We start from the raw sequence: 64,828 nt of genomic DNA, 5'->3' as shown, positions 1-64,828 counted from the left end.
TGGGACTCGGACAATGGGATTCCGGAAATTACGACAGGCTTCCTGAGGTACATCCGTCAATTCGCCGCCAGGAAGGCGAAGTGCGATGTGCCGACTAGGGAAACCATCGGCCGAATGCGTCAGCGGCCCAAAGATGGGCGCGGGCTATGCATCGTTTGTCCCCCCTAGGGATGTCGCCCATGTAGACCCGAGGCGCGCTGCTTACTACGGCAGTAATGGTGGCCTCAGCCGGTAGTCTAGGTAATGGATTCACTTGTCAGAACCGGAAAGGGTCAGTCAACGGAAGACCGCGTACACGAGGTGCGATAGACTACGAGGTGCTCATATCTTACCAGCCGGCGCCGAAATTGAAGCGAACGGAGGGAGCCTACGAGGGTGGTAGGTGTTAGGTGCTAGGGCGATACTAAACCTTCTCCGGCAAAATGCAACAGTTATTAGCTCTGCAGACCTCACATCCTGGAGTGGTTTCCTTTCCCCCACCCCGGTTTAACCGACCGGAAACCTCAGTATGGTAAGTGAGCACTGGTGTCTTAGCTGACCTCGTGCTACCAACTGAACCACCGGATAAGGATAACCCTGTGCATCAGAAAATCGTCATAGGGGGAACAGAAGAAACCGAGAAAACAGCCACGGGACCTGATACATGTGCCAAACATTGCGCCAATGAGTTCCGCCTGGCAAAAACACCCTTGTCGGACTAAAAGCCCAGAACGGGCCGTACTAACCGTAGAAGTCAGAAACAAACCATAGCGAGATCCGCTTATAATGCCAATAGTTGCGCCGGCGAACTGTTACCCGATAAGAGAACCTAGTACGGACTGAAGAGAACCGAGCCACCCGGAAACACTAACGCAGCTGTCGGGGTGTCTGCTGTCAATAACGCCACCATATCGATCGGCGCCAACAACGTCGTATGACCGGCCGGTGCCAATGGCGACGCCGGGCCAACCGAACCAAAAAGCGCCACAATCATCGTCAGGGCAACCGGACCTCGTGGTTCAGCGAGACATCGCGCTACGACTTCCCAGAACGCAATAATGCCTTCTGGACCCTTCACCATGTGTACAGCGGATGGAATGCTGGTCAAAACCGCGGAATGATGTCTTGCCCTTTTGACGAGAATGCGGTGAACCAAGTGAAACCTTAATCCGGTCTCGAGCATCCAGCAGGTGCCTCAGTAAACTGATTTCTTCAGGGGCGGAATGCTGCACCAGACGCCAACTAGTGCCGCGGCTTCGCGAAACTAGGGCGACTTGGTGTCACTCCAACAGGGTAACATGGTACCCAACTTAAGCCGGACGTCAACCAAAATAACGACTACACGGTCCCAGAGGACGACTTTGCAACGCAAGTCAACTGTGACTAACCCAACTTCACCGGTCCGGAAACCGACATCACCGGAGAACCTCTGGACGCTGTTTTGAGTAAGTAGCGCTGTTTTACAGAACTTCCGGCACTTTTCCGTACAGAGCGGATTAAAAGCGGGCGGTGAGACAGGCTGCGATAATGGTGTGGCAAAATAGCCAACTGACTATTTTGCCGACCATAGTGCGGCAAAATAGCTTAGGAGCTATTTTAACGCAGTGTGCGGTAAAATAGCCAACAAGCTAGTTCGCCCACCCTAGTGCGGCAAAATAGCCAACTGGCTATTTAGCCGCGAACACTGCGGCAAAATAGCCACTTCGATAATAGTATGCTGACGTCTTTTAAAGCGGAGTGCCCGGAATGCAAAAAACGTCGAAGTAACCTACCGCACAGACGACCTTCTTGGTTTGGAATGCTGTCGTTGCAGACGAGCTGCACCAGTGCATGAGTTCTTGCAGTGCCGTATCACTCCTGGCCGGCAGCGCCGCTTCGAACGCATCCCACAGTGCGCACCCAAAATCCCCACAAATCAACAAACGCGTAATACGGAGACGCAGATGCAGGTTGCGCGATTGCGGGAAAAAACAGCAGCAGATCAAATCAACAGGGCAGTCGGCCAGTATGATGGTCTCACACGGCAGACCGCTGCACACTGCCACGAAATCCGTTAGCCACGAGGAACCATCTCGCGAAGGATTCGTCTGATGCAGAAAGCACTCTGACACGGTGGCGCTCTTGATGTCCACCACATCACAGTCAACGCCGAGCTCCAATGAGAACCGGTAGAGGTACAGACGTCGCAGACGGATGCCGGTGCGGTGCTGCGCCACGTAGTGAATCATGTCGCACAACTCCATCAGGTCAACCGTGTTCATTCGGTACTTCTTAGCGTGCAGTACAACAGCCTGTGTACAATGCTGCAGGGACTTGTACACTGTCCTCAGTCGTTGGAATCGGTCGACCGAGTCTCCGATCACCATGCGGCCCCTCACCGCCGGCGTGTCTATCAGTGTGTTCCACGTTCCGCAGACCGCCCGCAACTGCATCTGCGTCACAGTGTCCAAGTGCAAAAACACTTCCAACCATAGTGCCACAGAAAGCGCCATCGTATCCGCAGTTGCCGGATCCTGGTCATTCAGCGTACGCATCTTTGCCAGTTCGTCTTGTAATTCGGGGACCCTGTTAGAAAACAAACGTTTAATGCTCGCTACAATGTCGATTTCACTATTTTCCGAATGAAAATCTGCCTTACCAGAAAACTGCGGACCCACAGAGCGCTTTCATCCTGTGAATAACTCTGGTAAACATACACCAAACAACCATCCACGAAGTCTACCACGGAAAGCGGACAATCTCCAGGCACTGCGGAGTTAATCAATCGATTGCAAAGAGCCACAATTTCTTCGACAGATAGTGCGAGAAATTTATCGTTCAACCGCTTAGTGCTCTTGACGAACTTCCTTGGTTGGATCGGAATAGCGTCTTGATTAGCTGAAAAACGTCCCTCGTTCGCCGCTGCCTGCCCATCAGCCAGCCGACGTAGAGTCTGTGTTTCCTTCGTTGGCCAGCGGACATGTTCGCTTGCGACGAAATCTGCACACATCACTCCGGTATCCGCACGTCGCCAATGGACCACGAACCCTGCGCACGGCTTGCGCGGAAAACCAGGCCCAAAACTGACCGCTTCACCAGGGAGCCAAATCCACGGCCCCACCGGCGTTTCCGGCACCAGGACTTCCACGTGAGTGCTCGAGAAATCTTTAAAATAACTGCGAGCTAGGTCATCGCCGCTTTTCCTGCTGGGCAGACAAAGGCTTTGGAATGGAAGGTGTTCGCGGCGTCGGTCGGGGCAGAGTAGATCGATGACGAGCCCGTCGTCCTCAATGTCCACCACACGCCCGTACCGCATCAGCCCATCGTCGCCCGAAACGTTCACGCTGTTAGGGCGACTCACGTTTCTGGGCATGGTTTTGTAACAGGTAGAAGAGAAACAGTTAAGATTTAGTGATTTGCACAACGGGCCACCCTGAGCAAAGTACGGTCGACTAAAATCTTCCTTCCAAAACAACAAAGCTTAAACGGAATGCAGAACTAAAGTACGTATAGATGAAAAAATGAGATTACTCTATCACACTTGAAAGTATAACTGCACCGCGCAATGACTCTGTAAGCGCTTTAACTTGCTACGAGTTAAACCGAACACCAGATCCGTCAGCTAATGACATGACAGCCAACCGTGGATGGTTGCACAAACCAATAACTGCGCAACAATCAACAGTAGCATTGTTCACCTTTTTTTAAATGAGGGTACTTTATTTCAATACCGCGATAACAATATCGTGATCTAATTAACCAATACAGCTTTCTCAACGGTACCGATAATTGAAGCAGCATTACCATGTTGTATTACAAAAGAGATGTTCTGTTTCAAAAACTCCAGTCTACGAATATCTCGTTTGTTGCGAAATCCGTCTCCCACTCTCATTAACGAATCTTTTGGCCGATGTACCAAAACTACCGAAAGTTTCGAATCCGACAGCCCTAAACTCGTATCGTCCCAACAGGACGCTCTACTTTCTTACTTTCTCAGCTTCGGCATGGTCTGCTGCCGCTCCGGCCTTTACACTGATCAGATCCAAATACGAACGGGCGACAGTATCAACACAAGTAGCATCCCACGCCAAACACAGTCCAAATGCAGTTTGGTTTGTGCAACCCTGTACGGTTAGCTGTTACGTAATTAAAGATCTGGTGTTCGGTTTAACTGGTAAGCTAACACGCCACCAACCACAATTCTACCACAAAAAAAATAATTCTACTGGTATTGTTGTATGCGCGCTGTAGTTTTGCTACGGAGCCGAAACTGTTTCATTGCTGTGTGTAAGCCACACCCTTTGTTTTCAGCTCTAGAGTGACAATTTCCAAATGTAAAAGTTCTGTACATTCCCCGCTGCACTGTTGCATAGTGCTCAAAACAGACCAATGAAACAGTGAGTACGACACAGGACCGGATTACACACTTAAGCGTGACTCAGCCACGACGCACTTACAGTATTAAGTGCATTCGAGTAGGGTTTGAAATCTTTCTTTGAGGAATCTTAACAGCTTGATGCGCGATCATTCCTTGCTCTTGACATATTCCACGCGAAACACACTTTTTAAGCTTTTTCTGAACTTCGAAGTTCCTTGTCACCAGCGGATTATCAGTCATGCCTCGAGGAAAGGGTCACCTCAACGGCGTCCATGTTCTGGGCGTCGCCGGGTTCCTGCGTTTCGGCCGCGTTGTGGACGTAGCCGGCAACGGTCTCTTTGTCGACCTCCTATCACCAAATCGGAGACGCGAATGTTTTGCATTCAGCAGCGTCTTCTGGCCCTGTCCTGTCAATGAACGGATTTTAGCGGAGAAACAAATGGGGAAACTTCCTATGCGACTGCTGGTAACCGAGACAACATCCGGTCCGTGGGTCTGGCTGGACGCTGAAATAACCAGACTGGAATGCGGGGCCAGCGCTACGAAGCGGCCGTTGCCCAGTGGAGGGATAAACGCAACTGAAAAAACCTGCACCGACATCGTCCCTGTGAGGCGATGGCTCTCCTGCGTCCACCTTAGTGACGCTACTGGAGTTGGGGGAGTGCTTCGTTGCACTACGCACTGGGGATTCCCCATGGAATTACCGTCTGTGGCGTGGCTCTCTTTTGATTGGCTGACGGCTGCTGTTCACTATGTTCACTGTGCGCCGTGCAGTCTACATGTGAGATTTCTGGTAGACGTTAGCTCACTGAGCATTGAACGTCAGTGTGTTGGTTTTCACGATAGAGAACGTTAATAAAGTGTACTACGTAGACTGGATATCGTGCGTTGTGCATTTCTTCCTTTAAACGTCACGTATTACACTCCACGGAGTCCTGTCAGTCTGGGCTACCGTCCTGGACTCTTTCACAGTCCACGGTGATATCCCGATTAATCGTCTGCGTTTGTCGCACAAGATGGCGGGCGAGGAACTCCCGACTGATATCGCCCAGATTATACAGCGTGCGGAACCAGCTAAGCGCATCAAACCGGGAACCTTTGCCAAGCGCAGCGTGCAGGTGAACGAGGATATTCGTTCTCTGTCCGCTGAAGAGGCCACAACGCTGTTTGAATCCTTGGGTTCGTTCGGTGTGGGTTTCGGCAAGGCGGAGTTCTGCATGACCGATCTGGTGGGCGGTCAGGTTGGCGTCATCTTCCGCTCCGAGGACAGTATGAGGACAGCTTTAACAGCAATCTACCTACTCTGGTGAACAAGATGTTCGTTACATGCACGATAATGTTACAAATACGGGACCTTTCTGCTAATTCTTTTGGCTTTGAATTATTATACAGGAATTTTTCGCTGACTCCCAGTTGAATAAAGCGCGCTGCCGGAAACTGTCGCGGGAAAATTGTGAGAAGAGAGACAGCAGTATGTTGCCAACGGAGCTATGGATGGAAGTGTTTTCCCACTGTATGAAACCTTTAATAAGTAGTATCAAGCTTTAATAAGTATCATATCATAAGTACAAACGTAGTACTAGAAACATTTGTAACAGAAACACCTCCTCAATGCTATCTTGATCGGGAATTGTACCCATTACACAGATCGCATTGCCCCGTTGTATCTGTACTTCGCTTACTGCCTTATATGGGCTCCCCTTGTATTAGTCTCCCTTATCTGGGCTCCCGAGCAATATGGGTAACCCTCTACATCGGCGCCTACGTTATTACTCACAGTTTTGCAGCTGTTATCAGTGTTATGACTGAATGAAAATTTAGATTTCTTTAAAATACTGAAAAAAATAATGTGATATGAAATTTCGGCATTTTTTAGTTTGTTCATTGGCAAATCCGGTTGAAACTAATTAAAAATATATATAGATAATATAATTATATAAATTTAATTCGAATGTGAAATTTCGGAATTTTTTGGTTTGCTCACTTGTAAATCCGGTTGAAAGAAATAGAAAAGGGTTCTGCTATAAATCCGATAAATAATTTGACGGGTGTTGCTCACTAGCCGGGAGCCCAGATAAGGGAGAGTAATGTAAGGGGAGCCCATATAAGGCAGTAAGCGAAGTATAGAGAGTCGCTGTCTAAAAAACTCTTTCGCACATTTCGGTCCTGTGGCGGTGGCGATGCCGCTTCCAACCTTCTCCACGAGGCTTTTGTGTTCAATCTCCCCACGGTCCGTAAATTTCGAGTGCTGCCGCCATGAAATTGTACCGTGGTTCAGCCAGCTGTGTTTCGTCAGTTTCGCTCTTTCGGCGTGTTCAGCTGCGGCCCCGGCGTTTATCGAAGTACGATCGATATATGAGGCAGCGAGCGTGTCCACGCAAGTCACGTCGACAGCCAGAGGCTTTCCGCGTTCCCATGGTACGAGTGTGATCACATCCGGCCTTTTGCGATCTTTGGCTGAGAGACCTTTCGGCTCCATTCTGGCTGGGAAACCGGCGGTCTTTAGTCTTCGAGTGAACTCCCCGCTGATACCGTCGTGTCGTGGCAGCCGTCCGGCAGATCGTTTGCAGCGGAGTCCGTGCTGGCCTAATTCGTCAACCAATCCACCGCACACGCATACGTGCGGAGATACGATTGGAGCACCTAAACGCAACGCTACGCTGATGCGGAGAACATTATTTTCCAGCAGATCACCGAGGCTTGCTGCGGGCAATGCATGAATCCACACGCCGGATTCCCACTTGGACACAGTGACGCAGAACGTGCTGCGCGCCGCTCATCCACATGGAACCGTATCATCACCTCGCCAACACTAACAGCCACGATTGTCATTTTCACCTGGAAACACGGACCGTATGCCCGTTTTCTCATCGCAGCGGTCATCTATAAATGCCTGCGCGCCCACACCCGATACATTGTAATGGCCAAAGGCGAGGGGCGTCCTTACATCGAGGATATTTTGGCGCTGTCGGGCATGTTCCGGTACATTGCGGAATCCGCCTAAATTGTAAATTCTAGCGAAAAAGCATGCGCTGCGCTCTCTTGTAGCATTTACGGTTTTGTCATTTTTGGTAATTTAAAAGGTCTTTCTTATGCATTTGTAATAATTTCCTAAAAATCTGCTCTCAGCTGCTTGGCGTTCTGCTTCGTCGTCGTTGTATCCCTGCTTCTTTCATGCTTTTCACGGAATCCAGCCGACAACGGTAGTAGCCGGTATTAGTGATCAGTAGCCGTTGTCGGCTTGTCTGACACCCCACCACGCGTCCGCAGCGCCGCACCACAGCGTCCCGTCGTCGTCCAAGATATCAACGCTGCGGGCATAGCCGGCTGTGGCTACCGATCACTTCGGTCGTCTTCATTTCGGTCAAACTTTTTCGGCCGCCATTAAGGTCGGCCGTCATTCACTACGGCTATAGAACAATACGGCCGGCGCTCACTTTGCTTTGATGAGTGCAGGAAACGCTTCCGCTTCTTTCGTTATAACTTTGTGATATAACTTTGTCGGTAACTTAAATCCAACAGAAGTGTTAGCACATGACCTTGCATTAACGTCCAGTTGGGCAAAGCTTAAAGGAACCATTATTCGATGCCTTTTCGTGGTTGGGCACATTGAACGCATTGTCAAGTTCAGCATTTTCTTGTAGAGAATTTTGCTGTCTTTCCGGGTATAATTATATGTAGCATTATGGTATAGGTGCTTTAGTTTTCTGGTTACACACCAAAAACTCGGACGCGGCAAGAGAATCTTGAGTGCAAGCGCCGATGTAACCGGCTGGCCATGGTCACATACGGATAGGACAGGCAGGCCGTTCAGGTATCCAGTACTGATTGCCTTATTGTTTGGGGTCTCCTTTAGTCACTGACAGTTTTGAGAGGCATCCCTATACCACAATGTAAAAAAAATTGGCATACTACCTAAGTTTGGAATAAAAGATATTTCAGGATAACTACAGTACGATAGTTAATGACGTGAAGGCGCACTAAACTAAGATAGTGCGCCCTCACGACTCTGCATAGTAACAAGAAAACCGAAAGATCTCATTTTCAATGTGTTTAACTTGGTTGGTTAACATTTATTGAATTGATCGTTTTACGTTTAACCTTAGGATCTGGCTATAACTCTCGAACGAACGAAACAAAAAACCATTATAATTTGACCACTATCACCAGCAGCTCGAGGCTAATTTTGGAATTCAGGGACGGAAATTAAATGGAACGATCTCAGACGTTCCGTTATTCTCCAATAAGGCAGCGCGCCTTGGCATTGGAGAATTTGGCAGCCACAACAGCACTCGTATCGAGTACGATTTCGAATGAAAGATCTATGGTTATATTGTCCATAGAATACGGTGACTGAATACCTGAGGTTTTTCTGGTGTCATAGCAAGCATACTCGTACTCGTGTCATAGCAAGCGTACTCATAGCAAGCATACAGTGCGCACCGGCAGTCATCTGATCCCTAATCGAGAACTTTCGCATGCCCACATGGGCACATCCCTCTCGCCTTCGTAAAGTTACCAGTAGCATACACATCAATGCGGTTATTTATATGGCTACAGAAGACGACTTTTGTGGTAATCTCCTGAATTATCCCATACCAACATGCTAATGCGTTCTGCTGTTGGAAAACATCTTTGGCGTCTTTCGAATACGCCATAAATGGGAATTTAAAACGATTTTTATTTGAGAAGAAGGCCACCACGGTAGCCTAGATGCAACGCGTTTTTGAAGAGGTCATCTTTAGTTTTCAAATTCCTGGGATTTGTGACAAGCTCAAATCTGGAAAATCCCATATTCAAAAGGTGTTTGGATAAATTGAGTGATCGCGTGAAAGATTTTTCAGTTTTTTCGACCAGTGGTTTACGAGGATTTTTTAAAGAGAAACCACCAACTTGTCGCAACCACGGTGCAGTCCAGCGCATAAAAATTTTATCAACATTACTTGCTACAAGAAAAAATGTATTTAGTTGTCTTGTTGCGTTCTAAGTTTCAGTGGATATCTGGTCCCGGGATCTTAGGCATTTCCCGTTTGCAAGATATTTGCACGATAAACGCGTACATTTTCTCGATGGTTTTATTGCATGCAGGGAACCGTGTAAGTGCGGCTCCGTTAGGGTGGTTTTCAAGCATATCGTCTGAAGGCAGGCAACGCAGCGTAAATTGCATACCTGACAGTTTGCAATGGCATTTCCTAAAAGATCGAGATCACAAGCAAAGTGAACGAGCTTATCGTTCTAGTATCTAGCAGACATCAGGAAATACGTGAGATATCGGGAGCAGATATCCAATGAAAGGCAACCGACAACTGAAGCAAACTTGCAAAACTACGGTAGCGAATCTAGCGATTTTACCAGCTGTACGCAGTTGTATGCTGCCAGCCAGATCTTTCCTCGCATGCTAATTTTGAAAACAATGCAAGAATTTTAAATTGAATTTCTAGCAGTGCTGATTTCGCAAAGCACTGTCCTGCGGCACTGAATGTTTCCGAACATACAGGGTAGTAATGTTTTTGCAGACGAACACCATGCACAACTAATACGCTTGGGCAATGGCCGCACTGCATTACACATTCCGTGCGCCTTTCCACATACGCTACGTAGAAAACGTATGCAGAAAGACGAACGCAATGCGTAACTTTCAAGGAACGATTCCCATCCCGCACGAACAGAGCCGCATCGAGCGAGCCTTTTATTTATGCACGAAGAAAACAATAAATAAAAATGCGCCGGAATTTTGCAATTCAGCGGAATCTGCCATAGCTAACGATTTTCGATTATTGTTCAATTTTGCTGTAAAAATAAACCATAATCGTACATATTTTTTTCTCATATGAGTTCTCTGCTCGCCCACACCGCAACTTATCCATATTCAAGAAGTGTTACCACTGCAGCGTTTGGATTTTTGTTTATGTATACATACTGTATAGAAGTTCCGGATGTCGCAGTTGCGCTTCCGACTGTTCAAATCAAGTTAGTCTGGTCTAAAACTCTAAGCAAACTAGAGCTGTCATTAGGCATGCTTCGATTGAACCCGTTATGTGTTCACTCTGAAACCCTAATAAATCACAATGATCAGTTGACGGATTCAATCAAAGTACTTCAAAAGTGTGAGCGGATAGCGTGCAGGGCTCAGTATAATGAGCAGGAAATATTGCTTCGACCACAGTTTTTGGCTCGAAAAAACTTGTAGAAGCATTAGGCTGCTTTCGTGAAGCATTAGGCTTCATCGAGAAAGCGAAAAAATTGGGGGGAGCAAAATTTACGGAGGACTTGTTTTGGCCCCCGGACGGATTGGTCGGCGTTGCGCCAAATCGTCCGCCGGACGTCTTGCTCGCTCTGGCGTTTTGGTCGGTTACACAGCGATAAATCCTTGTCCAACATATCTGCGTTAGGCACAGAATATTCGGCTTGCGTTTCTTTCCTTCGCTTTCTGTGTACAATATTGTTATACTTTTTCCTTTTATTCTTTCTTTCTCATTATGTGCGATCTGTCTGATTTTCAAACGTTCAGTTGTTGTGCTGTTTCGTTCTGATTTAGAATTTGACTAGAGCGTTAGCGCTTTACTTTTTTTCAGTCATATTACAGTATACGTCGAGCGCCTATGCTATAAATTCCGTACTAAAAGTCTGTAATTTTTACTTATGATACGCCATTTTATAACAAGACGCAGCCTGTTGGTTGGATCGAGTCTGTTAGTCAGGTCGCCATTCTGGTCATCATTCGATCAGTCATTTCCATGTACAAGTTAAGAAAAGTTAAACACGACAAAGATTAACAAATTAAAAACAAGGGTGGAGAAAAACCACCGCGATTATCGACTACGTGCGCACGGCTCACAGGATTTGACTGCCTTAAAGGGCGTCGGGAATTCGGCCGCGGGTCCGCACGGTGGATTGCCGGTTTTACATGGCGGTGGTTGCATCCTATATTTAATAACAAAACAACCGTTTGATTTCCATACAAGCTTAGCCAATCACAACGGTGTTTACTTGGGTGCGCATTGTCCGCGCTTCGGGTACACACGGTCGCTGGCGGGACAGGATGGTTCGCCGGGGCGTGGCGACCGGCACAGCGGACCGCTCATCAATCGGCTGGCCGGAATGCTGTAGTCCTTCCAATTGTGCTTGTGCTCCTGGCACGTCTTGAACCTAAGTGAAAGAAACAAGGATTACAAGCCTGTCCGGTAATTTCCTACGTAAAGGTACAGAGAGCGCGAAGTTTGCGCTTATAGCGATGTGGCGTCACTTCACTACGTTCTTGAAATTTCGTAAATGCGCACAGCAGCTAGGTTGTCGCTTCCTGCACCAACCATTTTCTAGCCACCTTCCGCCATGTAGTTACTAATATTCTCATTAAATTATCTGGCGTGCACCAAGCCACCAGCCAGCGAAATGCATAGTACGTGCTTAGTCAGCATGGCCTGGCGCGCTGTAGTACTTGTATGGAGTTTGGCGTAACACGCACATTTGTATATTCCGCTGTATGGATTCGTCAGAAATTACCGGACAAGCTTCCGGTAATTTCTAACGAAACTGTTTAGCGCTTTTAGCATTAGACTTCGTAAAAACCTAGCCTTTCATTGATACACTTTGCAAAATGCATTTTTCAAGGCTCCTGATAGAAATGAATGTTTGACGATTTTTAAGGAATTTTCAGAACAGCAACTAATTTTATTAATAAGCACTGTAGTAAGCCGAGGATCTGAGTTTACTGCATCTAATATAATCTTTTTATGGCCAATTAATATATATTTTATATTCTCGGTGTTTAAAATACCGGCTAATAAAATATGGCTTAATCGTTTAAAATGCACGAAAATTCAAGCAGCGATAGCAGTATATTACTATCTGTATATGCCAGTTGGCCACGAAACTACCGGATACGAAGCTACTTACCATTGTGCATCGGTGATGAGCTGCTTAACATCCTTGCTGCTGATGAGCATCTTATCCATCTCCACAGCCTGCACCAACTCATCCTGCGTCATGTACACCCAGCGGACCAGCTTCATGAGATCGTTGAAATACGTGGTGCGCTGGCAGCGATCATGGTTGATCCAGCGCAGCGCGGCTTTAAACACATCCATTTCTGTCTGAAAGATCCCAGTTTTTTAAGAGTTTACCAAAACAAAATTTAATTTAATAAATATTGGAAGGAATTTGGAGAGCAATCATGTGTAAATAAATACAGTACATCCAAAAAGAGAAAGATGACATGAACGTACGTTAACGCGGATGTCGTCGTTACACAGGAGGCGGTACACCCGCTGGAAGGGCCAATCCAGGAAGCTGCAGGCTTGGACCTGGTTGTAGAATTTCTCCACCCAGTGACGATAGACGAATCGGACCAGCGGCTCGCTTTTGACGGCTTGTTCGGCAATCTAAGTTATAATTAATCGTTATTATAATAAGCGCAACAGCATATTCAGCAAACTTTATGGTAAGCTTTGTCAAATGGTTCTTAATTTCGCAGCTTATATTTATTTCTCAACACATATTTACTGAAATAAAATTACTGAGTTTAAAGGTTTCTGTTGAATGGACAAACGCATCAACTAATTAATCGCAATAGAGTAAATAAATGAACATAATCCGATCGAAAAATTTATTAAGTAAATAAAGAAATTCAAAAACGCCATTCTAATAAGCCATCTTTTAATTTGTTCAACCTTAAAACTCTTGAAAAACAAACAGTAAATGCGCAAATAAGCCGACCTTTTGAAATATTTCAGTCAGAAAATAAACTTAACTTCGAGGAAACTGTTTAATTTAATGAAGTTATAATAATTTAACATGCATTTCATCTACTTTCAAAACTACTGCATCTGTTTGTACCTCTAACATAATGGCCAGATTCTCATCCGCCATCAGATGGGTCATCAGCCGTTGGCAGGCGTGTATAATCGTCGGCATTTTCAGGTAAGTAGCCGCTTGGAACACCGGATAAAAGTTGAAGTAGTTCAGCCGGCAGCGCGCCGTGTACATGTAGTCGACAATCTGGCATACGGCCGGCGCCTCCAGACAGTTATCCAGCCGAATCTCGATCAGCTGTTTGTGGCTGCCGCAGCCCGGCGCCTGATTGGCCTCGTTGTGGATGTAGTTGCTCATCCATTCCGATGAGGCGCACAGGACGTAGCGGTGGGCTAGCGCCTCGCCGTTGCCGGTTTTCAAGGAGGCATCGTGGAAGTGGTTGCGTTTGTGGAAATCCTGGACCACTTTGCCCACGCTCCATAATATCTCGTCCTACAAATTATTCAGAACAAAATTACTCGACACCGTATTATCGAAACCTGCTGCAACAAAACCAAATTTAAATACTGTATGTTCAAATTGTACCGTGCAGTAACAGATAACGAAACATACGTATTTTGTGGAATTTTTAAAGGAAATTATTAGTCACAAATACAGTATACATATATGTACGTTTTAGTACTTTATTACCACCAAAAATAAGATGTGATACGCCAACCCAGATTTACCGTACAGCATAAACAAAAATTATTTCCTTAATCTGAGAGCCCATATTTCATAACCCAAGCAAACTGTCTTGGGTTTTCTTGGAATTTCAAACAGAGAAAACAAATCATTTCGACAAACCTAAGAATCTCCATACTTTCCAAAAGTACAGCAGTCAGAACATGGTTGAAAATTGAAATTATGTATTGCAATTACCTGTTGCTCTTTTCGTAATGGAAGATACCGTATAAACCGAAATAGCCTTTCATACTAGATTTAGATGTACACTACCGAATACACTATGTACTACCATTTTCGCGACCAACCCGATCAAAATGAAAGTTCCGTTACCCATTGTATTCGCAATAATAAAATTTCATGACAAACTATCCTTAAATCAACTTAACCCTCCAGCGGGCGGTATCGGACGGAGTGCGAGTTTCCTTTTGAAAATCGGGTCACCCCCTCACCTAACGGGCCCCCTGATTTTGATAGTGTCAGCTAGCTCGGTCACCTATTAATTTAACGGGCCCCGCACACTGAACAATACCGGTAGCTCGGTCACTCGTTCACTAGCGGCTCTTTGCATATTCCGGTCACCCGCTCACCTAAGAGCCACTTCCACTTGACTGTACCGGAAGCTCGGTTATCCGCTCACCGAACGGGCTCCGTGCACTGAACAGTACTGGTATCCCGGTCACTCGCTCACCTAGTGGGCCCGTACACTGGGCAGTATTGGCAGCTCGGTCACTCGTTCAGCTAGCGGGCTCTTTGCACTGTGCAGTACCGGTATCCCGGCACTTGGCGACCTAACGGACCCCGTACATTGGGCAGTAACGGTAGGCGGTAGCTAGATCACCCGCTCACCTAACGGGCTCCCCGCAGTGACCAATACTGGCAGCTCGATCACTCGCTCACTTAACTGGCCCGTACACTGCACAATACCGGTACCTTGGTCACTCGCTCACCAAGCGGGATCTTTGAAATGGACAGTACCGATATCCCGGTCACCCGTTTACCTAACAGGCACCGTACATTGGGCAGTGTCGGCAGCTCGGACAGCCGATCACCCAACGGGCTCTGTAATTTCGATAGTGTGAGATAGCTCAGTCACTCGTTAATCTATTGGGCGCCGTTCACTGGACAGTACCGTTAGCTCGGTCACCTGCTCACCTAACGGGCCCCTTAATTTTAATAGTGGCATATAGCTCGGTCACTCGTTAATCTAACGGACCCCGTACTGGGCGGTACCGAGAGGTCAGTCACCCGTTTGCCTAACGGGCTCCGTGCACTGAACAGTACCGGCAGCTCAGACAATCCTTCACCTCACGGGCTCTGTGCAATGGACAGTACCGGCAGCTCGGTCACTCATTCACGACATTATTGTTAAAAGTAGAACGAGTATGTGGTATGTACCATGCCATCAAACAAACAGATGCATCCTTTCGAGCAGCTAACGCTAAGCACACGACCACAAACGGTTTTCACACCAGTGTATACAAATCTTCTGGCTACAGAATGTCATAAACCGAAACAAAAATGTGTTTGGGAGTGCGCGAAAGTGTCAGTTTTCGTGCATGTACACGAATTTGGTACCACGTGGCATGTACCGACCCACTTCCCTTAAATATGTATATGTTACACCAATAATTTTATTCATTTTTTATAGTATTATAACTTCATTGCAAAATGTGAATAAGGTCACTTTATAAAATTAATGGTAGCAAAAAACCTGGAGCAAATAATAATAAGCTCGCGAGCAGGAAAAGTGTATTCAACTCCTAAGAAGAAGATCGTGATAAACATTCGAATAAAAAGAGCAGGAACAACAACAAAATCGAATGTATCGTGTATTTATCATGTACGTAACGAACCGGATAAATGTGGTCGAGGATCTTAAGAAAAACTGATAATACAATAGCTGAATTATCAGAAACGCAAGCGCTACAAGATATCGTCTTTCATTTCGTCAATTTAATTTTTAAGGTTTTTAAAAATACATTGACTTTCAAAGCAGAGCAACGAAAGTCCACGGACTATCGTGCTTTTACACTGTAAACTGATTCAGAAATACGAAATTCAAATTTTATAATACTCGTCTTGACTCATAGTAGTGAAAATGTCTAATTCGTCGAATTACCTGTGACCTGGTAATGCAGACATAGGCACTATCGATTTCATTGGGATCGATACGCTCCGGGATTTCCACGCTCATCGACAGTCCCTCGCGCACATTCTTGGCCTTACACCCGGCCAATTTATCCGGTTTGAAGTCCGTCTTATTACAGGACGGCGGTTTGGTCTTATTGGGATTGGGGCAGGAGGCCTTGGGCTTGGGCTCCGGCGGACTCTCATCCAGCGGTTTGATATTGCACACCGTGGCGCTGACTTGTTTGAGGGTGACGCGACTGCAGGGTACTTGGCCCAGCGGCGTGCTGGGCGTCCGCGCGGCACACGCCGACATGGCGTCGCCGCCGCACGACATCCGAGACGAAATGATGGGCGGGGTTTAAGGAAAGTGAGGGGATAGCATGTAACAGCGGGAAAAAATTAGCCGAATTACACCAGACAGTATGACTTAGCACAGGAACATATAGGGCGTACTGTGTCCTTGTGCACGCTGTGTTTGTTTACGGTTTGATTAATGGCGAGTCATCGTTTACCGTAGCAACAGTGTGCCTTGTCTAAAAGGCCAACAACGCAGCTATACGGAATTACACATTAAGTACTGTACAACATTATAATGGGGCTTCCAGCAAAGTTCTGATTATACGATAAAATTAATCTAAAAAATATTGTGTCAACGCATCTTTAACTCATCGTTCCCGATTTTCGAGTTTTTTTGTATGCAAGATCTTCTCTAATTAGTGTGCGAAATGCAGATCGGACGTGATTCTTATTTATTTCCGCATCATAAATAAATATGGAAATCATCTCAGCAGCGCGTCGATTTTGCGCATGATATAAGTGCGTATTATTATCTGAGCAGCAAGTTTTGTTTCCGTTTTTGGAATGGTGGGTTATCGATCTGTCTTGTGCTGCGTTCCACAACATTAAACCGTAAAATTGAAGGAATATAAATCTGGAGTGTTTATTATTTGATTATGCTGGACTTGGAGTGTTGGGTGTTTTCTTTTTAGAACAAACAGTTTCTAGAACGTGTGGGCAGAAGAGCTGTTATAATAACTGCACGGTATCTGAGAAAAGGTCACCATGTAGCTTTGTTTTCTTTATTAGACGCTAAGCATTGTTTTACTGTGCCAGAATCTTTACAAATCCCTGTGCTTCGCGTTTTGCAAGTTATTCTGCGTAAAATTATTTATATTATTAATTTTATTATTTATTATTAAATTATTATTACTTTTTGAAAATTATTTCCTTCACACGTCAGGCCTAAAAAATCTGATAATGTTGTTTGCTTTTATGGATAGAAGCACCTCCGTCGACATTGGCTAATGGGCCTGTAAATGCCGAAGCCTAAGAAAGGAAAAGCCGCCAAGCTCCCGCCGTGGGTGCGGCTGTGGCGACGAAATGCCGCGGCCCAGACATTTCTGGAGGTACCTGCTTTAAACAAGTGTCTGTACAAGATTTTTGCTAAGACACTTTAATAACCGCCGTCCGTTCTGCAGGATACCGCCAACTTCGAGTGGAAGCAGGCCGCCCGCGCTTTCAATCAGGTCCTCATCCAGCACCGGCCCCATCTGCGCCGGGTACGCCGCCGCGAGCTCCAGGAAGAAATCCGCCAGGAAGCGCAGCGGATCCAGCAGCAGATCGCCCACCGCGATGACACCCTGGAGTTCCTGATGGATGACATGCGGGAAGCGTTTGAGCAGGAGGAACTGCTCAGTCAGCGGCACACGGCGGCGCTGCAGCGGCTGACGGAGATTCATGGGGATCTGAAGAGGTTTCTCGAAGAAGAGTATTATGGGAACTTGCGCACGCTTATGGCGGAATTGTGTGCCAAGACGAATATGTTGGCCGAACAGAACGACAACGAGATGAAGAAGATCGATCTGATGTTGAAGGTCATGGATGAGGAATGGGGCGAGGAGGAAACGGAGCGGCGGACCAAGTTCTTGACTGCTGTTGACGAGATTAGAAACCGGGTAACGTACAACCGTAATTATGAAAATTTAAGTATATTAATATTTGAAAATAATGCTTACAAAAGCGGGTAATATAATTAAGACTTTTCAAAATTACATCCGGCATTATTGCTGAAGAGCGCTTAATGATGGAGTTTATCGGAATGCTCATTCCTGGAGCAGTGGGCGTGGCTCAACAGCAAACCGAAACTTTGGGTTGATAACAAACACGCTTTTATTTACATGTATTTATGTATAAATCTTATTTTCAGGGTTTTTAAAGATTTTGCAATGTCAGTCTTAATTTGCATCATTTTCGTGTACAGATAATGGAGGAGAAACAGATGCTACGCATTACCATGGAGCACACGATCTCCGACCTATATCAGCAGATGGAAGACGAGTACACCAAGTACAAGAATAAAACCGAGGAGAAGCTGATACGTTACCAAGAACTGCGTGCCAAAGACGAGACCAACTCCAAGGAGGTCAAATACCAAATCACCAGGATCAACATGCTCTCGGTAAGACGCACATTTTTCGCTGAGCAGTGGATCTGTCAAGCGACAACTTGGAAATCGTGTTGCAGAAAATGGTAGCAACGAAAAAAGCGAAATTCTCCGCGTACCAAGAGAAATCCGACATCAAAATGCAATACTGGGACGAAGTATGCACAAAATACAATCGTAGCAAGTGAACCATAATAATGTTGCTACAGTGTGGTTGATAGTTGAAAAACCGGCTGAAAGCGGCCACGGGAGTCGTGAAGCACCGCATCCGCCACGGCAACGACCGCTTCCTCAACGAGTACAAGGATATGACGGCGCAATTCCAGGCCGTTCATGATCAGCTGCTCAAGCTGGAAAAGACGGTTTGTAATGCAAAATTCTTTAAGAAATGTGACCGTTAACTGGGTGCTTTGGCAGGGTGTACGACTGGTGCGGCACGCGCTGGCCGCTCACAGGATGCAGCATCCCGATGATAAACTGTACGCGTCGGTAGAGAAGCGTATGGACGATTTAGATAAGGAAAAACCGAAGAATGATGCAGCGAAAGCGCCGCAGTTAGACGTTAACAAGGTAAGAATTAAAATTATGTATTCAAGTTTAAGCATGTTAAGTTTAAGCGCTTTTGAAATGATTTTAAATGTAACTTGATTTACCTGAAATGAAAACACTTATACTGTACATGCTAAATAAAATAATGATTTTCGAACAGCTTCATTTTCAAACACGCACTTAAAAAATAACTAAAATAGCTACGTTTCCATTATATTTTGAAACAGTTTGTGAACTGTGTATCAGTTTGAATGTCTAAGCTTTCGCTTTATGTGCTTCCCGGTTATTCTTCAGTAAAAATTTGCTGTAGCTGCACAGAAACAGAAACGGCGCTTTTTTACGTGCATTGTTAATTTTTGCAAACGCGAACGTTTTGGTGTATTCTGAACTGATTCCGATTTGGCTTTGGAGTTTTAAGTCTTGATAATTATCTTCACCTTTGAGCGAAGTAAATCTGTAAACTACCTGGTTTCCGTTGAGGAAATTTGTTAATTTTCAGTCGATCAACATTATTGTGTTAATTTTGCAGAATATTGAGGAGATCTTCATGCTGGAGCCGTTTATCATGAACACCGCCCATATGGAAGTCAAGAACATTGTCCGGCGTCATGAAAACCGTCAGCTGAAAGCGCACAACCAACGTCTAGAGAAGTTGGTTAACGAGTACGTGCGAGCCAAGACCATCGACGACACGAGCCTGGCCAATAAGTACGACAACCCTCTGCTGAGCATCAAGGGACCGACCTATGTCGTGGTTGACCGGTACGAATACAAACTCTAAACTAAATTAACTGAAATTGCGATTTCATCATTTTTCCTTCGATTGCAGTCCGGAAACATTCCGCTTGAGCCCGAAACCGATGGGAAGGTGATAGGAAAAATTTGACATCTCAATTCTATCCGCATCTCAAATACAATTTTGTTTTTTTTGAGTCTGTAATTAATGTCACATTTTACGGATTTTGAGTTGAGTGATGAACCGGCCTTGTTGCTGCTCTGCCTTTGAGTGCCAACCGTTTTTAAGTTTTCCATTATTATGCGTGCACCGCGAAATCGGCATGAAAAATGGAAACCGTGGACAATAAAATTTAATGTTAGTACTAATTACTCACCTTTCGTAACGAACATAGGAAAAAAAGTTATTAACACAACATTACATTGCCTTAGATGACAAATTTTTGGCTGCTTCCGGGATTTCCAACTGCAGAAATAAACTCTAGTGCTGCACGCTAAGAAAGGCGAAGAGAAAATTGGGATTTCAGAAAGTGTATCATGTTATTTAAAGTACAGACTCTGTACTCGTACAGATACAGTATTATAGACCTAGGCAACGTACTGTGCCACATACAATCTACAGCAGACTGCGAACATGTTGATCATAATGACCAAAACATTCGCCAAAAGTTTGGAAACATTTTGTGTATTGTAGTGGTAGTCGTCTGAAATAGTTTTTAGTTGGTGTGTACATTTTAAAAGAACAATTTACTTTGCGAGCCAAAGCCATCATGTGCCAGTCTGGCCAGCAACGATCTTTTTTGAGTAGTTCTTATGCCCAACCTCGTTTTTCCAGCACGAGCTCCCCTCGGGAATCTTGTCGCGTCCAGCGAACCATCGAGCAAGAAATCCAGACGATTATTGATAACGCGCAAGCAGACATCCAGCGCATCGAATCGTTGGAGAATGATCCGGACCGACGACTGTCGCGCAGCATGGAGGTACGTAACGTACTTTTGACGTGCGCTGGCGACGAGGTTCTCCGTCTAAATGTTTAGTACGCTTTTAGATCTCGCTGCAACTGTGGACAAAACTGACCGCGATTCGCGATAAATACAAAAGCGAGGTTTGGAACTTTAGACGAAAGTTCTCTGAAGTATTTTTCCGGTTGCGTTGGATTTATTTTGTTTTACAGCTCAAACAGAAGCAGGACGAAAGGATGACCTTTGAGAACGATGCGCGCTTGCAGACTGAGCAGACGGCAAAATCCGTGGCCGATTTGGCAGCTCAGATCGCCAGCACCAACGAGGAAACGTTAAAAATCGAAAAGGAACTGGAAAGTGCGCAATGCTACCGGAAAAAGGTAATTGCTGTTTCTGTTTCAAATTTGTATCGTTACACTGCGTAAATTTGTAACTTACGAATGTGGCGAATTTTGCGATTTACAGTTGGCAAAATTGTAATTCAAGATCGATGACGACACCAAGGCTATGGAAGAGCAGATTAAGAAGTTGGTGGACGAAGGTGCTGATGCGCAGTGGCAGTTAAAGAAGATTACTGCGGATGTAGAAGAAGCGCAGAGGGCGCTGTGCGAAGCAGTATCTGGACGCAAAGAGCGACAGAAGCGTCTGACGTGGGAAGCCGCGTGCGCCGAAGCAGTATTTCAAGAAGAAGTCGATAAGAAGAAATCTGAGGTGAAAATTGTTAAATTGTTTAATAAATTTAGAGATAAAACTATCCATAATTATTAATTACTAATAAGCACCGATTAAAATAATGTCAGCGAGTAATTTTTAAATTATAGTCTTTTATATCATATTTTATTTGTCGACCATTAATCAATAATTTAAAATCAAGTAAATAAACGAAAACTTACTAAAGTATCAGTCGATCGCAATGTAAAAGTTAGAAATGGTAAGTTGAAGAAGCTGAGCTCATTCTTATACAATTTGACATTTAAAATATTTATTAGCGTCGTTGCTTCGGTATACTTTCGAAATGCTAAAGATGTCTTCGTAAATTGTGCAGATTGCGGCGACCGAAAACGAGAATCGGTTATTGGAGAAACAACTGTCACAATCCGATGAGTGCAATGCAGTGCAACAAGACATCGCCGCCGCTAAATCCGAGCTGAGGAAATTACGCAACGAAAACGACATTATCGCAGCCGAGATCGAGGATATTCAGGTCAACAATGAAAAACTCCGTAAAGCGTCGGCTGAAGCGCTTAGGGAAAAAGAGAAACTCGTTCAGGAAAAGGAGGCGTTTAAAGAGCAGGAAGAAAGAAAAATGGCCAAAGAGAGAAAAAACCAAGTAAAGCCAATTATACCGGTTTATACGGACAAGTGACCTTTTAATGAAATTAATCACTGTCGTGATTTTGTATAGGAAAATAAGCTGCAGCAACAAGAGAATGCAATAGCCGAAATCCGCAAACAACAGCAGAACAACCGTATGCGCGCACAGGAAATGGAGAGCGATGCGAAGCTGTTAGAAAACGAAATCGAGCAGATTAAAAAGCGCTGTCGAGAAAGCGAGCAACGATTGAATGAGGCAAGTGCGGAACTGCAACGGTCAAAGCAGACGGAAAATGTTGAAAGAGAATTTCAGCGCGAACTCTGTCAACTGGAGAACAAAACGAACCAAGACCTGCGAGATATCCGCAATAAAGTGCAAACGCTAAACAAGCAAAAAACCGGTACGGATTTATCAGCATTTTGAAAGTTCGGTTCGTTAAAGGTTTTTAATTTTGAATCAGACACTATGGAAATGATCCGTCGTGTGTGTGAGGAAATTGCAAAAATGCGGGAGATGATACAAGAAGGTAGTTGTGACCTTTCATTCCTTTCAAGCTAAACAATGGTCTGCTAACATTAAGAAACGAGAATAAATTTGAGATTAACTTTGCGGTTCTTTAGCGGAGAAAATGTGCGCACCGACGTTTCGCCGTTTGCGCGATTTGACCACCGAATACGAAACACTGAAAGGTCGCAATGATCGCGCAAGCAACACCATCGCGTTTTACGACAAAATCCGGGCATCGGAGAATCAGTATGTCGCACTGAAATCGGTCTTGTCCACCGCTAATGCCCGTCGCGATTTCTGCAAGGTTTGACCTTTTCCGACAAATTCCAGTATTTACTGAATGATCTGAGTACGTACTGTTACGAATAGCGCAAATTTTAATTAACCGGGTTATTTATTGCAGCACAAGGCGTACGCGGATAATGTGGTGCGGGCGGCTACAGTGAACAACCTGGACCAGCCATGTTCCTCGAGAAAGAGCCAAGCGGAAACATCAAAACCGTTTTCTTGTCTGAACACTAATCTCAATCGAAACACTATTGCCCGCAGCAGCAGATTGGATGCTCCCGAGTATAAATGCAACGTTCGATAATCACCGTATAAAAAATCCTCTGCACAAAGGTTGCTGTTGTTGACGAAATTCATTTCCTTGATGTGGTAAAAGTATCAGTAAGGCAAAGCTATCGTTTATGTGGCATCAGAAAACTATATACATGATTATTAATTATTGCTCATTCATCGGCGTTTCTAATACATAAAAATATACGAAAATATCATCAGGAGAGTTAAATATTATTATTACGAAAACTCGTACGCAGGATGCGAAAACCTAGGCAAATATGCAAAAAAGAACTATTCTCCCTTTTACCGTGCAACAGAACCATACGAAGTACAGGATTTCTTACCGAGTCAGAACAACATTTTCTTATTTAACGGTCTTAGTTATCGCAGCATCCTCTGCCGTATCAACTCGAGTTTGGCCAGCATCCGGTGGGTACATCAATAGGTCGTTCGGGCGTTCGTCGTGGTGAATCTTCACCCGGAAGTTGATTGTGGCGGGAACCAACTTGATTTCCGGTGGCTCAACTGCAGCACACATCGAAATTGCTTTTCATTATTCGGAAGCAAATTTGTATAGTTCTGTTATGGTACCTGGTGCATTTTTTCCTTTGCCTTTCGCTCCTTTGGTGTCGTTAGGTTTGCCTTTCTTACTCCCTGCAGCGGGCGATGGTGCTGCATCCGGCGGCGGCGGTACAATCGTTGGAACCATAAAATCCCAGCGGAACTTGGCTTCCCGGTCACCATGCAGCAAGGGCAAGGTGGGTACCACGCAGGTCGTCAGTTCGGCCGATTCCACAATCTCGCTGGATAACGGCACATCCCAGAGATCTGGCTTCTGACCTTTAGTTAGCCGTAACGCCTACATAAAAATTCATTTCGTCATCAGTTTCGGGTACTGTACCGGCCCGATCAAGTGGCGCCACAGATAATGTGTACTTCTGCGGGAAAACCGCACACATACAGCGTTTGTATCGCTCTTGCGCTGGCATACACGAGCAGTGAAACACTTTGCAGCGCTGATTTTCCCTGCAAAAACTCTGTGGTGCCACTTGATCGAGCCGCTGCAGCATTAAACGGCTACCGCAGTTCACGTAAAAAATCAGTTCCCGCCGACCGTCAAAGAAATACATACAATATAATAATTTTTTTGATATGTAGTACATCTGTAAGCCGATTAAAGTTTTCATGGTAAAAGTTGAACTTTTTAAACGAATTGCTTGGATTACTACGATTGCTACGAGCGTGCTTTTTAAGTTTTGAGATAAAATTTAACTGAACTTTACCACATATTTGCTGGCTTTCTTAAGCTTTCTAAGGTTTTGAAGGTTTTTAGGTTTCTTAGCAGTGATTTAATGTGTCAGCGACACCAGTAACAGTCCAGAATTCTAAACAATACCTTGCTGGTTTTGGTCTTCTTGCCACCGGCCGCCGGCTTCGGGGTAAACACCGCTTTCTTCTGGAATAGCGTGACCTTCATTCCGCGCCGAATGTACTCATAAATGCCGTTGACATCCGCGTTAAACAGCAGCGGAACCGGCACGGCAATGGTCAGCGGGTCAGCCCACGCCCAATCCAAACTATCGCTCGCAACTTTTTCGATACCCGGGATACCGTCGTACAGCGGATCGGTGGGTTCAGGCACCGGCGCCACCGGAACAGGTAGTGCTGGAGATTTGGGATTCTTCTTGGATTTTGCTTCTTTCTCTACAGTAAAACAAACATCGATAAGCGTTCACCGGGCGAATGTATAAAGGCAGTTAAAAGGTCACCTTTTTTGGCTTTCTCTTCGGCTTTGAGTTGCTCGGGTGTCGGTGGTGGGGGTGGCGGTTTGTTGGTGAGAAGTTTACCGGGAAACAGGACTTGCACGGTGTGCACCCATTTTGTTAACGGGTACGCTTCTTGCTCGAACGGCGCCTGTAATTTAAAGCAGCGCCGCTATTTGTTGGAAAACCAGCTGATCACAACTGAGCTTCTGCGGTACACTTTGCTCAACAGCGAATCATTTTAACCGAAGAAACAGAACAGCGGGTTACCCTCACACTTGCTGATTTGCTGATATTATAAAGATTCGAAGATTAACTTTTTTACGCAGTTAAAACTTTCGTCTAACCTTTGCATATTATAAACTAGAGAACAAGTATGAAATACGAAAGCAGTTTTCTCTAAGCACGAATATATAATACAATAAATATCTTGTCCGAAATTGTACCTTGTAATCTGTAGGTTGCGGAAGGCCTTTGATATCATCAATAATCAACAGAATCACGCTCTGCTTGTTAGCTTCCATGGGTTTGAAAGATTCGTAGGAAACCGATAAGTGCTCTTCGCGGGCGGCAGGAGTAATGTAGTCGCCATCGAGTGCGACGAGTCGTGGAATGGACGCCACCAGTGACATTTTGTACGTTCGGAAAAACTGCGCGCAAACAGGGAAAAGTTTAGGCGATTATGGTTTTAGCAGCTGCCAAAATGCTAACCGAACATGCATTTCCGGCAGCGTGGAGATTTTTCAGAGTGGTCAACGGAGCTAGCGCCTCCAGGACGCTTTGATCCGACACAATCTGATTGGCGGAAATGTCCAACGATGTCAGCTGGCTTCTGCAACAAAAACACCAGGACTGCAGTTTTACCGGAAGGGCAGCGGCGAAACCGAAGATCAAAGTTTTACAGATCCGCTTTATGAAGAACGCCTGTCAAGTCCGCAATGTTGTTGAATGCGATGCCGATGTGCTGAAGGTTGGGAGGCGGCGTGCCGGTGATTTGTTTCACGCAGTTCCCATACAACTCCAGATGCTGCACGACAGAAATAAAATTTTATTTCACCATTGCGCTATTTTTTCTAAAATCATGATGAATTTTTTCTATGAGCGCTTATCTTTCTAAAATCAGCGCTTATTTATGATTAGTGGTAAAGCTGTGGTTCTTATTTCTATCAATATCTAGGTATTTAATGTTTGTTGAAAATTAATAAAAAATAATTACCGATCCGTTCAAAAAAGTGGGCAAGTGCGAAGCGATTTTGATGACAGCAATCACAGCATTACGGGAAAACTAGTACCTGCACAGATGATCCCAGATTGTGGAGATCCACAGATTCGATACGGTTATTGGGCAGCGACAGCACTTGTAGATTGCGTAGTATCATCAACTGCGCATCGATTGTGGTAATCTACGACTAACGAGAACCACGTAATGGTGTCACAACTTGAGAAGCATCCGGAACTTTATCTTGCTACATTACCTCTTTCCCGCAGAACATCAGGTTCGTGAACTGCTGAAAGATGGCCGACAGGCGCGGTTGCCGTATGGCTCTGAGCAAACGCCACTGGATGCCTTCCAGATCGTCCGTCCAACCGCACTCCACGTACCACGGCGAGCTCTTCCATTTGGTGAGGAAGGTTTTCTCGTCGCACTTTTCCCAATCGAAATCTGTCACAAATCGCTCTTGAAAATAAACGAACGGTTGAAGTAAAATCCAAAAACTGTCCGATAATTACAACGAACCATCAATGCGAGTCTTCTTCCTTTCGAAGCCTTTGGTGACCTTTGGTGTGTTGACCTAAACATACACGTGATCCTAAATTACCTGTACTTTTCAGTAAAATTTTTACTTTCTTTCGCAAATATTTATCGCTGTGAGAAAAATTAATTTAGCGGTAAGTTTAGAAATATAAAGATTTTCTTGAGTACCTGGGTTAATGCTTCTCGGTAGGGAAAACAATCCAAGCGCAGACCTTTAAATTTTTCATCGAACACTTGAAACACCGTTCGTTTCTCAGGAGTAACTGCGCGAAAATATTGTACAGTGTGGTCGCTTAAAGGAGGAAACGGTGGAAAATGCTCCGGGCCTGCGTGATACGGGATAGCATCGGATTCCACTGCTGTCGCCATTGCTAAAGTCGTGTGTTATGCGATCATTGCAATTTAGTTTTTGTTTGCTTGCCCAGCCACAAAGATAACAATTTGCACTATTTTAAGAGATATTCCAAAGAGCTGTATTTAATATTTATTACTATATTTTGAGCATTTGCAGGTTTCTTGTATCCGCAAAGTGCAGGCTTGCACTTTATGCACTGACACGTCGATTTCGCTTTCGATTGAGCGTCGTTGTTGTTTTTGCGTAAGTGCTTATACAGCATTGTTGTAGATCGAGCGTTGCTTTCCGGTTTCGCTCCGTCTCTAAGGCGACGAAGATTTTCATCAGCTGCTGCAGAGCGACGTATCGGTCGAAAACAAAGTGTAACGATTAACGCTACTGTGGCAAAGACATTCTGTAGTTTTTGCATGTTGCCGCAGTCCATTATTAATTTTACCAAATTTGTGATCCCATCACCAACAATCTGAAGAAAACCAAGCATTAAATGAAAATCAGTAAAAGAGAAAGAAAAAACAAACGATTAAAAAGAGAATTCTAAAATCTGTAGAGTGCAGTTCGATGTCTGAAAGGCATAAAATGCACGGAAATCACTACCACTTCTGACATAAGCTGCGTTTACAAGCCGCTGCGGATGATGAGCATGATAAAATGCAGCGAAAAATATAAATTTCTGGGTTACGCCAAAACGGACGTGGTGTAGTGGCCATCGTGCAAGCGTTAACAGCGCGCTCAATATGTTTAAGCTGTACGGGTACCTTTAGGTGCTAACTATCCGCAACGGCTTGAACAAAGGGATGTGCTTCACTTTGTTTTTGTGCTTATGCCGCTTCTCATACGAATTTTATTTTTTGTTAATCACTGTAATAATCCGTTTTGTATCTGAAACACCCAGTAATCACACCTGTCCAGAATGCGGGCGCAAAATCCAGGGGCACCTTAAACAACACAACAAACGCAAACGAGCTTGCAATCAGTTACTGTACTTTACGCACTGCAAAAGCGTCACGCTAAAACAGTAAAAGAAATCAGCCAGTAAAGAAATTTACTAAAATCCAGTGTAAATCAGCCTGACATTGTAAATCACTGGAAATAACATGGCTTGTGTGCTAGCTACTAGCTGTCATGCGAGGGTGGTTTCTTGCCTCGATATCGTGTTGGTGCTTCTAATTTCTTAGCTGTACTGTATCTTTGATTCTCTTACAAGTAGTTTTTTCAGATGTTCTTGGATGTTTTAGAATAATTAGAAAGTTTTTAAAAATCTGTTGATGGTGTTGATTTACGCAGTTCGTGCGGACCGCCTAGGTTTCTTAAATGAGTCGCTATCGCACGGAGTGCGTTGACGTGTTGGGCGAGGACGGACTGTTCCACATTGGCCGTGTGGTAGACGTGGCTGACTCTGGGCTCTTTATTGGCTTCTGGGCTCTTTATTGGCTTCTTTTGCCGAGACCGACATCGTATACTCATCCCGTTCCAGCGCGTTTTCCTAATCACCCAAGTTGTGATGACCAACTCCGACCTCATCGAGGCGCACGCTTACGCCAAGCCTCACAGGAACATCCCCGTGGACGCTAGGATGCGCGAGGCATCTGGCGGTGCGTGGACGTGGTTCCCCGCGGAAATTGTCAATATAACGCGGGGCATACCCATGACGCCGTGCAAAGCGACCTGGTTGGCCGTTATACGGTGGGGGAGTGATCTACAGTATACGGAGCTCGTTTCCCTCGCACAACTGCGTTGGAGAGTGGTCCGTGAGTGGTGGACAAGTACTGGATTGCAACCTCCCGCCCAGTCCCCATCGGACGCCTGGTATGACCAGAGCTCTTCGCTTACAGACCCGAACGCCTATCCTGAGGCTGTTGAATCTGGAACCTTCCAGAAGCACAGTCTGCCGATCCCTGAGGACTGTCGTCATGTGGACGTCGACAAACTGCTGCAGCGCTTGAATACCTTTGATTTACAACCCGATGAGTTCATTTACGGCCTGGTTTGGTTTGCTGGCGTAATGGACGCACGTGTGTGGTATATTTTGAGGAATAATAAGTTCTCTCAGGTATGCGTGAAAACCTTACCGTGAATTGGCGATACCTCATTCAGATTTTAGTTAACAACCCATTTTGTGCTACGTATCTAATATTGTATCGGTTGTTGCTGTTGTTGTATAAATATACAGCGCAGTCCTTACAAGGGCCATCAGTATATCTATTACTGAGCTGCTCACTATTGCCGCTAACACTCACTGCTAGTTAGCAGCATGTTATGGTGCTTTGTCGACAGGAAATCGAGGAAAGGCATCGCATCATAACCCGGTGGATTCAAATCCGAACATGGATGCTGACCGAAGAAATTACGACGTCGCCAGCCGGGCGCGAAGAAATCGGGGATGCCGATGCGCATGTGCTATCGTCTGCCGTGTGGTTGGAAGTGTTTTCCCAGCTGAACACTGTGATGCAGACCAGATTACGCAACGTTTGCTATACGTGGAACTGCCTTGTGGATTTGCCGGTTTTGACGGCCGGCATCGTTCTTATATACCCTTCCAATGGCTACTACGCGAATCATATAATGCAACTTGTCACGTCTTGGCACAGATGTTTATTGTGCCACTCTGGCCGGATAGATACTGAATCATGAAATACTCGTAGTACCACATAAAATGCGTCCTCTACAGGTCAACACAGCCATGCGGGTTGCTACGCGCTAATATGGCGCGTAGCCACTACACTACACCTTCACCCTTAAAATGAAGTGAAAAAGCAGAACATTATGGCAAAATGTCGAAATAGTCTTCTTCGACATTGTAGACGGTATCGACCTTTTCCTTCTTCTTGTTGTCCTTCTGCTGGCATGCCCTCTCTATGTGGCCTTTCATGCCGCAAGCATTGCACCTGGTGTTTTTATACCAGCATTCCTCGGGCGTATGCCGCCAGGATCCGCATCTTTTACACTTCCGCCGGGACGGCATCTCTTCGTCACTTCCACTTTCTTCTTCATTCTCTTCTTGTCTCTTCTCTCTCCTGCTCTTATCCTCTTTCTTCACTCTTGTTTCTCGCTTCTTAATACTGTTCACCACATTCTCTTCCACGTTAGTTTTTCTCGCCTCTTTCACGCTTGTTTCATATTTGATAGCAATTTGGAGGGCGGCGTCGAACGTCTTCAGCTCTTGCAGCATTAGGTAGCGTCTTGTTGCGTCGCTTTTGACGCCTGCCACGAGCACAGCACTTAAATTCTTCTCCAGCACTGTTGCCGGAAAGTCGCATAGGATCGTTTTGTCACGTAAACGCGTCGCGAAGTCCACCAGGCTTTCTTTTTCGTCCTGCCGAAGACTGAAGAACAGCGCCCACTCGGTTATTTGGTTCGTGTACGGGGCGTAGGCCGTTTCAGCTTCGTGACCAGTTCACCCAGTGTGAAGTCGGACGGCATCTTTGGCTTGCACATGGAAACTAGGAGCTGCAGGGCCTTCGTATCCAGACTGTTTATTAGCAAGGCACGGTGCTTGTCCGTATGAAGGTCGGTCAGCACAGTATAATTATCATACAAAAACTTCCACGCCTTCCAGTCCATGGTTTCCGGATTGAATTTAGTCAATTGATCGGTTGTGGTCGTCATTTTCGCTCTCTTATTATATAGCGCTCGCTTTCCTCTTCTCCTTTCCCGCTTCAGAGTTCAGAGAATACTACACTTCACGCCAATTGTCACGTCTTGGCACAGATGTTTATTGTGCCACTCTGGCCGGATAGATACTGAATCATGAAATACTCGTAGTACCACATAAAATGCGTCCTCTACAGGTCAACACAGCCATGCGGGTTGCTACGCGCTAATATGGCGCGTAGCCACTACACTACACAACTGCATTACTTTCTCATGGCTTCTGTATTCAAATGCTTCCGAAAATCCACCCAGCACATCGTCATGGATGGTCACCGAAGTCGTACGAACACCGAGAATTTTATTACGATGACGCACGTGTTACACTTTATGGGACAGAAACTATCCAGTCGATTGCGAAGGATCTATTTAGTGGGAGCCCGCGTGGAACTGGAAATCGGCAACACTCTGGATTCTACCGATTATCAGTATGATAAATGTCAAATGCATCGCAACATCGCTAAGCAGACCTGTGATCGGTTCTCGTCATCCTGTTATCGTCTGGTTGAGTTCATTGCAGCATGTGATGGTCTACCGTGCGATGCCGTGCATCTGGTGGATTGTCATATGGATTTGAAATACGCTCGACTGAACCGTTGCACGGAGATCAAACTGTCGGTTGGCCTGTCGATGTGTTTGTCCTTGACGGATGATTTCGGCAGCGCGGTCTGGGCATCACTGGAAGCAGCCGTGCCGATCCCGAGCGAACACAAGCTAGCCAGATTGTCAGGGTGGTTGGCGTCCATCTCGGCTGACCAGGTCCGGCGCGCTGAACATGGGCTAGCCTGCAGGGTAAGTTGTTATTCAAGCGGATGAATGTTGTCTAAGCGGTTCACCATGTGTGACTACCTGTTCTGACAATCTTGCCATGAGTGTAGCATGACTGGACGCATTATCGGGAGCCCATTCTATTTCTAAACCTGATGTTGGTTTTGTTCCTTCTTCCGTTCGTATGGGACGTCGTTCTAATAAACTAGAAAAATGCGCGTGGGTGTGCATTGGCAGACCGGCGTTGCTAACGCTTGATTTGCGTTATTACGAGTACTGTATTAGTTGTTACTTTCGTAACAAACTTCCGTAACGGACACAGATACTGTAGAGTAACCCTGCACTTGACAGCTTTTTCGTACGATATGAGCTGTACGGCACTGTAGTACTGGCAAACGTTCAGCTGGCCCAGAGCCGACTTAGCTGCACTCACATGTGCTGCCTGCCTAGTCACAGGCAGCATGTGTGAATGGTGAATGTGCTCGTATGTAACCGTCCAAAACGTCCGGACGTCTGAGACGCCCGGCGGACCTTTTGGCGCCTAAACCGTCCAAAGCGTCCGGGGGCCGCCAAAACGTCCGCCGTAAATTTTGCCCGTCTCATTTTTTTTGTTTTTTCGTAGGTTTATAGCCGGACGTTTTGGCCTGACCGGTAATTCGTAGCCGGACGTTTCAGCCTGTCAACGGTCAGACAGAAACGTCCGGCTACAGTCGGCAAAACGTCGGCTAAACTCGAAAAACAAAAAAAACAAATTGCGAACGGCCCCCGACTTTGCAAACAAAACGTCGGGACTACCCTTAAACAATCTCTTTGAGCAAAAAAAAAGCTGTCAAGTGCAGGGTTACTCTACAGTACATTTTTGCATTGTTTGCTGAGTTAAGAGTAGGGTTGCTAACGGTGGAATTTTTTACCGGTGCACCGGTGAAATTTCGAAAAATCGCGGTGAATTTTTGGCAAAATATTCATGACGGCGGTGAAAATTTTGAAGAAAAGTTACACCGCATTAAGTCGGTGCGGCAAAAAATGTACACGGTTCCGCACCGGTGAAATTGCCGATTCACCGGTGGTATCGTAACTGGGTCCAAAAGAGAAAAGAAAACGAATGCGCAAGTTTTAAATGAATGCGATTACGATGTAATATTAACTCTCTGTATTTCTCATACATGTCCGATGCAGTTAGCTGTTAGACTTCTGCATGTAACAAGGATCAAGGATGCGATTTTACTGTAGCCTCTTCTCCTACATGTATGTTGCTGTTATGTTGTTTACAATAAGCACTGTCACTAACGTTAGTTGTACTAAGTTAACAAGTAAAGCGTGTGGCTAGCGAAAAGTAATAAAAGTGGTTCTATAATTACAAACTTTTCCGGTGCACACCGAATTGGTTGTGAACGGTGCACACCGGTGCCGTGCGATGCGGTGCGGTGAAATGCACCGCGGTGAAATTTTCATGTCCGCACCGCACCGACGGTGAAAATTTTGTAGATACACCGTTGTCGGTGGTGCGGTTATACTTAAAAATTGCACCGTGACTTCACTGCACCGCACCAAATCGCACCATTAACAACCCTAGTTAAGAGTACCTTCGCCACGCTCTGGTCGATTATACCTGCGATCTGACCGCAGAGTGAACTGGTGTTTCTCTCGCTCCTGATAATCGTAATCATAGCTGATTCGTGACCATGCATCCTTTTCCAACCTGTACAAGCTTGTCCGGTAATTTCTGCCGGTTCAAAAAACGCTGTAAATCTACCTGCTGCTTTGCCGGAATCGGCATCGGTGGCACGGGCAAAATTAATTTTTTAAAAAATAAAATGCCATGTGACACAGTTTCCGAACATGCTGAATCTAATGGCGTTTACACTTTTTTCATTATGCTATGGTTTTTCTGATTTCGACGTCTCAGATATTTTTGTAGTTATAATCATTATAGATCTTGTTACTTAATAGGACTGGTTGCATCGGGATCATCCCTAAACAACAAAAACGCCAGAAACTGAACATCCCACATCCTGACTCGATGTAAGACTTTGAGTTGCAGACGTTATAAGCAATTCTGTAACTACACATTCGTTACTGGCTAAACGTTAGCTTAAAAATTAATTTTCACGGCACGCAGAAATTTGAGTAGTAAGCATAGTTTTACTATAGAAATTGCAGCGAGTGAGCGCTGCTTTGGTTTAACCAACTGACAAATTCAAAAAGCTATGCACATGTTGCGTCCACAAAAACATCATATCAAAACCGTGATACATCGCTTGCCAAGTCCTTTAGAAGCGCCTAATAGAAACTGTTAAACATTTCAGCCGGAAAAGACATTACCTTCCAAAAACCATCATTAATAAACATTTTTCATTCTTTGTTTGTAATTAACTCCCGTTGAAAGTCCGCCTAAAGAGAAGACGCTACTAAGCGGGCCCGGTCACTTCATGGCTGAGCGGCATGCCGATTATCGCGCAGTACATCTGATACTGCACCATTCGTGTCAACTTGTCCACATCGATGGAGTTCAGTGGACTGGGACCAAACTCAGGCGCTTCGCCGAAGGTGCGACACTTGCGAGGATCCCCGAGCTGCCGGTAGCGCCAAATCTGCAATAGATCGATAAATAAACCCATTGACGCGGTTATTGTTAAGTGCTAGAACAAAACGGCAGCTGGCGGAGGCGCATCGGTAGGTTTCACTACAAACATGTGATTGTTTTTGCGTATTTACCACATAAAGTCCACGGGAAAGTTCAAAACTCCGGTCAGTCTTCTTGAGCGTAGTGGACACCAGATCCCTCTGGAGGTCGTCCAGCAGCGGACAGCCCTGTTCAATCATGTCCCACCAGTCGGCGACAGTCAGACGGCGGTCGTGGCTAATCCTTGCGAAGGTGATGCGGACTGTGAGCGGCTGAAACCCATCCGGCATTGAAGTCCCCACTCTGCACGTGAAGTTCGTCACAGTCATTGTACGACACATTGCCGCCAGCGAGTCAAAACTGCGGTGAAGACGGGCAATGTAATCCTCATCGTCGTTGTTAGGAGTTCCACATATGGCATCCTTTAATACAAGATTTTCCCATAACTTCTTCTCGGCTCCTCCATGCATGGGCTCGCGTGGAAGGATTTGTGTCAGTTCATCACACAACGGCAGATAATAATTCCGGTCTTCTGCATCGTCAGGGACTGGGAAGCCAACAATGGCCACAAGGCAAGTACGCCTACAGCGAGCTGCACAGGCGGCAGCAATAAAAACTTTGCCCTCGGAAGACGAGCGTCGACGAAGTAGGAACGAGCGGGAAGGATCGAGTGGGAACTGGATGTGCAGCAAGCGCTTATTCGGTTTGGCGGCAGAAGCAAGGATGCGGTTCCAACCGGGGCACACTTCCCGCATCCGCCACTGATCAACGGTGTTAAGGTGCAGGAAGGTCTCCCTCAGGATTTCCACGGGCAGGAAGCGGACTACGTCATCATCGTTCTGCGCCCGCGTCATGTGCTCCAGCACCTCGTTCTTCTCGGTTATCGTCTTGTTGTGCTCAGTGGGCAGCGCCTCCATCTTCACACCCCTCGCTTCCAGCAGCTGATCTCGGTCCAGCAGTCGCTTCTCCAGGTTTGCCACCGTCTTCCGGTAGTGGCACACATCCAGACTCTTCTGTGTCAACCGGGAACGTCGTCTGTCTGGGGATCTTCTGGAGCGGATTGTGTCGAGTTCTGTCGTCTGCGGCATGGAGTACACGCGTTGCGTTTTGACAAGGGACGGTGATGAGGAACCCAGAAGCTCCGGTTGGGCTGCAAAGTACATTAAGTTTGTATTGCCGAGAATTTTTAAAGAAAAAATATCTGATTAACCACCATTCAGAAACACGGCTAATTATTACCCATCAATAATGGAGACCAATGGAGAAAAATCAGTATTTTTAGGAGTATTAGCCAAAATCAATAATCACGAAAATCCAGTCACACTTCACGATTCAGCATCGTAAAATCGAAATAATAATCAGCGCAGCAGACATCTATCTAAGGGTGGGTCTCACATTCAAAGCGAATCTCGTTATGGTACGGTTGCTCAACCGCACGAGGTGGTTGTTTGCAGTGGCCACGCCTACAGATACGGTACGCGAAGCCACCTCGCGAGGTGGAGTTGCTGTATCGCAACTAGATTCGCTTTGAATGTGAGACCCACCCTAAGTAAAATGGAATCAAAAAAATAACGTCTAATTAATGAAACAAGCTCTAGAATAAAGACGAACGAGCAAATGGGGTGATATTAAAACATCTTATTAAGATGAAAACTACGAAACTGCTTTCAAAGGAAAAGAGATTAAGATTAATTTATGGCTAAGGCTGTTTTGCCTTCCTTCCTCACCCCCTTATCAATTTTTTTTTGACAGGGGGCAACCGGTTTTGAAAAAATAGGGGGAGGCAAACTGCCAAAATTGACACCCCCTCCCCCCTATGACGCCCCTGGCACAAAGTGTGACTGCTAGCAGTCATCTAAGCCGGATGATAGCTACGCCCATCACGGTCTGTCTTGTCGCTTTTCCGCTGGCAGGCATCCGCGGCATGGTGGGCTTAACAGCATCGTATGCCGCGCTCTAGTCTCAGCCGGCATCCCTGCAAAACTTGAGCCTCGTGGCACATCCCACACAAACAGAGGGGGATGTGCTTAGCTTGGGATGTCACATGCGATGACACCCTCGCTGCTTCCCATATCAAATCCACTTTGGCGAACGCGGGATCGGCTGTCATTCAGGCAGAAGGAAAGAAGACCAGGTTATACTTCTGTAGTTCTACCTGAACGGACGTCACATTTTCGCACCCATTGCCTTCGAGACTATGGGTCCGTGGGGACCGTCGGCCATAGCCATCATTAAAAAACTTGGAAAGCGCCTGCGGGCCCATTCAGGAGAAGCCCGCTCACACGAATTTCTTCGGCAGCGTTTGTCTCTAGAGATACAGCGGGGTGACGCCGCTTCTGTTTTGGGTACCGTTGTGAGTGCGGAAATGTTTATTGAGCTCTTGTTTCTTTAACTGCTCTTAAAACGTGTAAAGTGAAGTTTGAATAAAAGATGCGCCAATGGTGCGGGTTTTCACAGATAGTAGACAAGGCAACACAACTTATTCCCCCAGGTTTGTTTTGGCAGGGGCACACCATGCGTTGTGCCGTATGATAACTGTAATAAACAAGAAAATAAAATAAGCAATAGAGTTTTGCCATAACATTATTATAGTAGCGAAAATAGCACTTAACATAAAATAAAATTAACAGGTTACCCAAATACACTGTACAAGGAAGTCAGACTAAATACTTTCGGTTGCATTGGCATGTAAGTTAAGACGGAGGTAACAGTAACATTTCACCGCTAAATATTTTGCGGCCATCTTTCAAAATTTGGTTTAAAAGTCGCTCAAGCAAAACAACAACGCTTTCTCGTTCTCATTTGGTGTATCTTTGCTTTGTAACACCCTCTCGATTGTTTCAAGTAGCCCGCCGTCAGGTATCGTGAGGCCCAAGGCAGTTAGACGTTCCTTCAATTTCTCTCGGTGCAGGAAGCATGCCGGGTAATCGTTCAAAGCATGCTGCTCGTCTTCCCGACCTTGCAGAATGTACATAATCGCTCCTCTCGTGGCAATCGTTCCATCGTCCTGTTCCCACAGCAAAGTAGTAGTTAGAGGTCAGTTTTTTTTGCTGGTGTGTTTCTCCATCTACCAGATCTTCAATAAGGTAGATTGCTTCCGTTGCTGTAAAGGTGTGCAGTGCGCTGGTGCTGGGTTTTCATTTCTCTTCGCAGAGGGGTGAGCTAGCCGCTCACCCCTGTTTCGATTTACTTACGTAATTTAAATTTTCCATTTCGCGGATTTTTCGGATAATTACTATGGCAACCTGGCTGACTTAAAACACATAAAAACACAGTTTACTGATATTCTAATTTTCGTTGTATGTATGTATATTGTACACATAGTATTATAGTACTGTGCTACATAGTATTGTACTTGAGGAAACCGTTAAAATTATGAGTCTTATTCCTCGTAAACGAGCAAAAGAAGGTGGTAAATATTTTTAAATATGAATAAAGTCACAATGGCCAAGCTTGTACAGCAATCCACATTTTTTAACTGGTTACAAATTCCTAAAAAGAAGAATTTTCCGTGCCAAAAAGTGCTTATTCCTAATTTTGTTAAACAATGACCATTTACTAGTACGTTATGTGACTAGGGGTGCATCGATCTAGAAAACCTGATTCAGAATGGAGTTGTCATCATTGGCCAGTTTGGAGAGCGCGTTATCTTCTGCTACACGGCAGACAAGAATGAACACCTTACAAACTATCCGCGCCCACATACAGTCTGGGACGCCAGGTTTAGCCGGAGATAATCCGCAGCTGCAGCAGCGAATCGCCGCGCTCATCGGTGATCCCTCCGAGATGGTGTGCCAGCTGGCACTCGAGACCTACAGTGACCTCCTTCATGGAAACTGGGAAATCGATCAGTCGGTCCCTGTTCTGCTAAACATGCTACAGATCCAGTTAGGCATCGAAGGATCAGTGAGTTCGTCGGATAACAGTGCAGCTCAGTGTGAATCGCGGCAGGAATCGGAAGAAATTCGTCTGCTGGAAGTGAAGCTGTTACACTCTCTTATACAGCAGAAAGGTGAGCAATCAGCGTGGAATTCAAAGTCCGCTTGACGCTCATTCCAAAGTGGCAATGCGTTTCAAGTCAATTCAAAACATAAAGACAGCGGAATGCAGCGACGTTGTGACGGTGATTTAAAAGGTCTTCCAACGCCGACATACATTTAATTTTCCATGTTTAATGAGCTTGTAATTTTGCTGAAATTTTTAAAATTGCTAAACGTGTGCGTGGTGTTTTGCAGATGGTTTAATGAAGCTCTACGTGGATGTTATCGTGAAAATACTCGCAAAAACTCTTCATGATGCTTTCGCGGAAATCCGCATCGAATCCTGTCGCTGCATCAAGACCCTCGCCGTGACCTTTAGCAAGGATTTCCTCTCCCAGTCCGATCCCATCATCGACGCCCTTCTAGCAACGTTCACCCACAACCAAGCCCGAGTGCGAGCTGCCCACACCGAAGCCATGGGCTACGCGCTGCAGTACGGCAATTACCGGCGCATCACCGACGTCTGGCGGTCCGTGGCCCAGCGCGTCATCGACGCCCACCACACGGTGCGCCGTGCTGCGTTCAATACGCTGCATTTGTGGATGACGCAGTTCCCGGATCGCTACTCGCACTGGAACCGTTTTATCCCGCTGTTTATCTGCGGACTGTTTGATGTGATCGCGGAAGTTCGCGCGGAGTGTGACGTGCTGTGGCGGGATATCGGGCAGCAGTACGAAGCGGAGAACCATGATGAGGTTCAGCAAGCGGCCGAATTAGATTTCGACCGAAGCGCAGAAACTGGCGGAAACTTCCCGAGCAATTTTACAGAAAATTCGTCGGCTGAGCGGCCGCTGTTGGGTTGCCGGTTGCTGGTGCAGCGCGTGCTCTTCAACGTTATCCAATCCAATTTAAACGACCTGAAGGATTGGCAGGAGAGTGTGCGATTACAAGCCATTAAACTCCTTCAGCAGCTGTTACGCCATGCAGAAGTATCCAGCGTGGTTGTCATCGATAAGGTCCTAGCGGCGCTGCCGACAGCAGCCCGCGATGAAAACCGAGATGTGGTGCTAGAGACTAAGCAATGTGCGATCCTGATTGGGAGGTTCATTGAGCCGAAGGTGTTCTGCAAGCTACTGTTGCCCAGCCTGGATAGTGCCAGTCATTTGGTGGTGCTTAGCGGAATATTGGCCGGTGCGGGTGCTGACCTTTTAAAGGATTATCTTATGGGGACCTTGAGCGCACTGAAGGCGCTAACGCTAACTACGTCAGAAGCGCAGCATTTTTACATTTTGGAATGCATCGAGCGGTTAATGCAGAAGATGCCGGTCCAGTTGATCGAGTACACAAATCTTGCTTACAGCTTGCTAATGCACATTAACGCTTTAACTGAAAGCAAAGAAATGAAAGCCAAGGTAAGATTTTGCTATGAAGTCAAATATTCCAAAACTTCCGGTTTATTTATTGATATTTGGAAGCGTTAACTGTTCAGTAGCTACTTTCCTCTGGAAATGTTTAGTCAACGCTATATTGCGAGTTTTCTTTTAAATTTTTCAAAAAAACAGGTACCGTTTTTGTAATAGATATTATTTTGACGGTTTTAGATTGCAGAAATGGTGGAACAACTGAAGAAACATCAGTATACTGATTCCAACGCCGATTTCTGCTCGAAGCTTTGTCGGTCATTCCACACCGAACTTCTGAGTTGTCCAGCTTTAGCCGGAGACTGGAGTTTCTGCTCCATGGAATTCCGCATCCTGCAGAATTACCTGGAAGAGCACGGCATTACCGTGCTGCACCAGAACAGTGACCTTTTATTCCCGGCCTTCATTGCCAACACAGCTCCGTCAAAGAGCGTGCGCGTCCGTTTCGGGATTTTCCAACTACTGCTGAACATTATACAGGATACTCGAAACCAGCCCCCCGCCGACGGCGACTGGAATAGCCAGCACTCGGAGTCGATGGTCCGGGAACTTTTTGCTCCGAATATGACATGGAAACCTGGCAGAGCCGAATCGGTTCTGCGTGCCGCGTGCTGCTCGTGTTTGGTTGTCTGCGTCGAACAGGGACTGCTCTCGATTGCGCTGCTAAATGATCTACGAAGCGAAGTGCTCCCGAAGCTGGAGTCGTTGGTACGGGACGAGCATTCTTTGACGCAACAAGCAGCGTTACGATTGTACCGAATCTACTGTAAATCGGGCGCTGGATTCAACGAATGTAAGCAGCGAAACCACTGCTGTGTTACTGATCATTTTTTAAGCGGATTATTTTTAGACGAGACGAAACAGGTTTTCGGGGCCTTTTTGAAAGGACTGGACGGGCAGCGCGACGTCCGACTGGAAGCACTGCGGGGTCTCCATGACCTTTTCAGTACCATGCCCTTGGAACTCGGTGATTGTGATACGTCCGCCGCCGAGGAAGCCTGCCGAGTCCTCTTGATACACTTGGATGATCCCGACGCGGAGATTGCCAAGAAGACGTTGGCGTGTTTACGGCGCGCTCAGTGCTATGAGATTTTAAATCAGTTTATCAAAGCGCAGAAGAAATCCGTTGGTTCCAAGTATTCAGAGTTGGTGGCTGTTTAAATTTGCGTGTGTTATTACATATTACTGGTAACTGTTATTTATGTTTTGCTGTGCCTGTGCTGCTTGATGTGGTGGTTGTTTGCTTGAGCGTGATAAATCTCCTTGGAAACTAGAGCATTTCTAATAAAGAACTAGGGTAACTGCCATACCAAAGATTTGCGTATGTGTGGACGTCAGCTTCAACGACGTTGTCACGTTTTTACCACTACTTAACATTGTCGCTGTAATACTCGTCCATAAATTCTCTCTTCCATTTATTCTGGAATTTGTAATACCTCATCTGTAAAAAATGCCAACAAACTCGAGAAATTCTTTCGTAACGCAGCTGGAATATCTCTGCAACCTCGATGTGGACAAAGCTTCACATCCTATAAAGAAAACGGGAATAATCTGTACAATAGGTGCGTTAATATTGTGTATAATGTTCATGTCGATATGTACATCATAGCAGAACTGTTTTTCTCGGATTGGTAAGGACCTGCTTCAAAGAAACCAGAAGTGCTGAGCCAAATGATCAAAGCCGGAATGACCATTGCGCGGCTGAATTTTTCCCATGGAACGCACGAAGTAACTGGTCTGTTAGGCAATTATATCTGTGAAAAAGTTTGGTTTCTAAAAAAAGTTCTGCGTGACCTTTAAAAAAATTTCTAAAAAGCGTTGAGACCTGCGGAATTCTCATTTAGTATACTGCTTTTTCCCTAAAAATTTCTTTAATTTTTATTGGTTTTGTGATTATCAGTTCATTTTCTTATTAATTTATGAGGGGGAAACGTTAGTCTGATTGTTTTAAAAATGCTCACCACATTTTACAGTACCACGCAGAAAATGTCCGTATGATTCGCGAAGTGTTGACGGGATTCCCGGGACTGCATTTGCCTATCGCGCTCGACACCAAAGGCCCCGAAGTGCGCACGGGCACCGTAGATGGCGACGAAACGAAAGAGATTCCGCTAAAAACCGGCGCTATCATTACGGTGACTACGAATGATGAATTCCGCGATAAGTGTTCCCCGGAAATGATCTACCTGGACTACAAAAACATCAGCAAAGTAGCCCAACCCGGACAGAGAATTTTTGTTGATGACGGGCTTCTGAATTTTGTTGTAAAGGAAATCGGTACGAAAAGACATATTTATTAGTCATTTATTTGGGTTTAATTTTTTTCGCAAATTTATAAGACAGTTTATGTGGAAATATTCAAAAGCAATTACGTACCTGTATTTAACAAATTGCATGAATTTATAAAAAATTTGAAAACAATAAAATATCGATATAAAAATTTTGAATCACTTTTTTAATGTAAAGTTTTCTTAACAAATAATCTAATTTGCGCAGATGGCGAAAATCTGAAATGCGAAGTGGTGTGCGGTGGAAGCCTTCCCGGGAAAAAAGGCGTTAATTTAGCCGGTATCGATATTGACCTCCCACCGGTCTCTGAGAAGGACCGGGCGGACCTCCATTTTGCCGTTCAACACGGGGTAAATCCTGTGACCTTTTCAGTTTTCTTCCAACCGCCGCCCGTTTACGCTCCTGCTTACATTAGGTGCTGATTTTCAGCTGGACATGATCTTCGCGTCCTTCGTCCGCAACGCCCAAAATGTCCAGGCCATTCGCGAAGCTCTCGGCGAAGACGGCAAACACATCCTCATCGTCTCCAAAATCGAGAACCACCAGGGTTTACGCAAGTAGGCGACGGGGCTATGTTTGTGTAGAAGCTAGATTAAAGAGGTTCTTGTAGTATAGATGAGATTATTGAAGCGTCCGACGGGATTATGGTAGCGCGCGGCGACCTCGGTGTGCAGATTCCCCAGGAGAAGCTGATTGTGGCGCAGAAGATGATGATCGCCAAGTGTAGCCGGGTTGGGAAGCCGGTGATCTGCGCCACACAGGTTCGTGGTTCGCCTTATAAAATTACCCGGGTTCGCCGATATTTAATACAAAACTTCCGGGTTCTCTGCTGTTTAATATTACTTTTCCGGGTTCGCTGAATTAACAATGTGCAGATGATGGAAAGTATGACGCAGAAGCCGCGACCCACCCGCGCGGAAATCGCCGATGTGACCAACGCGGTACTGGACGGAGCCGACTGCGTGATGCTGTCGGGCGAGAGCGCCAAGGGAGCTTATCCGATCGACACCGTGCGGACTATGGCCGAGGTTCCCCACATTTTTAATCAATGACCTGAAGAACCTTATGGTTTATGTTATGTATTGCAGATCTGTCTGGAAGCCGAAAAGATGTTCTTCCAGTGGAGGTTCTTCAACGAGTTGCGACTTCATACACCCAGCCCCACCGCGCCCACCCATTCTACCGCTATCTCGGCCGTGGAGATTTCCATACAAAGCGGAGCCACGGCCATCATTGTGCTGTCGACGACTGGGCAGTACGTGAATGAAGTATTTACTTTTAACTAGTGAAAAGTGTTTTCTCCATCAGGGCAGCGCGACTGATATCCCGTTACCGGCCGAACTGCCCCGTTATCGCGGTTATGGCGGACTATCGAATCGCCGCTGCGCTGCAGTTATACCGTGGTATTATCAGCGTCACAGTTGTCGGTTGGTGAATTATGTTTCGACATATTCCAGTGTGTTATCGCATTAGAAACGCTTTCTTTATTACATTATTTAAGCCTCATTTCACGGTGCTTTGCCCCTTGTTTACCGCACACTTATGTGCGGGAGTATAGTTCTCAACACGTACAGTTTTCGTGTGGACCAACGATGCAGTCACACTCTATCTGATGTTTCTTTTGCGAAGTAGTATTGTTAAAGCGTTTCTACGGTCAAAAGTTTCGAAGTAACATATTTTAGCAAAGCATTCCAGGCTAACGGTTATTCCACCGATATGGAGGTTTATAGACCGAGCACTGATGCTTTGTAACTTGTAAGGTTCTCGTTAAAATGTGATTCTGTAGAGGATGTCGCTGACTGGGTCGCCGATGCTGATCGCCGCGTACAAGTGGGTATCAAAACCGGCCTGCGCATGGGATTCGTGCGCACCGGCGATCCACTAATCGTCATCACCGGCTGGAAGCAGGGACAAGGCTACAGTAATACCATCCGGGTTATTGCTGCGCCACCAGAAAACGCCCTCACCGCTGCTCATTGAAATTTACACCGACCAAAAAAGGCGACGGTTTTAAACAGTTCCATAACAGCGTATTTGCTTTTGTATATGTTTTAACTTTTTTATTTTTTATTAGTGTTCAGATGGTGGCGCTATTTGTTTTCACTAGACAAATGTTTAACGTAATCAAATTTGCCTGTGTTGCTTGATAAATAAACGTCACTGTTGGGTAGCGACGGTACACTGTGGAACAGCATTACTAAAAGAAACTGTACGAGCGCATTGCGGTACGAGCCACTGAATCGGCAGCATCAGAAAAGCATCACAGAATTTTTACCCTATATTTGGAAGACGCTGCGTAATCCGCTGTTGAATGCAACATCGATCTGCTGCCGACAATCGCGGGGATTTCATACGGCTCGGGTTGCGAGGGGAGGTGCACCATGGCCGGTCGCGTCCACTGGAGTTCTTCTTCCAGTGACGGCCCGCGAGATTTCTTCGATTTCAACTGTTTTGCCATCTATTAACATGCGCAGGAAAAATTCACATATGTTGTAAAAAATTAACAAACTAGTGTAAATAAAAGTTAAAATAAATAAAAACTTTAGAAGCCGTAGTTTCGAAAAATTTAAAAATTAAAAATGTTCAATATTCAAGAAAATTTATAATATGTACGGTGTTTACAGTACCTGAATAATTTGAACCTTCCGCATGGCTTCCTTCCTCAGCTGCTGCAGCAGCTCAATATCTTTCTCAATCTGAATATACACCGCGATCGACGGGCAGCGCGCGTTGCGCCCGTTGGCCACGCTATTCCAGTCGTCCAGCTTCCGGGCCATTTCCACCGTTTCGCCCATCTCCTTCTCAATCCGTCGGAGAATCTCGGCGTTACTCTTCAGCTTCTCCTGGCCTTCTTGGATGTACCGGTTGAGATCAATCGACCGTTGCTGCGGAATCAGTATCTCCGTAAATAAACATCGAAAACGTTGTTAGAAGAAACAAAGGCTAAGTTAAAAATAAATATTGGTACAAAAGTTTGCGTAAGCTGCACTTTACCGTTAATTCCGCCAGCGCAAGCGACGTTTTATTATTCTCCTTATTGGTAGTCTGGATATCGGATTTCAGCTTGTCGGATGTTTGCACTAACAGACGATTCTCAATCTCCACTTTCATAAAATCCACCTACGAATTTGCAAAGAAATTTTTCATCAATTCAAACAATTAATGTTAACGATAATATAAGAGATTGTAAACCATCGGCGCGTCTGCAATAAAATTTGCATCCGTTAACTTGCTTGAGTGAGGTTTTCGCCGAGTTCTTCCTGTTTATGTAGCGTCGCCCGCAGCGCACGTATCTGCGCATAATTGGATTGGTTCGCTAAGTTCTCCGAACGGTACATCAATTCCAACCGCCGCGCTGTATCCTGCATAAGCATTCACTGATACGCTATATCTTCGTGACCTTTGGAAAAAGTTTGTTTGTACCTCGAGCCACTTGATAAACCGTTCCGCGCTGGCATTCTTGCTGATGATCTTATGCTCGAAATCCTTATTCTGATACTCCACGAATTCCTTGAACTGGTCGCACTCTTTCATCTTGCACTAAAGATCAACCATGTGTAATATATACGGAGAAACGCAGGGTGATGCAACGCACTTCATACTTGTCTGCTTGGCGTTTGGCCGCTTTCTCCACTTGCGACAGCTCCTGTCGACGCTCATCGGCTTCGTGCGATGCAATATCACCTTTCTGTTCCGTAGTCAACACCAGCAGCTCTTGGAGCCTGTACAGTGACAGAAGGTTGATGAAAACGTTTAATAAAACCATAAACCATAAACCATTAATAACACTTTATTAAGAAAGTAAATTCCAGTTCTAACCGTAGGAACTAAATAAAAAAAATTTATTTCAAATTAAGCACCTTTATTTTGGATTACTAACATCTCCAGTGGGTTCTCCGCCATTCCAGCATTGTCGCGTTCCTTGGTTTTAAATCCTTTCCCCTGGGTTATGCGGTCCGCATAACGACGGAATAAATCGGTTTCTTCTTTGAGAAACGCGGTTTTAATACTGCATAGAAAAACGATTAAGATTATTACGGTCTGGTGATGGTTGTTATTCGGGGAGCTGCATTGGTACCTCAGCTTGTCCAGCAGACTTCCGATATCCGTCTCGGTGTAGTACTTGATGGCTGTGGAATCGGGTAGATGCTGGTCTTTTAACGGATCGATGCGCAAGAAAGAAGGCGCGCGGTCCATGACGAGAATTCAGCAAAAACAGACCGGAAAAATTCTTCAGTCTAATCCGAGAGCATACACAACACATGAACCATTAATGTCACATAATCAGAAATCGAACATTATGCACTTCTTTAAAGAAAACAGCTGTTTGATGGATTTATCGACCAGGGCCTTTGCACTGTTACTATTCAGTTTTCCAGTGTGAACAGGAAAGTATGGAAGTTCGGCTTCGATCTGGGCTGTTACGTAAAATGTCCTCACAAGCACCAAATCGTCGCTTAGTAACAGTACACGCCGCAGAGTTTATTAAGTACTTGCCAGCTGTGGAGTAATAGATTAGACGTACTGTATTAAACTGAAGAAATTGAGGAAAGCAGTTTCAGACTCGCATCACGAAGCGGCGTCTTTTTGATACTAAAGAAGCCGTAAAGGCACCGCCCCCTCTTTCGCGCTGGAGTGACCTCGCAAACTGGTTCACAATGTCGCAACAAACATTCATTTAACCTCCGGAATCACGGGGAACCACAATAACGCACACAGTAACGCCTTATTTTGCTAGACTCGATCGGAATAATTATAATTTGTAATCACATATTGCTCGTATTTTTTTAAAATACATATTACTCGTACATATACTGGTACTTTCAGAATGATACATTATTTACTTGGGCAACCAGGAAGCAGTATGCTGATTTTCACCTTATCCGTATTTTTTATGGCGATTGGCTATCAGACACAATCGGAATGTGCTTGCAGATAATACAGCTGGGAATCTTTCAGAATACTCGTAATAACTGTATCTGTAAGACTGTAACGGTCGCAATGTAGCTTCGCATCACGCTTAAAAATGCATCTATGGGGATGTGTCATCCCTGTCATGCCAGTACTGTTCTGGCAAACGCAATGCCAAAAAGACGGTTCCCTGGATATGGGTTTATACGGTGATTATGGTGACGTTGACAGTGATGTGGTGAGAGAGCTTTCCACAATTTCGTCCACGGTGGACGACATCGTCATGTCGGGCGATATGAATACGAAAGGAGATTATGGCACGTTAAAAGATTTTGATTACGGGAGCCAGCTTCCATTCCCTTCTACAACCGACCCAAAATTAGCGAACGACGAGCCAACCACGACAACTTACGTTGAAAACTTGGACTTTGATTACGCGAGCGAGCAATCGACATCTTCCACAACAGATCCAAAATTGGCAGAGGACAAACAAACCACAAAAGCGTACGTTGAAAACGTGGACCTGGATAACGGGAGCGAACTGTTGGTTACTTCTAAAACGGACCCGAAATTGGCAGATGATAAGCAGACCACGACAGCGTATGTTGAGTCCATGGGTCTGGAATCGGGGAGCGATCCGTCGGTCCCTTCTACGGTCGACCCAAAGTCAGGAAGCACCAAGCAAACAACGACCCAGGATGTTAAATATCTGGATTTCGATTACGGGAAACCAGCGGCGGAAAGCGGTGACACCACAGCAAAGGTCACAACTCCTGGGAAAGGCGAGAAGACCACAACCCCGAAAAAGGCCAAGGCCACCACGGTGAGCAAGCCGAAAGATACAACAACCACCACGACATACGATTTCAGCAACGTCGATTTCAGCAATATGGATTACGATCAAATGGCTGCGATTTCCAACGCCTGGATCTTGAGCTTGTTTGGACCACCATCGGACAGCGCGACGTCGCCACCCACTGCCGATCCCGGAGCTGTGGAGAAAAAGGTCTTCGACGCCACGGATGGGAAGAGTGGGAGCGGCAGCGATACAGATTCCAAACCTGTCGATGATAAAATCGGGAATGGAACGGTAGACGATAAAAGCTGGAACGGTACAGACAGCCTGCAAGGTATGAGAGCTTTGAGGGTTTCCGGTTATGTGAACGAATCAACGGCAAACCTAAGTCTCGAGCCGTCTCTCTGGAACCGAACGCTTCGCATGCATAAACACAGAATCTCTTGGTTGCGTTCTAAGTAATAATCTGTGGCGAAAAGAGATCATCCAATTATTATTCCAGCTAATAAATTTGGCATTGCGTAGATGGCAATGGCACACTCGTCGACAGCAACATAACGACGACTACACCGTACCCGGGCATCGACTGTGATGACGAGAAACAGAAGCCGCTGTCCGATCTCCTGGATGAACTGCGCAGTCTGCCGAACACGTCGTCCGCGTTTGAACGCCGCTGTCAAGTGCTGATTATGTGCTTTAAGAACCCTCCACCTGATATGGACTTCGAGATAGACACTATTCCAGGAAATGAAACGGATGGGTCAAGCACAACGGTGACCTCGACCACAACGGTAATCTCTCAAAAGGATCAGATACTGTATTCACACGATATTAAGGAACAGAAAAATTCCCTGGACCACTCGCACTAGGTGTCGGCTCCAGTGATGTCAAGGAACCCACAGCTGGTGCGGGCGGTCCTGGGGATTTCTCTGTCCATTAATATCGTGTAAATACAGTAAACCAAAGCCAAGGTTTACGCGGTTGAAAACGAACATCTTATCGCTAATTTTAAAGGATTTACCTACGTAAAAACTAGCGCAGAAGCGCGTCGAATTTTTTATTGATATACCGAACATGCGAATTTAGTTTTGTATGGAATATTTCTTCCGTAAATTTCTTACCGAACGCTTTTACTTGGATCTTGCGGAAACACAGGGGTTTTAAATGTATTTCGAAAAATATTATCTTTTTTTTTACTTGCTGAATTTTGCGGGAATTATTTACCAGACGGTAACGGACAGTCTTCCGGACTCGACCACCCCGGATTACGGCGAGTTCGCTGATTTCACAATGGCAGACTGTTCGCGCGATACCGGCCCGGCCAATGCTTCGAGCGATCCCGACGTGCAGATGCGCTCGCTGTGGGCTAGTATCTTCCGCTTGAAACTGAATTTCACACGGCCGCTGGATCCTTCCCTGGGCTCCATAGCGCCGCAGTACAGCGAGTACGTGTCAGTGCTGTTCAACTATAACTTTCCCCGCACCATGCAAGAAAATTATCAAGCAAGTGAGACTAGAGTACAGTACACAAAGTAAATACTAGAGTACACAATCCCTTAAATTATCGAGCCTGTCGCTTTTTTTCATAATGGAGTTTTGCAATGCCTTTTTTAGGAATATGAAAGCACTAATTATTGTTATATACGATAGTTTAAATTGATCGTATAAGTACGTGGCAAGCCATATAACGGTAAAATTTTTCTATTAGAAACCGGCAAGCCTCTGGTGCGTTTAGCGCAACGCCGCGTCCGGGTCACCGGCCTGTCCAACGGCCGCACGGGTGATCCGGTGCTCAATGCCCCGTGCTACCGCAAATACATCCAGGATCAGACTATGAACTTTCGTCTGAAGAACTATGAGCCCAGCGACCTGGAGTATTTTGACATTTGTGTGTGCCAGAAAGTGGAGTTCAATCCCACCGCGACGTTCCTGGCGGGAGACACGCAGGCCGTCGCATCGAACGCCGTCACACAGCGGCGTGGGCAGCAAAGTGTGGGCGGCCAATGGTAACGGTAATCATAGTAGAAAGAGAAGAAGACTGACATACATAGTTTATCAAATGCAGTAATAGTTTTTCGGGCGCGCACTGCCGTGAGCTTTAGAATTGTAAATGCGTATACCTAATTTTCAATTCGTACAAGTGGAAGAAATTAATAAAAAATTTAGATAAGCAGTTTAACAATAAGTACTTATTGATAAGTAGACAAAATACATTTTAAATTGACTATTATTAAATTTTTCAAAACATTTTAAAGGGCAGTAAATAATTTTAACAAATAAAAATATATTAAAGGAAGACAGTGCTGTATTAAATGCAATTGGTTACTGCAGTAAATTTCTTTTAAAAATGACGCTCCCGTTTGAGACAGGATCACCCTGGACGTGACCCACGTAACACCCGACGTCTGCATTGACCCAAGCGGTGGCCAGGGCACAGTTACCGGCTGCTGCGATCCCGATCCGCGGGCGGTACCCCGCGACGATGTAGCCGCATACGCCCAGATAAACGGTGCATACTATTTCGATAAAGCCATGGCAGCCGAAATGACGAGCCTGTTTTTAATACCCAATACCACCGATTTCCAGCCGTGGGATGAGGTGGAGGCTTTTCGCGAGTCTGATCGGTGGCTTATGGGCGATGCGCGGGATCGGACCTTTCTACGGGAATTCCTAGATTAAGGGGAAAGTTACGGTATTCTGCGGGCGGCAGGCACTGCTTACTGGTGACTGCAGGAAGCTTAATGGACACCAAACACCACTAAAGCGTGGAACCAAGCGTGGAACGAGTTTCCGTACAGTTTTCTTCAATGAAGAAAATCCCTAAAGGGTTCTTTCAGACGCCGCCTCCGATTTTATCAGTCATTCAGGCAGGAAATGTGGTGCAAGTGGTTAATGCTGTTTGAACGCTGTTTATGTATCTACAAATGATCGATGTTACTATGGCAATAATAATTTGACAAGTTGGAAAACACAAGCTTTACGTTCTATGGTGTATATATTTATGTTCTATGGTGTGTATTTTTAACAAAAACAGCAAGACCCACAACATGTGGGTGTATTTATGAAGCTCAGGAGATAACGAAACCTTTCACATATATACGGTAAATTTTCTTCTCGGAAACCCAGTTTCTCCATAAACTGTAGTATTGTCATGCACAACGAAATGGACGCTCATTACCATGTAAGTTCCACATGGGAGATTTTTGCAATGCAAAAATCCCTTGTTTAAACTTTAAAGAGCTTGCGCAAGATCGTAGCCGATGGCGTACCATATGTGCAGCGCTTTAAATATAATACTTCGAAGCTTAATTTAATTCAACTACGTTCTAGTTTATAATGTTTATTATCTGATTTTATTTCCTGATGTTGTTATGCTTGTGAGCATGAAATTATTAGTTGAATGTTTTGTCTTAATTTGCTGCCTTGTTGCGCTTAATACATGCATTAGTCGCTTGTTTTACGTAATTGTATTTTGGATTTAGTATGCTGACCGCATTAATCGTATTGTTTAGTCAAATTGTAATTCTGTATCTTGTAAGAAACGATAAATCTATAGAATGTTGTGCCTCGTTTTGGTGTTGTGTGCTTCTGATGGTTAAACCGTGGGTTTTCTCTACAGTTAGTCAAACTACTGAAAGGTGGCACGATTACCCGCAGTGCCGTGGCCGTTCCTTATAGAACACCCGCTCCCCACGGTGGACGCCTTTCCCGTCCCGAAGACGGTGTCGGACTCACCGAGGCGGACCTCACCAATCCCCCGGTGCTCGTTAAATGCTTCGAAGCCGCCGATATCTTGCAGATGCAGGCGCTGCAGCACAGCCTACAGCAATTGCGCCAGCTGAAGCCACCACGGACCTTCGTGACCTATACCGACGTCTTCTCAACATACAATGGTGTGGTAAATGCTGAAAGCAATCGCACGCTATTGGTCGGTATGGGATGATTTGGGTTCGCTGTAGTAGAACAACAGCCTCCTGGTCTACGCTGTGCGCGAGTATTATGACACGGCGACGTTGGAGCAGCATATGGCGTGGATGGCGAATGGCAGTCAGAAATACCCAGTGCAGTTAATGGATCGCTGGTTGATGCAGATGCTGTATACGGTGGACTGGGCGCATCAGCATAATTTAATCTGGCTGTAAGTATTTCAGTAACGTCTTCAGAAATGTGCGAATAATGCCGATTTTTCTAGCATTAAATTCTTGATTTCTTCTAGTTATATATGTTTTACAGGATAATAAATTTAGTTACAAAATGTTGCGAAAATGTTTTTGTAATATATTACGGTCCGATTTTTATATTCGCATGATTTTGTATTTTAATTTTTCACTTTAACCTGTTTAAAAGTAATTTTCATACAATTAACTGCGTTATTTATATTTCATATAATTATGTTATGCACGTATTTATATTTCATACATTTAATCTTCAACGAAAACATTTTTCTAGAAACCTTTCAGCCAGGAACATCTTCCTGGTCAACGACAACCGCGACGTTCGTATGGTGGATTTCATTCCCTCGGCTTTCCTACCAGAGACCGCGCGCTTAACTGCATCAGCCATGACGACTCCTAAAGGTCATTTTTGCGCCCAAACATTTGCTGAAAATAATATTCTGAGGCGAAGCTTTTATAGGCGAACATGTTTTCCGGTTATTTCCACCGGAGAAATGGATCGAGACCACGGACTTCGAAGCGATCGGCTACGTGATTCTCCAGCTAAGCCTAGTCGGTCATCCCGACTACGAACTCCTTCGCCTTTCCGTCCAACCCTACAGTTTACGCCAGCGCTGGGCGTTCCTAATGGAAGCCGTATGGGAAAACCACGGATTCTGGTGGATGCAGATGATCGAGAAGATGCTGGGTGACGACTACGCCCCGCACCGCCAGGACATCATGAAGGAATTAACTGGGAAATTACAGGAGATGACCCACCACGATGAAGGCAGTGTCGATTGGGGCAGTTCCATGAATGTGGTCCCAGAAGGCAGGCATGATGCCGCGCAGTGTAAGAAGCATAATCTCCCGGAGGCCGCGGTGCTGGTCAGCTGGATCGAGCAGGCCTGGGAGTTCTTCCAGCACGGGAATATCAATGAGTTTAACAAGATCTGCAATAGCATGTTGAAGTCTGTGCCAGCCGATCATCAGGGTGCGCTGCGGCCGCATCATCTGCGGATCCTGGAGAAGCTGTGCCGGGCGGCGGATTCCGAAGGCGGTCGGTTCAGTCTGATGGCGCTCTTGGCGGGAATACTTTACGCTGGTACTTTCCCATTTATTTACAACATCTATACTTCGTACAAATGTTTATCATTTAATCCACAAAGAACAAATTTAAAAATAGCTATCCTTTTTTTATTTTTGCATTAACTTAGACAAAATGCATTTTTTTACGATTTAGTTATTTTAATTTACATAGGTTAGATTAAACTTTTTGAAACAGAATTGTTTTCTCGTTTATCTGCAAAATCAAATCAAATATTTTATTGCAGATAACGCAGAGAAGGCAGCGGCCGAAATTACATTCGACGACGCGTTGCTATCGATGCTTGGCCAACACCACAGATCGCCCAATGCAGTGTCCATGCTGAGTACCGCGTTGGCCGAGGTTTATTGCCCGAAGAAAAAGGATTTAGCGCAACGCTTAGAACAGCTGTCACTCCTTTTCAAGACGGCTTTGGCAAATCTTAATAACTGGCCGGCATTCTTCCCAACACTAATGTGCCTTTTCCAAAATGCAGTTCGTAAGTTTAACCCAATCTGCAATTACTTCTGAAAAGGTCACTAGATGGTCGCTTTGACAATTACCGCGGTGTGAACTTTAAAATAAATAAAAAAATTAAATTAATACAGAACTAGAAAAATATTATATCATAAAATATAAAACTTATTTGGGTTTTTATTTATTCTAATAAAAATAGTAACAATAAATCAAAATTAGCGAAAAATCGAACATGAACGAAGTTTATTTATAGGTATTCCCGTCTCGTTGTTAAACCGCACTCCGATAATTCCGCTGCTGATGGTCACAATGCAGCGGCACATCGATTTCCCTTGCGAAATTTACCAGTGTCTGCGATTTTTGCGGATGATCGTTCATAAGAACACACTAGGCGCCCAGATGCTAGTGCGATTCCGAGTGGACAACGCAGTGTACAGTCCGGTCGAAGTCTTCTTGGCCTTGTTAAGAAAACAGGGCTGCCTGACGCATATTCACCGTGAAGTGCTGCTGATTGCCGCGCATATATGGGCCATGCCGGAATTCTTTGCGGTGATGATCAGCGATGGGTGGTACAGAATTTTCGGAATTGTCTCCGGATTGACCAGCGACCAGGTTAATAATAACAACTAGCCACTAAAGTAAATGGATGCTTAAAGTTTTCTTGTTGTTTTCAGAATGTGGTGCGTATTATTGAACAGTGCCTGGCGGATCGGCATTTGATCCTCCTCAATGGTAAACTGTTCCGCGTGTCAGAGAATCCGTTTATTCTGGGACTGCCTTATAGTGATGACACCGCAAAACCAACAGCTTGATTAAATGTTGAGAAATGCTTGCTCAAGCATCTACAGAAACGCAAGGTGTTTATGGAGCATAATCGAGCGCTGAAGTATTATGTTCTTGATTTTGGCGTCAAAGTGTGTGTAAACTACGGAAATGATCGATCAAGTGATCCCGCGATTAGGCCCTGTGAAAGGCGTTGTATAAAGATCAACAAAACTTGTTGTACTGCAGTATTTTGGTGTTACAACTGTCGCTATCTTGATGACTAGAAAAAAACACAATAACTGTAAGGCAATTAACTACATACCTCCAATAGTGAAGTGCAGGGCTAAAAACCATTCTTTTTCGAAGTGTTTTGCGCATTCTGACCTGTTCGGAAAGTGGATGCGATTTGCTGGCACTGGGCGCGCTTCTGTTGCGCGTTCATGCGTGTATAGCCGGAAGAAAGGTGGACGGGTGCATGGTGAATGTTCAATAAAACTGCATCCACCAATCTGCCGGCTGCATGCGTGTACTATGTATGCGTTATACTATCAAACTCACCGATTCACACTTTTTTTTTCATAAAATGCGAACTGGGACCCTGACATAACCGATTCATATTTCGCAAAACGATGCTGTTAAAGCATCTCAACTCGAACTGCTTATTCAGCGCTTCGAGGGACGTTACGACTGTACACGTTGGAAAAGGAGCAAGGTCACGTCAGCCATGATTACGAATACCAGAAGTGAGAGAAACACCAGTTCATTGTGCGGCCAGATCGCAGGCCTAATTTATTAGAGCCCGTCCCGAAAGAACGAAAGAAAAAGCAAAACTAAAGTCAGGTTTGGAAAAAGAAGGGGCAGCTCCGATAATGTGTCTAGTCATGCTGCGCTCATGACAAACTGGTCAGAACAAGTCACACATGGTGAACCGCTTAGACAACATCCATCCGCTATAGTACCTATTTAATGTGGGAGTCAGTGAAACAATGTACTCGTACATCTGTATTGTACCTCTGCAGAAGATTAAGAGAAAGGTAACCACAAAATACTTCGATCATTCCACTACCTATGTAACGGTATATTCCTCTAGAAAATGTAATGGTAAGACGGTTGCCAACCAGTAAATTTGCCAATAAACGGAAGACGAGCAAAAAACGGTGGCTGCATCATTATTCTAATACAGAGGGTGTACTATAATGTTGAATACTATACGGATGGGAATGCGAGGCCATCATTCGTGCCGATATCAGCGCGGTCGATCTGGAATACAAACGGATACCCTGAGAAGTTTCGTCCTGGATCGACGCGGTACTCGGCACTCCCCCAATCGCGTGGTCCCTCCGGGCCGCCTCGGTATTTCTCAGTGACACCCACCATCAGCAGTCGCTGGCAGATCCCCCGCCAGAGGGCCATCACTGTGACGTACGGCCGCTCTTGTACCTTGAGCGGCGGCGTTGGCTGGCCTCTACTTCCGAATAATTCCCAGTGCGCCAGTTGGACGTTGCGGAGCACGACCAAAGGAAATCCGGGAGCGGGTCGCTTGTAGAATGCGGATGAAATTGTCGAACACCCCGTAGAGGTCGTGGCCCGTGATCAGTAGGGTGCGGACTAGGTGGCGCTGCGCTGCGTAGACCACCACCGGGCACGCGGGCGTCGCGGCGGATAGTGTACGTCCCCATGTTGAGAACGACATGCTGCCATGGCCCCGGGGATTCCGCCAATGACTGAGACAGTGGGCAGACTCGGCGTCGCGGAAGCTGTTGAAGGAGCTGCCGAGGTCCTAGAACTGGACTTCGGACAATAGTTTCAGCGGAAGTACCGCGTTTAGACACTAGGCTTAAAGCGAGGCTGATAATGAGGAGTGCTAGCCGTTCGCAATCACGACGAACTGCTGGCGCATTGCCACAAGTTCTTCCCGTAATCATTCTTTTAACGAACCCGTACATAGCTTTCCCACGAAACGGCGTCGCCGTTGAGGATCTGTGCGGTGCATGGGTTGCGAATGAACACTTTTAGGCACGCTGGACTGAACATCGAACAAGACCGGAAATGATGCTCACCCCTGGTCGGGGGACATCCTTGAAGGATGTGCGACGAACAATTAAACTGTGTATAGGCGAAGCCGTCGAAGGCTTTCGCCAGCACTGCCCTGGCGGCATCGCTGATGGGCCACATGCTTCTCGCTTCCTGCAGTTTCTGTTCTTTCTCGGCCGTATCGGCTTGTAGCTGCCTGATGTCGTATCCACCTGATGCTACTTGGGCATGAAGGTAGCACATCTGGTTGAAGACATCCAGCATCAGCGGAATTCCTTCGATCGTCGCGGCCATCGTCTTGGTCGAGCAGCAGTGTGTTCAAGTTCGGTTGTGCAGTGCCATCAGCTTTCGGCATTCTTCCTTCGTGCCCAGCAGAATTTCTAATGGAGGAACAAATACAGTTTTTGAGCCGTTAAAATTTCTAGATATTCTGTACTAAGTATCGACCGGAGCGCAGCGACAATACTCTTGTCCGGGCCAAAAACGAGTAAAAAACGTTGTCGGCCACGTAACAGAGGCATTTTATGCGTACATAAAATAACGTACCTGCAAACCGTTGCAAGGGTTTTGCATCAGTATGGTAACTAAAGCAAAGTTTTGTGCGCATGGAAATGTTTAGCTGCATTACTACTATCCTTGCTGTGCACCGTAAAAGAGCAGTAAAAACTTACCTAATATTTTACGGGTACCATCTTTCATAATCATGGGGCAGCACAGCTGCATATTGCTGACATCGGGATAATATTCAAGTTCGTACCACAGGCAAACACTCCCACGCCGGTAGGATAGGCAGTAATCGGGAGAGCGGTCCAGAAGGCGGAGAACCGGGAGGATCGTACCGCTGTGACTGTGCGCGAACTGGTGGAGCAATACAGCGCGCGTCGTGTGTGTAGTGTAGTGGAAGAGCGTATTCGCTAAATATAGCGCTTGCTGATTGTTATCAATGTAAACTAGCGGAGCACCGGCGACCGCGTGGCATGGTAATGATGGTGAGGCAAGAACGTCGTTCCATCTTGAACATGTCCTACAACATTGAGTTGGTTCCTTCGTAAGCTCCTCTAAACATTTTGAGTTAAATTGCAGCATGTTTTGCAGGAGCTAAACAATGCCGGCTATTACACTCCTTCATACTCTGTATATTATAATTTCTTGCTTCGGACTATTATAGTTCATGTGCTCGATTGAGTTAGAACGCAAGGTTATCTTACCGTCGCAGTGTTCTCTGGGTAACAAGATCTAGGTTTGCCATAATCTGGAAAACGACGTCATCCGGGCAATCCATAAATCTGGCATCATCTTGGTCGGGTTTTTGAAATACTACAGACAAGCATAGTATAATATGCTGATTCTTCGGGTTTCATAATTATGGTGTATAATACAGTAAATTGTATATCATCGGCTTATTTGTAATATATATACAAACCCAAAGGTTTTCACCTGAGGGGGAAAAGTCTCCTTTATGGGATTTGGCCCGGTACATAGCCCTAAATTCGAGCACATTGACGGGATTATTCGCTTTCGCGCACTCCCCAACACTTTTTTGAACTGCTTTTTGTGTAGGCAAATGATTTGTATACAGAGGCGTGAAATCCGTTTTCGCGCGCAACATCCATCCGGTTCGGGAGTTATGGCTGTTAGAAAATTCCAAAAAGTTTAAATGCATTCAGGTGTACCAAAAGTCTCATTATGGACCGATCCCTTTCAAATTTTGCACGTAAGTGCACATAACCACGAAGATCGTTCTTACACGGATCCAGACTTCTGTGATTTCTTTCGAATTTTAAAATGAATTTTGAAGTTTTTGAAATTCATTTTAAAATTTGAAAAGCATGCTAGAACAGTGGATCGGTGTAAGAACGATCTTCATGGTTACGTGCAAAATTTGAATGAGAGTGTCCATACTGAGACTGTTGGTACACCTGAATACATTTGAACGTTTTGAAATTTCCTAACAGCCATAAACCCCGGACCGGACGTTGCGTGCGATAACGAATTTCACGCCTCTGTATACAATTCTTTTGGCTACAAGAAACCATAAAGCAATACAAAAAAGTGTTTGAGAGTGCGCGACAACGAAAGTTCCCGTGGAAGTACCGTGGAGGTACACGCTCATATTGAAATACAAAGTCGAAAATATTAATATACAAATAAAAAAGAAACAAATTGCCGTTAGACATATATGTACGAGTGTGAAGCAATACTGATGTCGACAGTTCTGAGTTTTTGATATGATGTTATCAACTTATCACATGGTTGCATACTTCTATCAAACTTTTTCTGATGTTCTAGCCATCGAGGGAAAAAGTCCATTCTGCGCCAGGTTTTCATGAACCACGATTCAGTAGGGTCTATAATAGCAAGTATATTTTACCGATGCATATTGAATTGTTCGTATTACGCTCGTACTAATGCCACGCGTGAAACCGCATAATAGCGTTGAAGACCATATGGGCTTCTTTGCAGTTACCTCTTAATCTAATTATTAGGCAGTAGTGTCTGGTAATAACCTTTTCAAATCGTGAAACAAATACTTGCTAACGTTAGTTAACAAGTGCCTCAAAAAGTTTAATCGGAGAAATGGTTTGCCCAGAGCGGTTATGCTGGCTGAAGAATACCTGTTTGAGCGAACAGGACCCTTCTGTAGCGTGCCACATCTCTCCTGAAACAGGTGTCCACAAACCATTCGAACGTATGAAAGACCAGACGATGGAATTTCCGCGGTGCACTACGGATTTTCTGGCGACACAGCACCGTGATACTGTCCGTGTTGGCCGCTAGCAGCAAGGTGCCGGTATTGCGCAACCAGAAGATCTTCAGTCCGACATCCAGCTGATGGAGGGCATACGCTACCGGTGTCACCGGGAATGGGCAGGTCGGCTTACAACACGCTGCGTGCCGCACGTTCAACTTGAAGAATGTGTCCTTGGTCACGGACGTCCAGAGACGCTGTTGGCGCATCCGTATTTGACAAGCGTAGTCTAAATTGTAATCGATCTTCACCGCCACCAGCTGGGCGGGGATGCCCGACGGGATGCGTGCTAGTGCACACACCTCATCGCACGGATCCCGACATTTACCATCGTACTCCGGTACAAATAAGAGAAATCTGGCGTTGGTCCAGGTTAGAGGCTGATTTCTGCAAAACGCGTGCTATTCTGAACAGAATGAAGATTTTAGCACGCTACGATGTGGAGTAAAAACGAGTGGAAACGTGGAAACTTCAAGTACTCAAAGTAACCAACGGTATGCAAATGGAGCATGTTGAATAAGCATATATGTATCACCAGCACTAGGTTCTTAAAGAGAAGCGCTTGTTTGCGCAATATGCAGTAACATGAAGCATATGGTCTTATACGTGTTTTAATTAAAATTTTGTAGTTTCATACAGCACCGTATTCAAAACTCCCACAGTGCCGGTCTGCCGGAGTAAAGAAAAACGCGATTACTTAGGTACTTACACTCGCAATTCACCCGCTTCAATTTCTTATCAAAACGCTAAAAATTTTTCGTTCGGAAATTTGAGAAAAATCAAGAAATTAAAACGGTTTCAAGCTTTTTGTCCATTAACAAATTCGCGACGTATCAACAGCCGTATCGGTCGGAAAGTAGTGTTAAGTTTTCAGCCGATGGGTACAAATCATTTCGCTGTTAACCGAAATCAAAAAGATACAAAATGTGCTTAGGGATGTTCGATCGTTTTAGTGCATTTATTATGAAATCGGTTTCATGTACCGGGCGCTTTCTTAATTTATCTATACTAAACATTTTAAAATTTGAAAAACATGCTAGAACAGTGGATCGGTGTAAAAACGTTCTTCGTGGTTATGTGCATTTACGTGCAAAATCTGAAAGAGATCGGTCCATAATGAGACTTTTGGTACACCTGAATGCATTTAAACTTTTTGGAATTTTCTAACAGCCATAACTCGCGAACCGGATGTTGCGCGCGCAAACGGTTTTCAGGCCTGTGTATACGAATCATTTGACTACAGATTGTCATAAAACAAGAGAAAAAGGGTTTGGGAGTGCGCGAAAGTGAAAGATTTCGTGCATGTACACGAATTTGGTACCATGTACCGGGCCACTTCCCTTAATACGCCATATCTCGGCAACCGGATATTGCGCGCGCAAACGGTTTACAGAACAATGTATACAAATCATTTAGCTTTAGAATGACATAAAGTATTACAAAAAAGTGATTCGGAGTGCGCGAAAGCGAAAGTTTTAGTGTATGTATACCATTTTGACGCTCTGTACCGGGCCATTTTCCTTAACACGAATCTGTAATTGTTCCGAACACTGTCACGATTGACGTGTACCGGAAAAGCAAAGCTTACCTACATTGCTGTCCTGATTAGAACTTCCACCTCCACGTTTTCCCGCGGTATCCAGTGGCAGTAGCGTTCCCCGGCATGCTTCTTGATCGGTAGCACGCGGATATCCGAAAAATCGACACCCTGAACCGATTGTCCAGTGTGATGAAAATCGATCACAAGGCCATCCTCCACAACATCCGTCACATATCCTCGATATATAGCATCAGCGGCGACGACATCAACCACGAACTTATCGTAATATCGTGAGAAATACAGCCAATCCTTGAGAATCTTAGGTAGATTTGCCATGACGTGAAATCAGCTGTATCGCTTACTAATGATGCCACAGGTGACAGATCCAAGAAAGCACCCTACTCGAGATCTTTTGACTAGCAGAAGAACACATTTAAACTCACTGCGGTGCTAATTACAGGACTAACACATGATACATGTCCAATTTACTGCATTTGAACAGAAAAGATTTTTTAAGTCTGTATGAAGATGCTGTGATACACGCTACGGCAATAAGGACAGTACGATGCGGAATTCCAGCATTGCTGCGGAAATCGATAATCCAGCATCGATAGGGATGTGTGATGGGATGTTTAAGTAGTGTACGAGCACAAACGATCGATCGATACAATTATTTATTACTCAGATTCCGTGCGGCGTTCATGTGAATATATCGGGCTGCGGTAATCTTAAATACGGAATGTATGTATTCTATTTGGAGGTAAGCGTAATCATACTTCTCATAATCTTACTGTACTGTTATTGCCTACTGACACAAAAAGCGTTTATTTCTAATTGCGTATTACTTCATGAAGGATTTATAGACTGTTTGCGCAGTAATCCAATTTCCGGAGCGTAAGAAAATGAGTTTTTAATGGATTATGCTAAAGCATTGCAACGCTAGCCTTGTTCCGGTGTTATTCCATTAAGAGTCAGATAGGCTGTCACCTCATCTTGAACCGTTTGTGTGGTATGTGTATCGGTATTTCGAAAACAATGGCCTTGCGAACAATGGACTTCGAAAACAATGGGTACGCTGAAAAACTGAACAATGTAACCTACCGGATGCCGCGGTTACTGGAGAAGCTGTACCGGAAAGGAATCTAGGGGCTGTCGGTTCAATACGGTTCGAACGTGTTGCTCATTCGATCCATTCGATTCATTTATCCAATGTCCGTAATAATACCTCAAAACACGGGATGATTTTAAAGTTCGCAGACTTTTTTAACCCTTAATATGTAAATTTGAGGCTTGTTTATATGAACGTCACCTGTTACCTGTTTATAAGAACTTATTGGAGCATTCAAAATCCCGTGCTGAGAAGTTCGTCTCCGGTACTTGGTTCAGCGAAAATTTCCAGCGCCTACGGGATACGCAAACAGCGAGCAAACAATAATTGTTTACTCGCTCTCATAATTATTATGAGACCTACGGGTAACATCATACAATCCATTCTGCTTAAATAACACTGAGTAGCGACTTTAAAATTTCTGATTGCTCGCAAAGCGATGAGCATGTGAGTGTGCCAGTAAAGCGGAATTACAAGTACGGCTACCGCTACGAATTTGATTACCATGCCCATGATCCTGCCTCTACAGGTTTTCTCACATCAGTCACATGTATATAAGAACATGCTGGCATTGCTGGAGACTAAATGTGTTTCCTTCCAGCCATAGCCGACAGTGGCACCGGCAAAACTTTCAGCCAACTATTTGGACCCTTTCTGATGTGGAAGATTCCTTTTTGGAATCTGTCATTTATTTTGAGAATGTCAGCGGCCAACCGGCTGTCGCTGCCTACGAGCCTCTGACGCATCCTGCGCAACCATGCACTTGCGTATTCCGTGGCAGCCCAAGTGGTCGCGGGAAATTTCGTCGTGGGACGTTTCGCCACACGTTTTTCGTCACCCCGGCTAATTTTTTTTGGGATAACTCGTTTTTAGCCGTTTTGTTGTGGGACATTTGATCGCGCGACTCTTGGGGAGTCGAAAAATTATCGAGTGATTTAGGGTAACGAACAGTCATATGACTATTTGCCACAAAAACGGGATGTCCTTCGACGAAATGTCCGTAAAACCAAATGTCCCGCGACGACCTGTCGCGTAGCCGCGTATTCGAACCCGTTGCAGACGATTTATGCACACTGGATGTGTATGCGCCTGTTGCACATTGTTTACTGATTTTACTAATCAATAAATTTCTTAACCGCGAACCAACTGACTGATTTCCACATTGTGTCGTTCGAAAGTTCACAGCAGAAGACATTACACACGTTCTGCGTAAGGGCTATTAAACGCCGCAGCCATCCATCAACAGTAGTAGGTAAATGAGCTCACGCCTCAATAAAAAAAAACAGTCTGCAATATCTGCGCGCTCGGCTCAAACACAACACAATGCTAAAACGATACTCTTAAAGCAGCTCAACTGGAATTGCTTACTCAGCGCTTCCAGGGAGTAAACGACTGTTCAGGTTGGAAAAGAGTGCGAGGTTAAGGTTACGATTATCAGAATCGAGAAGCACAGTTTTCCTAATGGCCAGATTGCCGGCCTAATTTATGAGAACATCGTCCCGTAAGAACGGAATAAGAAACAAAAACTAAATTCAAGTTTAGAAATAGAATGGGCAGCTTCCGATAATGTGTCTACTGTTTAGTCATGCCGCGCTCATGGATGGCAAGCTGGTCAGAACAGGTAGACACACGCGGTGAATCGCTTAGACAACATTCATCTGCTTTAATACCAGCCACCAGCGGCGATTACGACGGTAATATAATGTTGACGGACTGGAACGCGAGGTCACCTTGAGTATCGATATCTTCTTTCTCGACGTGCAACGTCCGCCAACGACGACGCGAAGAACGATGCTGCGCCGCTTCCCCACAGTACACAGCGTTGGCCCAGTCACGTGGCGACTCCTCCATCTTCACATCGTCTACAGTCACATCCGTTAGAACCATTCGCTGGCAGCTATCGCGCCACACGGGCATTACTCGGACGTAGTGCTGGTCCGTCGCGTCGATCAAGGGAGCTGGCCAGGCGAAGTTGCCATACAGACCCCTCTGCTTTACGTGGGCCTTGTACAGCACCACCAAGGGGATCCGAGAACGGGACGCAGCGTGAAGAATAGCCCCCGCTGTGCCGAAAAAGTTGTGGGTATCTTCACCTGCCAACCAACGACCCCGTTAGGTTACTAGCAGTTTCAGGTTACGGACCATGGTTTTTTCTTGCTGAGATCGATTGCTGATTCAAAATTAATTTTTCGGATCTACAAAGCGTTTTTGAAAACTGAAAAAGGTCAAAACAAAATCTTGCCTGCCGGCTCCGTGGGCGGTAGCAATGATGTTAAAACAAAAAATATCTTCTGCATTTTCTACACTTTTCCTGATGGAATCGATTATGCTGATTTCGATATCAGAGTCTGAAAACCTTTCGAACCCTCCCCTCCTATCCCCAACACAAGGGCGGTCAGTCGAAAACTTTTTCGGTTTAATCACACTGTTTTTAAGGAAACCGTGGACTGCGTTCTGGGGCCGGAAAGCGATGCTAGGAGGCCGGTGCCACCGCCCACGATAGTGGGGCTGCGTGGATGCCGCACCGTCTCTCCGGTCTGTTTTTTCGATATTCGACTGTGCATTAAATGCACGGTCTCATTCCGTGATTTTGCTCTCTCCCAGCCAAGAATATCTTGACTGGTCGATGCTGTTTTCCCTCTGTTTTCTGTTTTCCGTTTGATATCGTCCCAAGGACGATATAGATTTGTCGGGCATTGTGCCTTTATTAAAAATTATCATTTTTAATAAAGATTGTTTGGTAGCGCTGTCGCATTTCCTTCGCACTCCTGTGCGTCGTAATCGCCACGCTTTCAGCGACTACCGTAAAGTTTCATTGGTGGTCGACAGTTTCTTGGCTTTTTCGATGTGGCTATCATGTTGCGAACGAGTTTTCAGAGAGCAGACATTGGTCGAAAATAACTTAAAATTTCAATCAAATGTTGTGGTATCATTCGAAGGTTTTTGGCTGAAATTTGTAGGACCAAAGTGTCCGAAAACGTACTCCGAACACGATAGCCGCATCGAAATGTGTGCAATAGTCGGGGCAAAAATTTACGGTGCATGTTTTCGGCCCAGGACGTCCTGCGCGTCCGAATAACTTAGCTATGTTTCAGTACCAGTAATCAGCAGCGTACGGACACCGCGACGCTGGGCTTCGTTGACCACCATGGCGACACGGGCGTCCTGGAAGCTGTCGTACGTTGCCAGGTCCATCACCACACGCTGCCAGGCGCTGGGCGATTCCACCAGCGCTTTCCACAGTCGGCACACGCGGCGCCACTGGAAGCTGTTGCAGCGGTTCCCGATGTCCAGCGACAGGATTTCCGCCAGAAGTTCCAGCGGAAGTGCCGCATTGATGCCAGGAGCAGCCGTTTCGGAGTGCGCTACTATTTCTGGCCGGGGTTCCGTCTGTAAGTCGTTAAAATCACGGGTGCTACGGTCTTATCGGTATACTCTTCAAATACTTGGTGTTCTTCGAATTTACCCGAATATGAAAAGCGCACAACCAAATTGCCCGCTTAGATCTTTGTACACGAAATTTGATTATTTTATGCGCAACACGTTTCACGAACCGACGCTGCAAAAGCAGTTTCCAAAAAACAACAAG

General features: G+C 45.4%; 12 protein-coding genes across 28 annotated transcripts; 7 read left to right on the top strand and 5 right to left on the bottom strand.

Annotated features, from left to right (window-relative positions):
* Positions 1 to 10,944: 10,944 nt before the first annotated feature.
* Positions 10,945 to 16,418, bottom strand: LOC129597531 (kelch-like protein 18). The gene is made up of 6 exons (XM_055495127.1): positions 15,933 to 16,418; positions 13,172 to 13,579; positions 12,562 to 12,717; positions 12,233 to 12,429; positions 11,327 to 11,485; positions 10,945 to 11,260 (listed from the first exon to the last, which is right to left on the bottom strand). The coding sequence occupies exons 1-6, from the start codon at positions 16,275 to 16,277 to the stop codon at positions 11,149 to 11,151; spliced, it is 1,377 nt and encodes a 458-aa protein (XP_055351102.1). The 5' UTR covers positions 16,278 to 16,418; the 3' UTR covers positions 10,945 to 11,148.
* Positions 16,419 to 16,497: 79 nt separating this feature from the next.
* Positions 16,498 to 20,007, top strand: LOC129597524 (golgin subfamily A member 6-like protein 22). 6 transcript variants are annotated; one of them, XM_055495116.1, is made up of 10 exons: positions 16,498 to 16,759; positions 16,933 to 16,985; positions 17,224 to 17,349; positions 17,422 to 17,898; positions 18,204 to 18,401; positions 18,467 to 18,544; positions 18,608 to 18,748; positions 18,804 to 18,956; positions 19,465 to 19,697; positions 19,765 to 20,007. In XM_055495116.1, the coding sequence occupies exons 3-10, from the start codon at positions 17,260 to 17,262 to the stop codon at positions 19,805 to 19,807; spliced, it is 1,413 nt and encodes a 470-aa protein (XP_055351091.1). In that variant the 5' UTR covers positions 16,498 to 16,759; positions 16,933 to 16,985; positions 17,224 to 17,259; the 3' UTR covers positions 19,808 to 20,007. The 6 variants fall into 6 exon arrangements, with proteins under 6 accessions (XP_055351091.1, XP_055351088.1, XP_055351089.1 ...); XM_055495113.1 differs by having other exon boundaries at positions 16,498 to 16,807; XM_055495114.1 differs by having other exon boundaries at positions 16,498 to 16,807; positions 16,933 to 16,999.
* Positions 20,008 to 20,303: 296 nt separating this feature from the next.
* On the top strand, positions 20,304 to 23,192 carry LOC129597533 (golgin subfamily A member 6-like protein 24). Its single transcript, XM_055495131.1, has 9 exons — positions 20,304 to 20,650; positions 20,719 to 20,775; positions 20,845 to 21,012; positions 21,119 to 21,343; positions 21,678 to 21,962; positions 22,038 to 22,347; positions 22,408 to 22,473; positions 22,568 to 22,758; positions 22,858 to 23,192. The coding sequence occupies exons 1-9, from the start codon at positions 20,441 to 20,443 to the stop codon at positions 23,044 to 23,046; spliced, it is 1,701 nt and encodes a 566-aa protein (XP_055351106.1). The 5' UTR covers positions 20,304 to 20,440; the 3' UTR covers positions 23,047 to 23,192.
* On the bottom strand, positions 23,119 to 27,912 carry LOC129597532 (uncharacterized). Of its 2 annotated transcripts, XM_055495128.1 has the most exons (13): positions 27,791 to 27,912; positions 27,326 to 27,352; positions 26,703 to 27,191; positions 26,517 to 26,571; positions 26,254 to 26,456; positions 26,071 to 26,181; positions 25,681 to 25,805; positions 25,490 to 25,610; positions 25,225 to 25,428; positions 24,785 to 24,929; positions 24,412 to 24,719; positions 23,607 to 23,874; positions 23,119 to 23,540 (listed from the first exon to the last, which is right to left on the bottom strand). In XM_055495128.1, the coding sequence occupies exons 3-13, from the start codon at positions 26,901 to 26,903 to the stop codon at positions 23,380 to 23,382; spliced, it is 1,902 nt and encodes a 633-aa protein (XP_055351103.1). In that variant the 5' UTR covers positions 26,904 to 27,191; positions 27,326 to 27,352; positions 27,791 to 27,912; the 3' UTR covers positions 23,119 to 23,379. The 2 variants fall into 2 exon arrangements, with proteins under 2 accessions (XP_055351103.1, XP_055351105.1); XM_055495130.1 differs by lacking the exons at positions 27,326 to 27,352; positions 27,791 to 27,912 and having other exon boundaries at positions 23,120 to 23,540; positions 26,254 to 26,441; positions 26,703 to 27,149.
* A 28-nt stretch (positions 27,913 to 27,940) lies between these two features.
* LOC129597534 (uncharacterized) lies at positions 27,941 to 30,222 on the top strand. Its single transcript, XM_055495132.1, has 2 exons — positions 27,941 to 28,939; positions 29,164 to 30,222. Exons 1-2 carry the CDS (start codon positions 28,391 to 28,393, stop codon positions 29,518 to 29,520), a joined length of 906 nt encoding a protein of 301 aa, XP_055351107.1. The 5' UTR covers positions 27,941 to 28,390; the 3' UTR covers positions 29,521 to 30,222.
* A 221-nt stretch (positions 30,223 to 30,443) lies between these two features.
* Positions 30,444 to 40,634, top strand: LOC129597515 (dynein axonemal assembly factor 5-like). Of its 4 annotated transcripts, XM_055495093.1 has the most exons (6): positions 30,444 to 31,329; positions 33,256 to 33,327; positions 37,507 to 37,940; positions 38,164 to 39,320; positions 39,510 to 40,122; positions 40,180 to 40,634. In XM_055495093.1, exons 3-6 carry the CDS (start codon positions 37,538 to 37,540, stop codon positions 40,488 to 40,490), a joined length of 2,484 nt encoding a protein of 827 aa, XP_055351068.1. In that variant the 5' UTR covers positions 30,444 to 31,329; positions 33,256 to 33,327; positions 37,507 to 37,537; the 3' UTR covers positions 40,491 to 40,634. The 4 variants fall into 4 exon arrangements, with proteins under 4 accessions (XP_055351068.1, XP_055351069.1, XP_055351067.1 ...); XM_055495094.1 differs by lacking the exon at positions 33,256 to 33,327; XM_055495092.1 differs by lacking the exons at positions 30,444 to 31,329; positions 33,256 to 33,327 and having other exon boundaries at positions 37,249 to 37,940.
* On the bottom strand, positions 33,440 to 35,581 carry LOC129597518 (uncharacterized). The gene is made up of 4 exons (XM_055495098.1): positions 35,540 to 35,581; positions 35,168 to 35,251; positions 34,021 to 35,078; positions 33,440 to 33,896 (listed from the first exon to the last, which is right to left on the bottom strand). Exons 2-4 carry the CDS (start codon positions 35,169 to 35,171, stop codon positions 33,714 to 33,716), a joined length of 1,245 nt encoding a protein of 414 aa, XP_055351073.1. The 5' UTR covers positions 35,172 to 35,251; positions 35,540 to 35,581; the 3' UTR covers positions 33,440 to 33,713.
* A 3-nt stretch (positions 40,635 to 40,637) lies between the features above and the next one.
* LOC129597517 (pyruvate kinase-like) lies at positions 40,638 to 43,789 on the top strand. 2 transcript variants are annotated; one of them, XM_055495096.1, is made up of 10 exons: positions 40,638 to 40,891; positions 40,966 to 41,057; positions 41,303 to 41,606; positions 41,826 to 41,968; positions 42,048 to 42,175; positions 42,229 to 42,379; positions 42,494 to 42,646; positions 42,707 to 42,873; positions 42,927 to 43,045; positions 43,405 to 43,789. In XM_055495096.1, the coding sequence occupies exons 1-10, from the start codon at positions 40,780 to 40,782 to the stop codon at positions 43,596 to 43,598; spliced, it is 1,563 nt and encodes a 520-aa protein (XP_055351071.1). In that variant the 5' UTR covers positions 40,638 to 40,779; the 3' UTR covers positions 43,599 to 43,789. The 2 variants fall into 2 exon arrangements, with proteins under 2 accessions (XP_055351071.1, XP_055351072.1); XM_055495097.1 differs by having other exon boundaries at positions 40,849 to 40,891; positions 40,966 to 41,064.
* Positions 43,681 to 46,017, bottom strand: LOC129597519 (protein Daple-like). 2 transcript variants are annotated; one of them, XM_055495100.1, is made up of 8 exons: positions 45,697 to 46,017; positions 45,499 to 45,627; positions 45,214 to 45,340; positions 45,042 to 45,158; positions 44,852 to 44,980; positions 44,613 to 44,738; positions 44,246 to 44,518; positions 43,681 to 44,076 (listed from the first exon to the last, which is right to left on the bottom strand). In XM_055495100.1, the coding sequence occupies exons 1-8, from the start codon at positions 45,813 to 45,815 to the stop codon at positions 43,879 to 43,881; spliced, it is 1,218 nt and encodes a 405-aa protein (XP_055351075.1). In that variant the 5' UTR covers positions 45,816 to 46,017; the 3' UTR covers positions 43,681 to 43,878. The 2 variants fall into 2 exon arrangements, with proteins under 2 accessions (XP_055351075.1, XP_055351076.1); XM_055495101.1 differs by having other exon boundaries at positions 43,682 to 44,076; positions 44,246 to 44,503.
* A 145-nt stretch (positions 46,018 to 46,162) lies between these two features.
* Positions 46,163 to 49,834, top strand: LOC129597521 (mucin-2-like). Of its 3 annotated transcripts, XM_055495106.1 has the most exons (5): positions 46,163 to 47,659; positions 47,851 to 48,116; positions 48,553 to 48,832; positions 49,034 to 49,337; positions 49,695 to 49,834. In XM_055495106.1, the coding sequence occupies exons 1-4, from the start codon at positions 46,645 to 46,647 to the stop codon at positions 49,333 to 49,335; spliced, it is 1,863 nt and encodes a 620-aa protein (XP_055351081.1). In that variant the 5' UTR covers positions 46,163 to 46,644; the 3' UTR covers positions 49,336 to 49,337; positions 49,695 to 49,834. The 3 variants fall into 3 exon arrangements, with proteins under 3 accessions (XP_055351081.1, XP_055351083.1, XP_055351082.1); XM_055495108.1 differs by lacking the exon at positions 49,695 to 49,834 and having other exon boundaries at positions 48,553 to 48,770; positions 49,034 to 49,259; XM_055495107.1 differs by lacking the exon at positions 49,695 to 49,834 and having other exon boundaries at positions 48,553 to 48,828; positions 49,034 to 49,194.
* A 184-nt stretch (positions 49,835 to 50,018) lies between these two features.
* Positions 50,019 to 54,079, top strand: LOC129597520 (uncharacterized). Of its 4 annotated transcripts, XM_055495102.1 has the most exons (8): positions 50,019 to 50,506; positions 50,945 to 51,223; positions 51,288 to 51,463; positions 51,775 to 51,902; positions 51,961 to 52,584; positions 52,814 to 53,065; positions 53,297 to 53,655; positions 53,718 to 54,079. In XM_055495102.1, exons 1-8 carry the CDS (start codon positions 50,477 to 50,479, stop codon positions 53,853 to 53,855), a joined length of 1,986 nt encoding a protein of 661 aa, XP_055351077.1. In that variant the 5' UTR covers positions 50,019 to 50,476; the 3' UTR covers positions 53,856 to 54,079. The 4 variants fall into 4 exon arrangements, with proteins under 4 accessions (XP_055351077.1, XP_055351079.1, XP_055351078.1 ...); XM_055495104.1 differs by lacking the exon at positions 50,019 to 50,506 and having other exon boundaries at positions 51,079 to 51,218; positions 51,285 to 51,463; positions 53,718 to 54,078; XM_055495103.1 differs by lacking the exon at positions 50,019 to 50,506 and having other exon boundaries at positions 51,081 to 51,218.
* A 574-nt stretch (positions 54,080 to 54,653) lies between these two features.
* LOC129597544 (uncharacterized) lies at positions 54,654 to 60,586 on the bottom strand. The gene is made up of 7 exons (XM_055495151.1): positions 60,180 to 60,586; positions 58,458 to 58,978; positions 58,104 to 58,190; positions 57,051 to 57,159; positions 56,514 to 56,866; positions 56,389 to 56,426; positions 54,654 to 56,222 (listed from the first exon to the last, which is right to left on the bottom strand). The coding sequence occupies exons 2-7, from the start codon at positions 58,798 to 58,800 to the stop codon at positions 56,184 to 56,186; spliced, it is 969 nt and encodes a 322-aa protein (XP_055351126.1). The 5' UTR covers positions 58,801 to 58,978; positions 60,180 to 60,586; the 3' UTR covers positions 54,654 to 56,183.
* Between the last annotated feature and the right edge of the window lie 4,242 nt (positions 60,587 to 64,828).

Source organism: Paramacrobiotus metropolitanus, unplaced genomic scaffold (assembly GCF_019649055.1).
Source record: "Paramacrobiotus metropolitanus isolate TYO unplaced genomic scaffold, Prichtersi_v1.0 Parri_scaffold0000106, whole genome shotgun sequence".
NCBI lineage: Eukaryota > Metazoa > Tardigrada > Eutardigrada > Parachela > Macrobiotidae > Paramacrobiotus > Paramacrobiotus metropolitanus.
Note: the sequence above shows the minus strand (reverse complement) of the source record. Positions and strands in the feature narration are given on the sequence as shown.

Bases quoted from the DNA above. Each gene is read 5' to 3' on its own strand.
- LOC129597533 (XM_055495131.1), top strand. From the start codon at position 20,441: ATGTGCCAGTCTGGCCAGCAACGATCTTTTTTGAGTAGTTCTTATGCC. The intron at 21,963-22,037 runs GTAAAGCCAATT...GATTTTGTATAG, and splicing joins CCAAAGAGAGAAAAAACCAA to GAAAATAAGCTGCAGCAACA. The intron at 22,759-22,857 runs GTTTGACCTTTT...TATTTATTGCAG, and splicing joins CCCGTCGCGATTTCTGCAAG to CACAAGGCGTACGCGGATAA.
- LOC129597515 (XM_055495094.1), top strand. From the start codon at position 37,538: ATGGAGTTGTCATCATTGGCCAGTTTGGAGAGCGCGTTATCTTCTGCT. The intron at 39,321-39,509 runs GTAAGATTTTGC...TGACGGTTTTAG, and splicing joins GCAAAGAAATGAAAGCCAAG to ATTGCAGAAATGGTGGAACA. The intron at 40,123-40,179 runs GTAAGCAGCGAA...GATTATTTTTAG, and splicing joins GGGCGCTGGATTCAACGAAT to ACGAGACGAAACAGGTTTTC.
- LOC129597532 (XM_055495128.1), bottom strand. From the start codon at position 26,903: ATGGCGACAGCAGTGGAATCCGATGCTATCCCGTATCACGCAGGCCCG. The intron at 25,611-25,680 runs GTAAAACTTTGA...TTTTTGTTGCAG, and splicing joins GTTCTTCATAAAGCGGATCT to AAGCCAGCTGACATCGTTGG. The intron at 24,720-24,784 runs GTGACCTTTTAA...GTTTTACTGTAG, and splicing joins CGAAGAGAAAGCCAAAAAAG to AGAAAGAAGCAAAATCCAAG.
- LOC129597517 (XM_055495096.1), top strand. From the start codon at position 40,780: ATGCCAACAAACTCGAGAAATTCTTTCGTAACGCAGCTGGAATATCTC. The intron at 42,874-42,926 runs GTACGTGAATGA...TTTCTCCATCAG, and splicing joins GTGCTGTCGACGACTGGGCA to GGCAGCGCGACTGATATCCC. The intron at 43,046-43,404 runs GTTGGTGAATTA...GTGATTCTGTAG, and splicing joins TATCAGCGTCACAGTTGTCG to AGGATGTCGCTGACTGGGTC.
- LOC129597520 (XM_055495102.1), top strand. From the start codon at position 50,477: ATGCACAACGAAATGGACGCTCATTACCAT. The intron at 50,507-50,944 runs GTAAGTTCCACA...TTTTCTCTACAG, and splicing joins AAATGGACGCTCATTACCAT to TTAGTCAAACTACTGAAAGG. The intron at 53,066-53,296 runs GTAAGTTTAACC...GTTTATTTATAG, and splicing joins CCTTTTCCAAAATGCAGTTC to GTATTCCCGTCTCGTTGTTA.
- LOC129597534 (XM_055495132.1), top strand. From the start codon at position 28,391: ATGACCAACTCCGACCTCATCGAGGCGCACGCTTACGCCAAGCCTCAC. The intron at 28,940-29,163 runs GTATGCGTGAAA...CTTTGTCGACAG, and splicing joins GGAATAATAAGTTCTCTCAG to GAAATCGAGGAAAGGCATCG.
- LOC129597524 (XM_055495116.1), top strand. From the start codon at position 17,260: ATGCCGAAGCCTAAGAAAGGAAAAGCCGCCAAGCTCCCGCCGTGGGTG. The intron at 17,350-17,421 runs GTACCTGCTTTA...TCCGTTCTGCAG, and splicing joins CGGCCCAGACATTTCTGGAG to GATACCGCCAACTTCGAGTG. The intron at 18,402-18,466 runs GTAAGACGCACA...ATCGTGTTGCAG, and splicing joins CCAGGATCAACATGCTCTCG to AAAATGGTAGCAACGAAAAA.
- LOC129597518 (XM_055495098.1), bottom strand. The intron at 33,897-34,020 runs GTAAATACGCAA...GATCTATTGCAG, and splicing joins TTTCCCGTGGACTTTATGTG to ATTTGGCGCTACCGGCAGCT.
- LOC129597531 (XM_055495127.1), bottom strand. From the start codon at position 16,277: ATGTCGTGCGGCGGCGACGCCATGTCGGCGTGTGCCGCGCGGACGCCC. The intron at 13,580-15,932 runs GTAATTCGACGA...AATAATTTGTAG, and splicing joins TCTGCATTACCAGGTCACAG to GACGAGATATTATGGAGCGT. The intron at 11,486-12,232 runs GTAAGTAGCTTC...TCTTTCACTTAG, and splicing joins CTCATCACCGATGCACAATG to GTTCAAGACGTGCCAGGAGC.
- LOC129597519 (XM_055495100.1), bottom strand. From the start codon at position 45,815: ATGGACCGCGCGCCTTCTTTCTTGCGCATCGATCCGTTAAAAGACCAG. The intron at 45,628-45,696 runs GTACCAATGCAG...TTTTCTATGCAG, and splicing joins AGTCTGCTGGACAAGCTGAG to TATTAAAACCGCGTTTCTCA. The intron at 44,981-45,041 runs GTACAAACAAAC...ATGCTTATGCAG, and splicing joins GGTTTATCAAGTGGCTCGAG to GATACAGCGCGGCGGTTGGA.
- LOC129597544 (XM_055495151.1), bottom strand. From the start codon at position 58,800: ATGCGCCAACAGCGTCTCTGGACGTCCGTGACCAAGGACACATTCTTC. The intron at 57,160-58,103 runs GTATGCAACCAT...GCTTGTCTGTAG, and splicing joins TCAGAAAAAGTTTGATAGAA to TATTTCAAAAACCCGACCAA. The intron at 56,427-56,513 runs GTAAGTTTTTAC...ACTTTGCTTTAG, and splicing joins TGGTACCCGTAAAATATTAG to TTACCATACTGATGCAAAAC.
- LOC129597521 (XM_055495106.1), top strand. From the start codon at position 46,645: ATGCATCTATGGGGATGTGTCATCCCTGTCATGCCAGTACTGTTCTGG. The intron at 48,117-48,552 runs GTAATCTCTCAA...ATTATTTACCAG, and splicing joins CGGTGACCTCGACCACAACG to ACGGTAACGGACAGTCTTCC. The intron at 48,833-49,033 runs GTGAGACTAGAG...TTTTTCTATTAG, and splicing joins GCAAGAAAATTATCAAGCAA to AAACCGGCAAGCCTCTGGTG.